Here is a 72,089-nt window from a genome sequence, read left to right as displayed (position 1 = left end):
TACTCTGACATGCACTAACACACCTCTGCGTATGTGGACTGCTGCCAGCGCCACCGAGCGACAACCGCAGGTCAAATGCACCGCATGGTCAGACCCTGAGGTGATTTAAACCCGCAAACCGCTCACCAGAGCGTTGTTTCACCATGTATCAGCATTATCCTTAATTTATGAGCATGAGTGTATTTTAAAATCAAAATGCGTATAAATTTATGAACAACGCAACTTAATGCTAAATTCATATGGAAAGCTTTTTGTGATTATGCTCTCTGTTTAGCAATATCTAATATATTTATTTAATTTAGTAATAAAGTAATTGCTTTGGGAAAAAAATAAAAAGTCGAAAATAAACAGTACAGATAAAATCCTCCTTGAAGGAATATGCCGCAGTATTGACGTCTTAGAAGTTGTCAGACTGTGTTTCAAAAATGTCTTTCTAAGTTTCCTGCATGTGCAGCCCGATGCAAACAGCCGTCTCACGCACACATCTGTTCAGAATAACGCAGTGGTGGGAGAAGTCGAAGCGCTGAGCAGACTCGGCTGCAAATAATGCCAAGTCCCGCTTTAACGGAATTTTGAAATCAAGCTTTACTTGGTACCAAACTGACAAATATTCCTAAAATTTCGGAAGAAGTATGGTGGAAACTGTCACGAACTCTCTGTAAATGTGGATAATTGCAGATTAGGCCGGCCGCGGTGGTCTAGCGGTTCTAGGCGCTCAGTCCGGAACCGCGCGACTGCTACGGTCGTAGGTTCGAATCCTGCCTCGGGCATAGATGTTTGTGATGTCCTTAGGTTAGTTAGGTTTAAGTAGTTCTAAGTTCTAGGGGACTGATGACCACAGATGTTAAGTCCCATAGTTTTCAGAGCCATTTGACCCATTTTTTTGCAGATTAGTGTAAATAACAAAGAGCTAGTACCCAATATTATTTGATTGCAAGTTTGTTATGAGTTGCTAGAGCTCACGAAATCGTTAGGAAGGAATATGAAGTGGGGCGAAGACAAAAATTTTGTGGTGGGTTAAGTAGCTGGAAGATTTAGATTTGTTTAAGCGACATGGGAAGGGGCAGAGCATCTACAATCGCATCTGCAAAGGAAATTGCGCGCGAGACGCTGCTGTGGACGCCTATAAAGTGCTGCTCCTACGTTCGGAGTTCCTGGCTGCGTACAGATGGTTAGGAAGTCATCATTCTCACATCTACTACTTTCCATCGCTTTCGTGAGTGCCCTTCAGCCAAATAATGCCCTACGAAGGCTGTCTCTTCTTTCAAAAACCTCTATGAAGTCTTCTTTACTCTATTGAAGAAGTTAACCTCAGCGTTAGCGTAACTTCATCTTGTACTATTCTGAAAATATCTATAATTTCCTAATGCTTGCTTTACAGTCGATATAAACAACAATAGTGGTTAGGTGCAGCTCTTTCTAACATCCTTCTTAATACTAGTCTGTGGTCTTTCTGGGGTATTCCACTTTCATTATTTGCTTTGTACGTACATTGTGGAGCACTCATTTGTTCCAGAACATTATCATCGTTTACTTCATTATGTTATTGCGACTATAATTTTCGAAACCTTTTTCGCAAGTCCACAAACACAATGAAGTTGAACATATAAGTGGACAGCCGGATATTTGAAAAAGATCTGACATACAGAGTTTGAAATGTTATCTCTGCAGAAGGACATTGACAATTAAGCGGACAAATGAAAATCGAAGTAGATTCTTGTTACACAAAACAAGTGAGGGCAGAAGCTCTGCGTATGCCTCGAAGTCGCATTTCATAAGTGACAACACTGAAAGAAGTCATCCAGAGCTGTTCGGTTGTATAATCGAAAGAGTATCGGAGTGAAAATAACTAATGGATACAAGAATACTTGTCGCCGGTTTTTCCAAGTCATGTCGACGACGGTTCTCCAAGTCTTGCCTACTCTGTATCATTGTTTGCATCATTGCCTACCCACTGCATCCGAGAGGCTGAAAGAGGAGTAAAAGAAAAAAAGGGAGAAAGAGAAGAGGTTAAATCTTCATCACAGACAGACGAGTTTAAATCTTCATCCAACTCGTTAGTCGCTATCTGTATCAGCGTGACGCTCAGTGCTTCTGCGAATCCTCGCACATCTGCTCGCATGTTTGCCTGTAACGTTCCGCATACTTGTCGTCCTTATCGTATTGACATACGACGGCTGATAGCCGCTAACCGCTTGAACCTTCAATATTAACTGAGGTCTTTTTACGCAAACAAGTCTTTTCCTTAGTAAATTCGTATTTATCGTCATATTTTCATTTTTCGTCGTTCCTTAGTTGCTTCAAAATACATGGAGCTATTGCAATTAAATTAAAGGCAGCTTGTTTTTTGCCATAAGCATTTCGCTTCTTTTTCTTTATGAAGTGTCTTCACTCTTCACTGTGTATTGAATTCAATGAAGAGTGAAAATGCAACTGTAGTATTGAAATAAATGTGAGCGAGAAAACGCCGTAAATCGCCCATCTGGAGTATGGAAATTGAGGAAAGACGTTTACAGGACGACACACCTGAGTTAACAGTGCTGGAAATCGCCACTGAAGATTCTTCGTAAATAATAAACGAAACGTGTACGGCAAAAAACACTGCCTTTCATTTAGCTGCAAAGACGGAACATACTTCCGTGAATTTTAATTTACCTTATCTGTACGTACAGCAATATTAAAAAGTTACATGTTAAGTCACAATTTTAAGTATTCAATTGAAGGGACGAAATAGAGGGACAGCGGAATAGCAATGACGTCCCATTAAATTATTATGGACGTTAATAACTTAGTCCTGGTAATGTTGCCGGTACGTGACGCGGCAAGGAAAGTGTAGATACGTCTACCTCTCCACTTGGCAAGCTCAGGGGCTTCTAATACATTTTCAGGAGGTGGCGCCCAGAGCTCTTATATATTTGAAAAAGTCGTATTAGCGTCTAGAGCTACTGGTAAAATACTTTATTTACACAACCAGTTTCAGTCGTCCGACCATCAGCAGGTTCATAAAAGTATTCACAACGTAATGTTAGGCGAAATATAAAATCGTTACCTTCAGGTGATAAAAGAATGTTGTCATATCGTAATACAAATTACGTCGTCAATCTATAAAAACTGTGTTCCGTAGTGTACTCATTCTATTAAAACTACAAATGGCGTTAACGCTGTGGACGGATTCATACCACGACTTCCAGTGCCTACTTTATTCCCTGTCTCCGGTTTCATTCACAAATGGCGAACGAATAGGATGTTTATTTGTAAAGTTCCGTATGACATTCGATATTTCCGGTTTTCCCGCCTTGATCATTTTGCTCATCCTACGAGGGTTGGAGCTTTAATAGTGGCAACTATTTATTTACAGCTCGTACAAAATAGATACGTGTTTCAAACTTTTACTGGCCTTCGAAGTAGTCACCAGCATTGTGTATAGCCCATTGCCAGCGGTGTGGAAGTCGTAGGATACCCTTAGCAGTGCCAGTTGTGCCTTCCACATCGCTGGCAAGGGGTTATACACAACTGGTGACTACTTTGAAGGTCAGTAAAACTTTGAAACAGGTATCTGTTTTGTACGAGCTGTAAATAAATAGTTGCCACTATTTAAGTTCCAACCCTCGTATGTGGGAGGAGAAGAGGGGAGGGGAAATAACACGTTGCCAAATTATTTGCGGAATGTACTCGGTCGGAATTTCAATGGCAAACCTCTCAGTCATGCACAACGCCTCCCTTGTAGCGTGTGCCAATGGAATTTGTTGAGCATCTCAGAAACACTCCCACGATCACATGACAAAACGTGCTAATACCGTAGTAGCGCCGCTGACTTTAGACTGGTTAACTACCACGGCTGCTTCCATATAGGGTAACACAGTTATAAGAAAATCTGTGGAGCTCATAAATACTTGATGCGCTTTGCGGTAACTCTGACTGAAATTGTCACGTATGAACAAAATCAGTATCCTTTCCAAGCTGCATATGTAAACTCTCACAGCAGGAATATACTGCACTATTGTAGATACTTAGTAACTCCGTGTACAATGTGACAACGACAAAACCCTGCTTCCTAGATGTAACATGAGATGCCACGTCACTTTTGCAAACTCAACTTAATGCGAAAACTATCCAAACTGAGGGAATGTTCTTAGAAAGTAAAATTCTATGTACCGACTTGACAGAAAATCCTAGGAAGTTCTGGTCTTACGTTAAATCAGTAAGTGGATCGAAACAGCATATCCAGACACTCTGGCCGGCCGCGGTGGCCGAGCGGTTCTAGGCGCTTCAGTCCCGAACCGCACGACTGCTACGGTCGCAGGTTCGAATCCTGGCTCGGGCATGGATGTGTGTGATGTCCTTAGGTTAGTTAGGTTTAAGTAGTTCTAAGTTCTAGGAGACTGATGACCTCAGCTGTTAAGTCCCATAGTGTTCAGAGCCATTTGAAACCAAACCAGACACTCTGGGCTGTTAATGGCATTGAAACAGAGGATGACACCCGTAAAGCTGAAATACTTAACACCTTTTTCCAAAGCTGTTTCACAGAGGAAGACCGCACTGCAGTTCCTTCTCTAAATCCTCGCATGAACGAAAAAATGGCTGATATCGAAATAAGTGTCCAAGGAATACAAAAGCAACTGAAATCATTCAACAGAGGAAAGTCCACTGGACCTGGCGGGATACCAATTCGATTCTACACAGAGTACGCGAAAGAACTTGTCCCCCTTCTAACAGCCGTGTACCGCAAGTCTCTAGAGGAACGAAGGTTCCAAATCAGTGGAAAAGAGCACAGGTAGTTCCAGTTTTCAAGAAGGGTCGTCGAGCAGATGCGCAAAACTACAGGCCTATATCTCTGACATCGATCTGTTGTAGAATTTTAGAACATGTTTTTTGCTCCCGAATCTACTCTGTAGGAATCAACAGGGATTCCGGAAACAGCGATCGTGTGAGACCCAACTCGCTTTATTTGTTCATGAGACCCAGAAAATATTGGATACAGGTTCCCAGGTAAATGCCATTTCCTTGACTTCCGGAAGGCGTTCGATACAGTTCTGCACTGTCGCCTGATAAACAAAGTAAGAGCCTACGGAATATCAGACCAGCTGTGTGGCTGGATTGAAGAGTTTTTAGCAAACAGAACACAACATGTTGTTCTCAATGGAGAGACGTCTACAGACGTTAAAGTAACATCTGGAGTGCCACAGGGGAGTGTTACGGGACCATTGCTTTTCACAATATATATAAATGACCTAATAGATAGTGTCGGAAGTCTATGCGGCTCTTCGCGGATGATGCTGTAGTATACAGAGAAGTTGCAGCATTAGAAAATTGCAGCGAAATGCAGGAAGATCTGCAGCGGATAGGCACTTGGTGCAGGGAGTGGCAACTGACCGTTAACATAGACAAATGTAATGTATTGCGAATACATGGAAAGAAGGGTCCTTTATTGTATGATAGCGGAACAAACACTGATAGCAGTTACTTCTGTAAAATATCTGGGAGTATGCGTACGGAACGATTTGAAGTGGAATGATCATATAAAATTAATTGTTGGTAAGGTAGGTGCCAGGTTGAGATTCATTGGGAGAGTCCTTAGAAAATGTAATCCATCAACAAAGGAGGTGGCTTACAAAACACTCGTTCGGCCTATACTTGAGTATTGATCATCAGTGTGGGATCAGTACCAGGTCGGGTTGAGAGAGAGGAGATCCAAAGAAGAGCGGCGCGTTTCGCCACAGGGTTATTTGGTAAGCGTGATAGCGTTACGGAGATGTGTAGCAAACTCAAGTGGCAGACTCTGCAAGAGAGGCGCTCTGCATCGCGGTGTAGCTTGCTGTCGAGGCTTCGAGAGGGTGCGTTTCTGGATGAGGTATCGAATATATTGCTTCCCCCTACTTATACCTTCCGAGGTATCGTCGAATTATATCGATACTTTATGGAAGAAATATCGATACGTCGATATTTTGTAAAGAACCCTATTTCAAACCTATGATTGAGAGTTTGGAGCACAACTACGAATTACCATCAAGGTATACACACTACACAATATTACTGGATGCTCATTATGTAAGAGCGCAAAATAAATTAAAAGACGATTTTGAAAGTGAGTCTCACTTTTCCATTACTGAAGATGGTTGGACATCTCGGGCAACGACGTCCAATCAGAAGTCTGCATTATTAGGTTGGTTTAAACGTTATGAGTGGCATACAGCTGGTTATTTTAAAATTTACGAGTGAAATGTCCTGTGCTTCAAACTGCGGATCGTGTTACCATCGCTCTTTTATATCGTCTGAGGGTATAGTTCTGGATGCGAGAGAAATTTAGGTGGTGCGAATGTAGTTAACTAATTGGCACCTGTAGGATACTGCTAGTTATTGTTTTAATGAATATTGATACTGTTCTTTACATGAAGTACACTTTCGTACGATTTTCAGTTAGGAGGTTGTTTTGAACGATACAGCATGCACAATGCACAAATGGCGACGGATTGATGATATCTGAGTCTAAAATATAGCCGAAGGTAGTGGAACCTCCTTGATGTAGCCCGCCTTGTGCCAAAGCAGCGTAGTTCTCTGGTGCTGGTGTTCTGCAGTCCTCGAATATCGCTGCATTGGATTAAGGTGGCGATGGTAACTTCGTTAATTAACAAAATTAATCACTTCAAATAATGTTGACTTGCGGCTCCGGCGTGGTGTTTCGCAGCGGGACACGTTGTAAATAAAACTTTAAACCTTTTCGAAAGGTGCGCGATGATATATGTTGAGGTAATACACACATCAAAAAATAGTTTTACTTCACCCAGGTTCCCAGAACTACTGAAGGTAGACGTTGGCTGTGGATATTGTATCACAGACACAGTCCCTTTGACTGTTCAGAGATGTTACTAAACCCGCCCAAAGATGTAAGCAATCATGCATGAGCAGCGCCTATTAGACGGAGGAGGTGCGACAGCCGATCAGTTCCAGTCATTCCACCAGCAAGGAGGTACACGGGTCGTGCTGTCTGTAGTTCAACCATGCCTAGACGGTCAATACCACGGTTCGATCGCGTCCGCATTGTTACTTTGTGTCAGGAAGGGCTCTCAACAAGGGAAGTGTCCAGGCGTCGCGGAGTGAACCAAAGCGATGTTGTTCGGACATGGACGAGATACAGAGACAGGAACTGTCGATGACATTCCTCGTTCAGGCTGCCCAAGGGCTACTACTGCAGTGGATGACCGCTACCTACGGATTGTGGCTCGGAGGAACCCTGACAGCAACGCCACCACGTTGAATAATGCTTATCGTTAAGCCACAGGACGTCGTGTTATGACTCAAACTGTGCGCAACAAACTGCATGATGCGTAACTTCACTCCCGACGTCAGTGGCGAGGTCCATCTAAGCAGCCACGATACTATGCAGCGCGGTGCAGATGGGACCAACAACATGCCGAATGGACCGCTCGGGGTTGGCATCACGTTCTCTTCACCTATGAGTGTCACATATGCCTTCAACCAGACAATCGTCGGAGACGTGTTTGGAGCCAACCCGGCCAGGCTGAACGCCGGAAGACACACTGTCCAGTGAGTGCAGCAAGGCGGAGATTCCCTGATGTTTTTGGAGTGGCATTGTGTGGGGCCGACTACGCCGCTGGTGGTCATGGAAGGCTGTACGATACGTGAATGCCATCCTCTGACCAACAGTGCAACCATATCGGCAACATATTGGCCCCCACTGTGCACATCTATATGACTTCCTTCAGGACAACGACATCGCTCGACTAGAGTGGCCAGCATGTTCTCCAGACATGAACCCTATCGGACATGCCTGAGATGGATTGAAAAGGACTGTTTCCGAACGACGTGACCCACCAACTAGTCTGAGGGACCTTCGCCGAATCGCCTTTGAGGAGTAGAAGAATCTGGACCAACAGTGGCTTGATGAACTTGTGGATAGTATGCCACGACGAATACAGGCATGCAGCAGTTAAGAGGACAAGTTATTGGGTATTAGAGGTACAACACGCAATGTGGGTTTTCATGAGCAATAAAAGGGCGGAAATAATGTCTATTTTGATCTCTATGCCAATTTTCTGTACAGGTTCCGGAACTGTCAGAATCGAGGTGTATTACGAACACGGAATTTGCACATTCAACAATGCCGGCTGCTTGGCTCTCTATTGAAACTACAAGTTGTCGGGTTATTACTCTCAGTTCAAAATAAACGCTCGGAAGCTTGGTCCTCACAGACTTTTAAATACAGTTTTTGACAACACGATCCGCAGTTTGGAGCACAGGACATTTCACTCGTAAATCCGCATGCTAGCGAAATATATCATCCCATGTTGTCTTAAAATTCACAACATTAGTTTGGTTTGCTTCCTGAATGAGCTTCTATGTAACAGAACTCTCGTAACACGATTGCTACTGATAGTAGAAGGTTCTATGACTAAATGAAGTCGATTCTAAAATAAATTATTTTCTTAAAGATTTAGCAAATTGTAGCCATAATAGTGCAGCAGTGATCTTCTAGAATATTCCAAGTCTCACCTCGCAAATGCCGACCTTCTCCATCTGCTCCTGATTTCTTCGAAGTCTCCTCTCCTTCCACCGCCATCAAAATCATTCTTTTCTTCACTTTTTAATGAAATTCGTTGCTCTTCCTCCGGATTGCACATTCTCTTCTTCCAGACTTTACATACCGACCAATGTTAATCAGAAACACTTATTTTTTTAAAAACTGCCTGCCTTTTCTACCAATAAATGGACCTATCATAACCGCCCGTTCCCGCGCCCGGGTTCCCGGGTTCGATTCCCGGCGGGGTCAGGGATTTTCTCTGTCTCGTGATGACTGAGTGTTGTGTGATGTCCTTAGGTTAGTTAGGTTTAAGTAGTTCTAAGTTCTAGGGGACTGATGGCCATAGATGTTAAGTCCCATGGCGCTCAGAGCCATTTGAACCATTTTAACCGCCCGTCTTAACACTGCTCCGTCCTTCCTTGAACAACTCGCTCGATTGTCTCTCCCTCTCTCTCTCTCTCTTTCCCTCCCCCCCTCCCTCACTGTCTCTCTCTCTCTCTCTCACTTCCCCCCGCCCCCCCTCTCTCTCTCACCCCCCCTCCCCTCACACACACGTTGGTAAAGCTTTTACACAAACATCGTTTTCGTCGAAGGTTACGGAAACAGAAGGGCAACATACACAGGTACAATGAGAATAAAAATACAATCAAAAATAACAATTTTGCCCGCGAAACGTCAGCGCGATACTGTATCTTCTCGGAAATCAACAACACAGCCTCACCTTGAGCGCTTTTGTCTACGGCGGAATTCTTATTGACATTTATAGAGGAGATTTTCGTTGTCCAAAAACATCACAATATGTGGCCATAAGCCATATTCTGTTATACGCTCAGGAAACTGAAGAAAAGAGTTCAACGTTTTCATCGCCACAAAAATACAAACGAACTTCTTCTCCTCTGCGTCAACGCAGGGCCTCGCGCAAGACTGGGCACTGTAGAAGAGCTCACAAAATGTTCATTGGACCGTTCTTCCTCGTTCACTCTACAACCCGATCTCGCAGCTTCCGGCTTCCATCTGTTTGGCCTGATGAAGGATGCACTCCACGGGAAGCAGTTGGTGGATATTGGGGAGTTATCGATGCACCAAGACGTTGGCTGCAACGTCAACCTCTAGTGTGCTATACAGGGACCTCGCAGAAAGGTGGCGTAAGGCTGTCGTGTTCAACGGAGATTATGTTGAAAAACAGAGTTTTGTAGCCAAAAGTGTAGGGTGTATCGGAATCCTGAATAAAACCCACTTGCTTTAAGAAAAAAAGTGTTGCACTACTTAATGAACGCCCTTCGTATTTAACACTAACAATAACCGCTGATGGGAAAAAACGGGATGGCGGTCAGGTGTCGGGAGTATATAGCAATATATAGAAATCTAATCTGTAGGAATCAGCATGGGTTCCGAAAAAGACGGTCGTGTGAAACCCAGCTCGCGCTATTCGTCCACGAGACTCAGAGGGCCATAGACACGGGTTCACAGGTAGATGCCGTGTTTCTTGACTTCCGCAAGGCGTTCGATACAGTTCCCCACAGTCGTTTAATGAACAAAGTAAGAGCATAACGACTATCAGACCAATTGTGTGATTGGATTGAAGAGTTCCTAGATAACAGAACGCAGCATGTCGTTCTCAATGGAGAGAAGTCTTCCGAAGTAAGAGTGATTTCAGGTGTGCCGCAGGGGAGTGTCATAGGACCGTTGCTATTCACAATATACATAAATGACCTTGTGGATGACATCAGAAGTTCACTGAGGCTTTTTGCAGATGATGCTGTGGTGTATCGAGAGGTTGTAACAATGGAAAATTGTACTGAAATGCAGGAGGATCTGCAACGAATTGACGCATGGTGCAGGGAATGGCAATTCCATCTCAATGTAGACAAGTGTAATGTGCTGCGAATACATAGAAAGATAGATCCCTTATCATTTAGCTACAAAATAGCAGGTCAGCTACTGGAAGCAGTTAATTCCATAAATTATCTGGGAGTACGCATTAGGAGTGATTTAAAATGGAATGATCATATAAAGCTGATCGTCGGTAAAGCAGATGCCAGACTGAGATTCATTGGAAGAATACTAAGGAAATTGAATCCGAAAACAAAGGAAGTAGGTTACAGTACGCTTGTTCGCCCACTGCTTGAATACTGTTCAGCAGTGTGGGATCCGTACCAGATAGGGTTGATAGAAGAGATAGAGATCCAACGGAGAGCAGCGCGCTTCGTTACAGGATCATTTAGTAATCGCGAAAGCGTTACGGAGATGATAGATAAACTCCAGTGGAAGACTCTGCAGAAGAGACGCTCAGTAGCTCGGTACGGGCTTTTGTTAAAGTTTCGAGAACATACCTTCACCGAAGAGTCAAGCAGTATATTGCTCCCTCCTGCGTATATCTCACGAAGAGACCATGAGGATAAAATCAGAGAGATTAGAGCCCACACAGAAGCATACCGACAGTCCTTCTTTCCACGAACAATACGAGACTGGAATAGAAGGGAGAACCTATAGAGATACTCAGGATACCCTCCGCTACACACCGTCAGGTGGCTTGCGGAGTATGAATGTAGATGTAGATGTAGATATATGGTTCAAATGGCGCTGAGCACTATGCGACTTAACTTCTGAGGTCATCAGTCGCCTAGAACTTAGAACTAATTAAACCTAACTAACCTAAGGACATCACACACATCCATGCCCGAGGCAGGATTCGAACCTGCGACCGTAGCTTTCGCTCGGTTCCAGACTGTAGCGCCTAGAACCGCACGGCCCTCCGGCCGGCATGTAGATATAGTAATTCAGAATATATTAATATATGATTCTTTATTCTAGAAATTAAGATGATATTAACTTTCATATTTTATATATGAGACCTCATTGACCCGCCAGGGTAGCCGAGAGCGCTAAAACCCTGCTTCCTGGACTCGGGTAGGCGCGCCGGCCCCGGATCTAAGCCGCCCGGCGGATTAATGACGAGGGCCGATGTGCCGGCCAGCCTGGATGTGGTTTTAGGCTGTTTTCCACATCTCGCTAGGTGAATACCGGTCTGGTCTCCATGTTCCGCCTCAGTTACACGGCACGCAGACATCTGAACACTTTCGCACTATTCCATGGATTACACTCGGCACAGACAGATGTTGTTGTTGTTGTTGTTGTGGTCTTCAGTCCTGAGACTGGTTTGATGCAGCTCTCCATGCTACTCTATCCTGTGCAAGCTTTTTCATCTCCCAGTACCTACTGCAACCTACATCCTTCTGAATCTGCTTAGTGTATTCATCTCTTGGTCTCCCTCTACGATTTTTACCCTCCACGCTGCCCTCCAATACTAAATTGGTGATCCCTTGATGCCTCAGAACATGTCCTACCAACCGATCCCTTCTTCTGGTCAAGTTGTGCCACAAACTTCTCTTCTCCCCAATCCTATTCAATACTTCCTCATAAGTTATGTGATCTACCTTTTGTGGCGGTGTTCGTAGCGACAAACACTTGGCTGTAGAAATGGCTTACGAAGTCACCGCCACACTTTTAATAGCGGGCCGACCGGTCCGCTGGAACAGTGAACAGAAAGATGAAAGGCCAAACACTCATATTAAATAAAAGTCGGTACTTATCTTTGTTACTGAAGATACAGTAACACAGTAGTGAACTCGGTGTCTACAGAAATCTGTCTAGTTCGAGTCGGAGCGGCTAGGTCAGCGTCGGCTGACGACAAACAACAACTCTGCTGCGATGAACACACAACTGACCAGCAAGTACACAATTCGGTGGCGAGTATACAACTGAGCGGCGAATACAGAACTGTCCTAGCGCTCGCGACTCCAGCGCTTAAGAAGCCAGAAGCCAGCGGTGGCGCGCGCAGACTTGCGGCGATTTGCTGTCTCGCTGGCGCTGCTTATGCGGACGGCGTCCGGACTTTGATGCTGCCAACCTTTTGGCAGCGGGCTCGGTTGGCATTACTGGCTAGGACATAACACTACCCATCTAATCTTCAGCATTCTTCTGTAGTACCACATTTCGAAAGCTTCTATTCTCTTCTTGTCCAAACTATTTATCGTCCATGTTTCACTTCCATACATGGCTACACTCCATACGAATACTTTCAGAAGTGACTTCCTGACACTTAAATCAATACTGGATGTTAACAAATTTCTCTTCTTCAGAAACGCTTTCCTTCCCATTGCCAGTCTACATTTTATATCCTCTCTACTTCGACCATCATCAGTTATTTTGCTCCCACAGACAGATGGGGTACACTAATTCTGTCCCGAGGGGTACGGGGTGGCGGCAGGAAGGGCATCTGGCCACCTCTTAAACATTAACATGCCCAATCTGATTAACGATGGCTGACCCTGCGGGACAATGCTCAAGCGATAGATAGATATGAGACTTCATTAATAAATGAGGCATCATTGAAATTATGGATAGTGGCTGACGTTCACTTGTGGTCTCTCATCTTCGGAGTATCAAACGCGCTGGTAATAATTCAGCGCTATCTACTGTCAGATCGCTTCGGGTGACAACAGTTCCAAGACGATGACTTTCGACGTCGCCGGCAGGTAGCAACCAGACACTGGGATCAGGTTGTCGCAGCCAGACATTACAGTGCAACCAAGTCGTAAAGAACTTCCTCTATCATGGGTGGGGTTTGAGGGGAATGAGGATGATAACCGCTGCAGGGCGACAGAGAGCAAAGGAAGCACTTCCGCCGTCGCTTGGAGTGCTAACTCATTTTTAGTTGTGCCGATTATCTGCTATTCTCCTACAGACTCTCCAGCGATAATTCTAGGTCAGTTTATCAGAATACAACAGGAGTACCCGGCGTTATCTGGGTATTTATTTATTCCAATCTTCTATTAATCCATCTCCTCCTTTCCCCTCTCTCATTCCATCTCTTCCTCCCCCTCTTGTTCATCTACTTCTTCCTGTCTGTCCGTCTCATCCTCCCCTTTTAAGTCTACCTCCCCTTCCCCCATCTCTCTGTTCATCTTCTCCTCCTTCTCTCTCTGTCCCCTTCTTCCCTCTCTCTTATTTATTCCTTCCTCTACATCACCCCCTCTCCTATCTCATTGTCCCTCCTCTCCCCCTCTTTCATTACTCTCTTCATCTCGTTCTGTGCCCATCGCCTACCCTGCCCAGCTCCTCTTCGTATTTTCTCTGTCCATTTCTTCCTTTCCCTCTCTCTGTGCATCTCCTCTTCCTCCTATCTCTGCCCATCTCCTCCTCCCCCATTTCTCTCCACATTATCATTCCTATCCCAAAAGGAAGCTGCTGGTTATTACCCTCGCAGTACTTCTTTCCAGACTGTAAGTCACATGCGTAGCAAGTTTGGCTGAAATCGACCCCCAGGTTTAAGAGGAGACGGGAACATACACTATGTGATCAAAAGTATCCGGACACCCCCAAAACACACATTTTTCGTATTAGGTGCATTGTGCTCCCACCTACTGCCAGGTACTCCATATCGGAGACCTCAGTAGTCATTAGAAATCGTGAGAGAGCAGAATGGGGCGCTCCGCGGAACTCACGGGCTTCGAAGATGGTTGGATGATTGGGTGTCACTTGTGTCATGCGTCTGTACGCGATATTTCCACAATCCTAAACGTCACTAGATCCACTGTTTCCGATGTAAAACTGAAGTGGAAACGTGAAGAGACACGTACAGCACAAAAGCGTACAGGCCGACCTCGTCTGTTGGCTGACAGAAACCGCCGACAGTTGTAGAGGGTAACAATTTTAATAGGCCGACATCTGTCACGACCATAACACAGGAATTCCAAACTGAATCAGGACCCACTTCAAGTACTATGACATTTAGGCGGGAAGTGAGAAAACTTGTATTTCATGGTGGAGCGGCTGCTCATAAGCCACGCATCACGCCCGTAAATGCCAACGACTCCTCGTTTGGTGTAAGGAGCGTAAACATTGGATGATTGAACTGTGGAAAAACTTTGTGTGGAGTGACGAATCACGGTACACAATGTGGCGATCTGATGGCAGAGTGTGAGTATTGCGAATGCCCAGTGAACGTCATCTGCCAGTGTGTGTAATGCCAACAGTAAAATTCGAAGGCGGTGGTGTTTTGGTATGGTCGTGCTTGCACCCTTTGTTGTTTTGCGTGTCACTAACACGGCACAGGCCTACATTGATGTTTTTAGTACCTTCTTGCTTCCCACTGTTGAAGAGCAATTCTGGGACGGCTATTCTTTCTCCTCAGTGCAACACTCCGTGAACAATGGGCTGTCATTCCCCAAGAAACCTTCCAGCACCTGATTGAACGTATGCCTGCGAGAGTGGAAGCTGTCATCAAGGCTAAGGGTGGTCCAACACCATACTGAATTCCAGCATTCCCGATGGAGGGCGCCACGATCTGTAAGTCATTTTCAGCCAGGTTTCCGGATACTTTTGGTCACATAGTGTATATGAACTTTCATAATATGTGTGGATTTGGACTAAGGTATGTAATTTTTATATAGCCCCAATGTTTATATTAAGTTAATCTTCACTATGACGGTGAATATACAGCTATCAAGTGGTCTGTGTAGTGATACATAAACACTTTGAAGCATTAGATTAAAGCAACAGCTGAGCAGTAGAGGAGGAGGAGCAGTGGCGTTTTTAAAAGTGGCTAGTTTCCTCCATAATGAGCAGTATGAGACGATTGGCACAGTAGATAATTTGTTGTTGGTATGCTTGGGAGAGGTGGTCTGTAGTAGTTGCTTTTGCCCGTTAGTGTATAACTTGACTCGCTCCACATCGATGAAGACTGTCCTTCATGATAGCATTTGGTGAACTAGATATTTGAATGAGTGATTGGACAAATGAATATGTGATGTCTGTTTGTGCCTGCCCTGTGTCTAATACAGTGCTAAGTTGACTCGTTCCACATCGCTGAGAACTGTCCTTCGTGATGACATTTGGTGAACAAGATGTTTGAATGAGTGATTGGACAAATGAATATGTGATGTCTGTTTGTGCCTGCCCTGTGTCTAATACAGTAGTCTCGATTACCTGGCCTGTGAACATGGCTCACCGAGTCTCTGTCGCGCCACTCACCCGCTGCTGACGCCGGCTGCATATGCACCGCTGAGTAAGGCAAGACGACTGCCGCGTCAGCGGCTGACACTGTGCGCTGGTTGCTGTCTGCATGACCACGTGTGTCTGCTGTCGGCTAGGCTAGGCCGAGGCACTTTTTGTGTCTCTCTCAGTAAGTTGTAGGAGGAAAAAAACTTTGATTTGTACAACAGAAAGGCCTAAGATTTACACCGATGAGCCAAAATATTATCACCACCTGTTTAATACCATGTTGTTCCACTTTTCAAATAGGATGTTTGAATGATTGTTTGGACAAATGAATATCTGATGTATCCTTGTACCTGCCTTGGGTCTAATTCAGTAGTCTCGATTACGTGGGCTGTGAACATAGCAGATATTTTGCTGGGCATGGATTGTACAAGTCCTTGACAGGATTCCAACAGTGCATGACACTGAATGTCTACTCACAAATCAACCATTCCTGCAAATTACGTGATGGTGGCTCATGGACAGGTAGCTGGTGCCCAATATCTGTTACAATGGGTACGGATCAGACACATTTTCTGGCCAAGACACCAATGTGAGTTCATTATAGTACCTTTCAAACCACTGTAGCACGTTTATGACATTGCAAAAATGGTTCAAATGGCTCTGAGCACTATGGTACTTAACATTTGAGGTCATCAGTCCCCTAGAACTTAGAACTACTTAAATCTAACTAACCTAAGGACATCACACACATCCATGCCCGAGGCAGGATTCGAACCTGCGACTGTAGCAGTCGCGCGGTTCCAGACTGAAGCGCCTAGGACCGCTCGGCCACCGCGGCCGGCTATGACATTGCAACTCGGACAATTATCCTGCTGGAAGATGTCATCGCCGTAGGGGGGACTTTGGGCATAAAGCGATGAAGGTGGCCCGTGATAACGATCGCGTACTTCGTTGCTATCATGATGTCTTCGATTACCACCACAGTTCCCTTGGGAGCTCAACTCAATGTACCCCATGGCATATTTCTGCCCTCATCGGCCTGCATTTGTGATGAGATGAATGTTTCGAGCAGCCACGCGCCTGGATGACGGCGACCCAACCATCGACCTGGTGTAATGCGATTCATTCGACAGGCGACGCGTTTCTGTTGATCCATGGTGAAAGCCCAGTGATGCTGTGCTCACTGCAGTCATAACTGTCGATGTCGTTGGGTCAACACAAAAAACACGCCATGTTGTGTGATGTGGACCTTCATGTGCAATAACGGCCAATGAACGGTGTGCTCCGAAACACGTGGGCCTGCAGCGGCGTTGTACTCTGCCGTCAGATCTGCCACAGATAGCTCGCTGCCTATCCTGGATTGCACAGTGGCGGTTCCTCCGACCCCTACGTTTCGCGTTGAGACGTGGTCGTCCAATACCATATATATAATATATTTATAATATAATAATATTGTTATTTCACGATTCTTCAACCACTTACCATAGGTGCTCACAACAGTAGTAAGCTAATAGGCGACCAGCTTCTTCGTTTCAGAGATTATCGTTTCCAGCCGCAGGGCCATAACAATGCGCCCTTTGTCAAAACCGCTTATATCAACGGATTTCCGCATTTATCTTCGCAATAACGACTGCTCATCTGCCTGTCTCCCGCTTACATTCTTTCCTTTCTGCGCCACGTGCCCGCAACGCTACCGGAAGGCACTCAACCTTGCGGTGGGCAGTGGTCATAGAGTTTTGGCTCATCAGCGTATATACGTGTATTTTGTTTTCGCTGCACTTTTCTCTTAACTTTTTTTTACTAAAAGCACCCTGGATGCTTACAAATGATCCTCAAAACAGGAATGAGCACTTTGGCCAAGACATTAAAAGTGACCAGTGGATTTTCACGCAGGGACGTAGGAGCTTAATTATTTTTATACCGCCAAGGGACTACTGACCTTAGTGTCTGGCATAAATTTCAACTTGATATGCCTACCTGCTTCTCAGAAAAAGAGCTCTTAGCAGTCCGACGGGCGAACAGACAACAAAGTGATCTTATTAGGTTTCCGTTTTTACCGATTCAGGTACGGAAGCCTAAATATCAGAAAAGTGTCATGATAATCAAAAGATGCCGGATGTCGTATACGTTAAAAGAAAGTACTCACACGTCGTGATTAAGACCCGAGAAACAGAATTTCTCTAGAAGGATTTATACTATAGCTTTGGCTGTTCTAACATGAATCGCTGCGCGTGGAATACCACTTCAATATAGATTGTATTTGTGACGACTAGCAATAAGTATCATGCACTGACTTGTGATGCTGTTAGTGACGTTACGTATGAGCTTCATGGGTACTACGTGTAGTAGTTTTATAGAGTAATACTGTGCTGTAGTAAGATCACCGAGTAAAATATTAGTCATGCTTATAGAAGATCATGCTAATCGCTTTTGAGGCGATGTAGACTTTGTAGAGCTGGTATCAAGCGGTCACGTGACCCCCACCGCTGACGTAAGTCGTGACAGTGAAGTGGTGTGTTCGTGACAGTCGGTTGTATGGAATCAGTGCACTAAGATTAGGATGTAGGGACGTGACAGAACCTTCTTTGACCGTATCCATGGCAACATTGCGAATGATGTTACCCGATTTGTTGGTATATCAACACGGACTTTGGAATGTGTCTACAAGGAATGCTGTACTACTCGCAGCCGTGTAAGACGGCCTACAAACAGTGGCCGTTAAAGGACTATAACCGGGAAGTACCGGAGACGAGTGTCAAGCCTTGTCAATCAGAAACACTTTCAAACTCGACTGGCATTATTACTGTCAGTGAATGTAGGTTTGTATCAACGAGTTTGCAACTGAACATCATGCAGATAACTGCAAGCGACAGAGATTTGGTTTCGGGTACCTAGTAAAAGACCATTGCTCACAGCGGCGAGTAGAACTGCTTGTGTTCAGTGAGTCAGACCACACAGAAACTGGACAGTAGCTGATTGTAGGCGTGTTTTGTGGCCCGATGGGTAGCTTTGGTGGTGTTATTCTTACTGTGGATTGGGACCAGTCATTTAAGTTCAAAATGGTTCGAATGGCTCTGAGCACAATGGGACTTAACAGCGGAGATCATCAGCCCCCTAGAACTTAGAGCAACTTAAACGTAACTAACGTAAGGACATCACACACATCCATGCCCGAGGCAGCATTCGAACCTGCGATCGTAACGGTAGCGCGGTTCCAGACTGAAACGCCTAGAACCGCTCGGCCATTCCGTCCGGCAGTCATTTAAGTTTCCATGAACTTGAGCCAGGATGTTCGTTTCAGCATTTTCGTTGACTAATTATTGCCCTTTCTTCTATGTCTTTATGGCGAGAGTCAACGGCCGAACCCACTTGAGCTCACCGCTTCCTGTCAGAAAACCGAAATTAAGCTCTGTCAGACGTGCCCAATACTTGTATGGGTGACCGTCCGGGTACGCTTCGGGCTGTGAGAATTTTCCCTGTAATACAGGAAATGTATTGGTAGTTGCGAATGTGGACCACGTTCGACTGTGTATTGGAACGTCGTTCCCACTTTACACGAGCGGTCGCCTTAATCTCTTTGGCCATCAGAGCACGGATCACGGCTAAATGCAAACTTCCATACGTCGTCGTCCTTGTGTCATAAACTGCACTCGTACGTTACGTGTATTCCCGTCCAGGAAGGACATATTGATTGAGACTCAAGGGCCTCGTGTTGTCGAATAAATACACTACTGGCCATTAAAATTGCTACACCAAGAAGAAATACAGATGATAAACGGGTATTCATTGGACAAATATATTATACTAGAACTGACACGTGATTACATTTTTACGCAAATTGGGTACATAGATCCTGAGAAATCAGTACCCAGAAGAACCAACTCCGGCCGTACTAACGGCCTTGATACGCCTGGGCATTGAGTCAAACACAGCTTCGATGGCGTGTACAGGTACAGCTGCCCATGCAGCTTCAACACGATACCACAGTTCATCAAGAGTAGTAACTGGCGTATTGTGACGAGCCAGTTGCTCGGCCACCATTGACCAGACGTTCTCAATTCGTGAGAGATCAGGAGAATGTGCTGGCCAGGGCAGCAGTCGAACATTGTCTGTATCCAGAAAGGCCCGTACAGGTCCTGCAACATGCGGTCGTGCATTATACTGCTGAAATGTAGGGTATCGCAGGGATCGAATGAAGGGTAGAGCCACGGGTCGTAACACATCTGAAATGCAACGTCCACTGTTCAAGGTGTCGTCAATGCGAACAAGAGGTGACCGAGACGTGTAACCATTGGCACCCCATACCATCATGCCGGGTGATACGCCAGTATGGCGATGACGAATACACGCTTCCAATGTGCGTTCACCGCGATGTCACGAAACACGGATGCGACCATTATGATGCTGTAAACAGAACCGGGATTAATCCGAAAAAATGACGTTTTGCCATTCGTGCACCTAGGTTCGTCGTTGAGTACACCATCGCAAGCGCTCCTGTCTGTGATGCAGCTTCAAGGGTAACCGCAGCCGTGGTCTCCGAGTTGATAGTCCATGCTGCTGCAAACGTCGTCGAACTGTTCGTGCAGATGGTTGTTGTCTTGCAAAGGTCCCCATCTGTTGACTCAGGGATCGAGACGTCGCTGTACGATCCGTTACAGCCATGCGGATAAGAAGCCTGTCACCTCGACTGCTAGTGATACAAGGCCGTTGGGATCCAACACGACGTTCCGTATTTCCCTCCTGAACCCACCGATTCCAGATTCTGCTAACAGTCATTGGATCTCGACCAACGCGAGCAGCAATGTCGCGATACGATAAACTGCAATCAAAATAGGCTACAATCCGACCTTTATCAAAGTCGGAAACGTGATGGTACGCATGTCTCCTCCTTACACGAGGCACCGCAACAACGTTTCAGCAGGCAACACCGGTGAACTACTGTTTGTGTATGAGAAATGGGTTGGAAACTTTCCTCATGTCAGCATGTTGTAGGTGTCGCCACCGGCGCCAACCTTGTGTGAATGTTCTGAAAAGCCAATCATTTGCACATCACAGCATCTTCTTCTTGTCGTTTAAATTTCGCGTCTGTAGCACGTCATCTTCGTGGTGTAGCAATTTTAATGGCCAGTAGTGTACAAAATAGCAGTATCTGTGGTATTAAAAAGTGCAATGAATGTTCCTTGAGACATATTTCCGAGTCTGAAGTAACGCTGCATCGTACTTCTTAATAGCACAAGCACTGCTATTTCGCATTCGCAATCTCCCCTTTGTCTTTACGGCAGAGGGGACAGAACGGGTTGTGGCATAAAGTCCCCGATCGTCAGTCTTTGCGCCAATGCGCTGCATTAAATTACACAATGTTTCACGAAGTGAGGGTTTGCGAGGCTATTTATGGTGATTCATCCATTGGATGAGGACGTCAAGGTCAGTGGCCCCCTTGGAGCTATTCAAAAGGAGTAGCCTGTGTGCTGGCAGCGAGTTTCTCCGTCTCCCTTCTCTCATCATCTCCAACGCGAGCATGACATTACACTCCAAACACACACATCTCACATATACTCACCCACACTCAGACTTCGCGATGGAGTGGTGCCTGCGGGCGTGTAGGATAGGGAAAACCTTTCTTCTTAAAGCGCTGAACCTGCCCTTCGGGTCCCGCAACCATTCATGCTGTACGACTTTTATTTTTTCAATAGTGAGTATGCTATGGACACTACCGTCTTGGACGATGTCGACAGTCGTATCCACAAGGCAGCACGTTTATGTTCCTGGCTTTCATATCTCTACTCGTCGCTAAATCACCCGATCTGAATCTCATAGTCTTGAAAGTCTCTTCGGGTTTGCTGCCGGATTCTAAAATCAACTTGACTCGATATTTCGGCGATCCAAGTGGTCGCCATCTTCAGGAATATGCTGCTTTTGCTGATGAGTCCCGCTGAGAACTGACGCCAGGCTAAAAATCGACGTCCTATATAGGCCACCGTTCAGTACACGGCGCATGCGCCGTCCATCATGGCCATCATGGTTGCTGCCCTCCAAGACAGGGAGGTGGCGCCGCCCTTAGTGGAACACTGCTGGCAACGATATATCGCACTCAGGCCGGCGCCGAAGAACGTTCAGTTTTGATGCGAGATAATACAGGATTCCATGTCTTGCTAAGAGGAAACCCATTGTCTCTGTTGATTAAATTATCCGCCAACCTAATTTCAGTCGCCTCTTTATAGACACTGTTCCAAAAAAGCGGAAAACCACAGTTTCATCAAATTTAATACCATATCCCATAGTCGTTATCAAGGCTCGTGATGATGTTACACAATATTAGCATGATGTTTCTCACGAGCGGCCAAGTTGTTTGTCCAGTGTGTTTATCTTGGTGGTTAAGTCAGTTAGCGTCAAAATCCACATCTTGATCTTTGTTTTTGATTCGGGCCAATGCACGATCATTACGAACGCAGACTTGTTACTGGAGGATAAGAGCGGTTTCTTTACATTATGGGCTGTGGGCGCCTGCCCTGGCGGCAGTGCAGGTGCTGCTCCGCGGGCCTTCGGGACTCTGAACAGCCCGCCGCCCTGGCAGAAGCGAGGTCTTCGGCCGGCAAAGGCGGTTCGGGCGGCGGAATCGAAGAGTGTCCTTGGCGGCCCGCCAGGATGGCGCGAGCCGCAGCAACGTTGCGTCACTTGCTCCTTTCACGAAATGCCACAATGTAGCGGACCGCACTGAATCCATTACTCGCACCTCATTACCATAAAATTGCCTCTCTCGTACGGGCCTGTAATATGACTTGATGAGATCGCGCAATTTGTTCTGCACGCAGTGTTCCTCTCTCATCCGAATGCAAATCGACGTGCTCAGCGTACTGCGGAGATTACAATGGTTAAGAACGGGCGCACGGCGATTTCCATAAATTAGGGAAAAAATCATAGAACAGCGACAACTGCGAGACACATAAAGCAATATAGATGACAGCCTTTTATTCTTTCTCAAGTCAGTGCTACACTGACTTACACCAGGTGTTCCTTCTACAGCCGCAATATCTCTGATGCTTCGGTAGATGTCTGCAACTTCGTTTTTGCAGTATGTAACTGGCTACAGCGCAGACAAATGCCTCTCTTCACGTCTTTCATGTGACGCCCAATGTCAACGAAAAATGTCGCTTTGTTTCCCATTGCAAGCAAAATCATATTTAAAGTGGAATTTTATGAGTGCATATGACGGAGGAATTCAAAATTAGTCTAGAGTGATATTTTGTTTTGTCGGCACATCTTTCTGCTGAAGTAAGATGACGTATAACTTGCAAATACGATCTTAGACGGATAGTATTCAAAGGTTTTCATCGACGTTAGCCGCATTTGGGCATCGAAATCAATCAGTGACAGTAGGTGAAAATATGTACTGGAGCGGGACTCCAACCCGGACTTTCTGCTTAAAGGGAGCGGCTATCTTAACCGCCTCGGCTATCCGAGCACGCTTCCCATCCGACCCAAATTCCCAGCCTGTTGCACGCTTCAAGCGTAGGGTCACCTACCCATGAACTCCTCACTCTCCATTTCCGATTCCCTCAAAAGATAGGGCTTGGTGTGCGTCCGCACAGAAACGATGGATCTTTGGTCGTCTTCCGAGATCACCACAACCCCATCATCTGCATTATTCTCTCTGGAGCATCTCAAAATGAAACGTACGGTGCACAGCGCCACCGCTAACAAGGTCGAATAGTTGTATCAGCGAACTGCCAGTCTTGTCAAGCTGGCCCTGGGGCATTTGAAATAACTCGTAAGCCACAGCAGAAACGGGTGAAGTATTGCACGCAAACGCATGGATGAGACATGGAACATCTCATTTAACAGGTACGAGGTTACAGTAAGCAAAATGGTACAAATGGCTCTAAGCACTATGGGACTTAACATCTGAGGTCATCAGTCCCCTAGACTTAGAACTACTTAAACGTAATTAACTTAAGGACATCACACATATCCAAGCCCGAGGCAGGATTCGAACCTGCGACCGTAGCAGCAGCGCGGTTCCGAACCGAAGCGCCTAGAACCGCTCGGCCACAACGGGAGGCTTTTCAGTAAGCTGTAACGTGTGATGTAATGACGCAGTATTGTATTTTTCATCAAGCTAGACCATGGGCGAAATATGAATCCAATTAGATGGAGTCTTCAGAGAAAATTTTGCGTTTTAAATGCATTTGTACTAATGGGACACTATTTGATACTTAGGTCAGTGGCGATATGTAGCCACAGATTGGAAATTATCTCGTAAACGTTTCGTTTGCGGATATATGTTTAGTGGAATATCTTTGCTTCTACTCGATCCAGTCAGATTAATGTGACCACCGCATGCTCAACGTCAACGTGCGATAACCACTCACAGATGGCAGGTGTCTGCACTGGCTGGAGGGCATATAGCATGAAGCGTGTCGGAGGGACGCGGGAAAACAGTTGAGTGGTTGTAGTAATGCGGAAACGGGGCGATTTATCTGGCGTCCAGAATGACATGATCGTTGGCTTTGTGGCCAATGGTGGAGCAATTTCCGAAGCGGTTACATCTGTAAACTGTTCGCGCGCCGCTGTGGTTGAAGTATACTTTGCATGGCGCTATACAAAATGGGCGGCAAGGCAACTGCGATGCACGATGGCCATTAGATGACAGGTGTGACTGACGGTCGCCGAGATACGTACTGTCGATTAGATGTGCAACTGTTGAGCAACTGACCGCCCAGGTGAACCAAGGGGCTATCAACTGTGTCTCCTCAACGACAGTTCAGCGAACGTTACTGCGTATGGGCGTTCGCAGCAGGTGCCTAGTTCACGTATCCATGCTGACTGCCGTTCATCGGCGACAAAGGTGGAATTTTGACACCAATACCGCAACTGTACGGCTATGGAATGGCAACAGGTGACCTTTTCATATGCATCACTTTTGATGTTTCATCAGCGTGAAACGTCTTGAAAGCAAAACACCCTGCGACAATCGCTGGAAGGGTCCAGGCAGGAAAAGGGAGCGTTATGGTGTGGGAAACGTTTTCGTGGTTTTCCATGGGTTATTTCGTAATGCTGGAAGACGCAATGGATCAACACAAATACGCATCTATGCTTGTAAACCATGCCCACCTTTACGCCGGCCGCGGTGGCCAAGCGGTTCTAGGTGCTTCAATCCGGAACCACGCGACTGCTACGATCGCAGGTTCGAATCCTGCCTCGGGCATGGATGTGTGTGATGTCCTTAGGTTATTTATGTTTAAGTGGTTCTAAGTTCTAGGGGACTGATGACCTCAGATGTTAAGTCCCATAGTGCTCAGAGCCATTTTGAACCCACCTTTACATGCAGTTTGTTTTTCCTTTGTGACGATGGCACCTACCAGCAGGACAATGCAACGTATCACATAGCTCGTAGTGTACGTGCTTGGTTCAGAGAGTACCAGAATGAGTTTACCATGTTCCCCTGGCCACCAGACTCCCAGGACTTAAAGCCAATCGAGAAGATGTGGTACCACCTTGATCGGACCTTTCGTACCATGGATCCTCAACCAAGAAACGTAGCGCAGCTGGCCACGCTAGAGTGGGCATGGCTCCGAATTCCTGTCGGCTCCTTCCAGAACCTCATTGCCTCTCTTACTGCATGTCTGGCAGCCGTTTGCGTTGCAAAATGTAGTTATTCAAGTTTTGGCAGGTGATCTCGTGAATGTGACTTGACAGTGTATTGTAGAGTGTTTTCAGCCGTGGCAATTTTCAGCAGTAATTCTGATACAGCCTGAATATGTAACAAATAGTATCAGTGAAGATCATCTTTACTGTATAGTGCTCAGTCTAACTTTTAGCTTGATGAACAATGAAGGTTCTAAATGTGTTTTTCCGTTTGTAAAATTTTTCTGTCAAAGACCTATTTCAGCCCAGTTAAATTACATAGTTGCACACTATATCTGGATAACAACCACCACAAGTAATTTAGCATTGTATCTGGTAAGATGGGTCTCCTTCCGTAGCTGAGAGTAGGATTGCCATGGAGAGGACCCGCGTTCATGTGGCGGGTTCAGTTCCCGGGACTGCTTGAGATCTTTTCTTGGCGGGACTGCTGGAGCCACTCAGTCTTGCGATGCCAATCAAGAAGCTGCGTGAGAGAAAAGTAGCGGCTCGAAGTGCAACACCTTCACCTCGTCAGAGTGACATGCCCCAGTATTTGGTTGTCACAGATTTCCACACACGGAACGGTTATCGCTGGAGACGTGCTATGTCGGGTACATCCCGGAGTTTTTCTATAGTTCTCCTACCTGATGTCTACTATAGATTTCCCCTTTTCGCTACTGAAGATGAGCTCGTTCGTATTTTCGTTGATGACCTGTTGCTGCAGGTGAGAGAATCATAGGAAAATCTAGTATCACCTTTCAGCAAAGAGCTCTTAAGCTTTGTTTCAAGGTATGGCATTTATTCCGTGCTTTACTCCAGCACACAGTGCTGTTAACTTTACGCAAGAGGCATTACACAACATGCATTAGGTGACACTCGTGAACAGTGATAATAATAGTTATTCCTATTTCACACTCTTGTTAATCATACGCTACTGCACTCAGCTCCGATCCGTGACTGTCTAACAATGAAATATTTCTCAATAACTGGATAGAACCGTGGTCTGTGCGACATTACAGTGTGGCCGCCGCCAATCCACTCTTATAATGCACTTTCGTGAAGCAATTAACACTTAGAGTGAAAGAATTAACTCATTTAGATAATTTATTTACAATGGCCTTATTTGCACGACTGCTCATTGTGGCCGGCCCCCACTCGATTCTTCTCAGCAATAAAACCGGAATTGCCTGAGACTTTTCGGCCAGTCAGGGTCCAGGTTGTTACTTGCTGCCAAATAAGAGTCCACTTCTCTCAGGCCATAGAGAGCGACTGTGCTCTATCCAGGGGCGTTGCGACGCCGTAACTCGCCACAACAACGCCCCCAACTCGTAAAAGACTTCCTCAACAGTACGGCTTGCTACATACGGCACTAGGTTACACCTGGATTGACTGTAACTTGTCATAAATGTCATAGAAGGAATGGAAAGTTGTGCGAGCTGTCTGCTGAACTTATACCACACTCAAATGGCACTGTGGCCGGTCGGGGTCGCACGGTCCTCAGGGCGGAACGTGCAATCTGTATTTGGCAAATGGATTTTGGCCGAAAGTAAGAGACTCTTCTAATCATCCAACCAATGTCTGTCACTACTACACCTACAGTCAAGGTGACTACTGTGCGGAGAGGGCTGGGTAAAGAGGCGATGAATGCGTTCACCACGAATTGCGGAGCCCTGGAGGACCGTGTAGAGTCTAGTAGCTCGACTCTGGCCTCCTTAGCAGCGCCGAGCCACCGAGGACCACCCCTGTTGCCCTGTACACGTTTCCGCTCTTCGTGACACACGTGGTGCTGCTATATGCCGTAAGTGGGCCACTGTAGTCAAGAGTTGATCCATAGCCATCGATAGTTCCAGACAAAACTGAAAATGTGTATTGTGTAAGTTTGTTGCATATGTGCGTGTGATTCACTGTAGGCCTAGGTGTTAATTGACTGATGACAGTCTAATTTTATTTTCACCTTTCATTCTCCACTCCCCAAGAGCAAAAAGGGCTTTTTGAAATCAGGTCCATTAGAGGGCCATGCTGCTTCTTAGCCACATGTCTAAGCAGCGTGGGAGTGGGGTGGAGAGAATCTCTATTGGAGATATTTGGAAAGGGACTGCTAGAACTAGGATTAGGCTCATAACCGAGGGAAACTTCCTAAAAACCTTATTTGGAACCTGGGGCTTCGGAGTGTGTTGTTCCAGACAAAAGTTAAAAATACAGTATATCTCCTTGTTGTAGATAACATATTAGCGCAAAAGGTTTTGATAGGGTTTCCAGCCTCGCTTTAATGTTTTTTTCTTTTCTTTTTGTATTCAAAGTTTCAACAACGCGACGGGTTCGATTTCTGGCTGGGTCGGAGATTTTATGCGTTCGGGGACTAGGGTATTGTTGTCATCATTATTTCGTCATCATCGACACGAAAGACGCCGAAGTGGTGTCAAATAAAAAGACTTGCTGTAGTAGCTGTAGTAGCCGTTGTAGTTAAATGTGCTTGACACTCGGCATGATGTCTCAAACATGTCACACTTGACGGAATATTATTAATGACACTACAGTTGAATCATTCATAGCAAAACTGGATAACTAATTTACCTGTCTGGAACACTTTTACCAGAAAATCGTGGCATTAGTTACGATACCAGTTTAAAAGCAATAAAAGGTCAAACAGAGGGTCCTTATTTCTTCGTGTTCCCTAGTTTCTTGGCGTATTGCGTATTGGGGCATTAATCACGAAAAGAACAATGAACAGGGGTATGTGCTCAAATAACTGAAATATTTGAGGCGTTTTGTTCCAGTATATTATTGCTGCTCTTCGCGCAGGAATCTGTACGTCAACTTCTAAGTTCCCCACTGTTTGTTTCTGTATGTAATTCAGCCCAGATTTACCCCCCACCCTATAAAAAGTCTAAGTATTACCCAAACTATGTACCCACAAACTTTTTCCCAACTTATACTCATATGCTAACTTCTGGCTACAAGAAACCTTATTTGAAAATAACTGTAACTGGTCTGAATTCAACTTGTCTTTATATTAAATGCACAATTGAAGTAAAACGGCTACCTGACCCTAATCAAAATTTCCATTTACCTCACGTCTAGACAATATTGTTGTAGCTTTCTCGAAAGCACAACAGCAAACAGCAAGCAGGCAGCGGCTGAGCTAGAGTTCATTTTTAAATACAATTTCCGAACAATATTCAAACTGTTAGATACCATACTGTACAATGTGATAATGCGTAATGATAAATCTTCTTTAAATATTCGGATGGGGAGAGTAACTATTCCTTTGAAGGGATACTCCAGGGCAACGATTTTAGAATGAAGTATGTGTTCAAAAGAACAGAGAAAAACTTCGCGTGATCTTCACGCATAACATTGGTCTGAATAGTACAATGCTTAACAAGGTGAACAATGATTTGCAAAAGCGTATAATGTTAACAGAGAATTTCTATAAAAAGCAAACAGCTTAATGAGTTGATATATTAATGCATGACTCAGTGAAGTGGGTCGGTCTTCCTCTCAGCTCTGAGCAAATGAACAAAGTTAACTAGCTGACAATAATCAGTCCGACAACCTAGCTGTCTTACGTCATACTTCTTCTCTTAAAAAAAAATTATATTATTTACACCTTTCAATGTACATGTCATTCATCCTCGCTGTCCTTTACAATAAACCTTTCTTCACCTAACTGATACAATCACAAGTCTAGACAGCTCTACTGAATAAGTCCATCACCTACCATACTTAAAATACGAATGCATCAGACTTAGCAGAGGAAAAGACTGTGCCACAGCAAGACCAAAGATTGTGTAACAGTAACATAACTTGTTCTCTCTGTGTGACGTACACATCGATAACTTACAAAAATCAGAATGACGTGTCCACCTTTAAAAGTGCAGACCCTCTCACCTCGCCTCTTGTCTTGGAGCACTGCTACCGCTCTGCTGTCTTTGTCGGCTTCACCCACCAGCTGATCTGATGGGTTTTCGGGTACTTCGAAAAATTTTAGGCCATCCTACACTTATCCTCAGGCGAGATCCGCTGGCACTGCCTGTGACTGAGGTCGCCGTACTTCAGTTACTGAGATCTCCATTGTGGTAAGACCGAGCCGCTTAGAAGATTTCAAGCCAATTTATAATTTTACAATTTCAGGGTCTCGCTTTGAAGATTTGCCTTGTAAAGTCATGAATAGTTTGCTTCCAAAATCCACAACAGTAATGACACATTATTTTGACCTTCAATATTTCTAAGTATTACCTTCTGTAGTTCTATTTTATGCCAACTAAATTCACTACAATAACTCAGCACTTGCACCATTTATCTTCAGTTCCCTCCTTCCTCCCCCCCTCCCCCCGCCGCGCCCCTCGTGTTAGATTCATCAGATCTGCTTTTGCACAGGTCGCTATTATTAAATATTTATTAAGAAGTTGCCAAAGGTTACCATTATTGTGTTTGAAGGGGAAGGATAAATTATGAGTGAGAGTACCTAAATATCATTCCGCCTTAATTGTTAGTTACCAAACTTTTAATATTCAAATAAACCCAAGTAATCAGAACACTTGTATCACTTAACATTTTTTCGACCCCTGCTCCACAGTGACCCAACACATTATTGAGGCTTCCCCTGATGCCACCAACAGTGGTGAGCCCGACGACATCACTGACACAGAATTTCGAGAAATGTTCTGCTTCTGCGTGCAGCATCACAATGGACATACCCTTGTGTGAAAGCTTATATTCGTCTTCCTAATATCGGTCCAGCATTTGCCATGGTGTTATGAGGTGCCATTGGATACACAGGAGGATCACCTCTGATTCGTATAGCCAGAAATTTGAACCGCAGGTGCTACTTTTCGTATGCGATGAGGCCTATGGTTGCACCCTATCTTCGTGATCCCAATGACGTTATCTTTTAACAAGACCACGTGTTGTCTGTGATGTGCTGACTTACATAGGTACAAAGGGTTTTAGATTCTTGCCATGGCCAGCAAATTATCCACATCTCCCATCCATTGAAAACATCTGGCTACGGGTTGTCGAGATACTGACATGTCACCACTCGCTAGACACTATAGTTGATGAATTCTTGACACACAGTTGAGCGGAGTGGAATGACGTTCCAATTGTTATATGAATGCTTCGCGTTTCTTCTTTCAGACATGTCCGAAAGAATAGGCACTACGGATTCATTTAACTGAGTCGTCTAGATGGGCAACGAATCCACAATGTTCAGTCCCGATGCACGTTTCATTCGACCTCCGGAGGGAAACTAAAATTAGCGAGTACGGAGGAAATGGACGGGGACTATGGATAAGTGACGCTAGGTGGGAATGTGAGTCCGCGCAGTTGTTATAAACACTGTGTCCAGGTGGTGGAGTTGTTAACGCAACTGTCTCGTAAGCAGGAGATCCCAGGCTCGAGTCCCGCTCCGGCACACATTTTCACTCGTCCACGCTACAGCTGATATCAAAAGTCCTTTCCTTTCTCCCTGCTCCACCTTCAAATTACATAATAAGTATCAATATCTGTCATCCTAACTCAGTGAGACTCGTTGCTCAGCAGGTTTGAGCTGTTAAAAAAAGAAAGGAAGGATACACTAATGGACCGTCGACAGCGAAGTCCTTGGAGATGGAGCACGAGTTCGGATTGCGAAAGGATGGAAAAGGTAATCGGCCACGCCCTTTTCAAAGAAAACATTCCGGCACTTCCCTGGAGCGATTTATGGAAATCACGGATAACGTAAAGGTAACAGCTCTGACACCTAAGTTGGCGCATTCTTAGTCCACCAAATCCAATCATGTATTCTTCCTACTGTATTGTGCACGCACAATAAGTGAACATTCGTTGGTAGAGATCAGTAAAGTCTCTGGAATTCTGTCATTTCATTTGTAAATTTTCGTTATTTGAAGGACTGCCTGGTGTTGCAAGTTTAACGACCAACTGTAGAGAAGAGAAAGAAAACTCAATATACGAGCATTGTACAATAAAAAAATGGTTCCTGCTAGGCACGCTGACGTGATTTCTGGAGTAAAGACGTCGGTGCAGCGTCACTGTCAACTGTTACCGAAAAGGAAACACATTCCAGAAAAGGAGCAGAGGTCTGAAACACATGGTAGAACGGTATAGGCCCAGTGAAAAACAGCGATACAATAATTTTATGGTTTGAAATATGCCAATGTGAGGTCTTTCTGTAAGAGAAGTGGTACCGAAAATGATAATCTACTGAATGATCTCTTAACTTCATTTCATGAGTGTTGAGAAGGCCAGTTAGCAGCCATGAAAACAATGGGACATTTACATAACCAAAATTTGGATTTCAGGAAGATCTTTCTGTCGACACAGTTATTTATACATCCGTTAATCACGAAAATTTATTAAAGTACAAAATATTACTTCAGGTATATCCTTCGCAACATTGTGATGGATAGGAAATGTTTTTATGAAAATAATACTCCAGCATATTATTAGTTTACATCGTATCCAAGGGAAAAGAGTATACAAAAGTATTCTAAGCATTCCAAGTAAATCATCGACGGACAGTAATTCATTTGCTTTGGCAGAAATCTCAAAGCGCGTTCCATGAGGCTCGGTCAAAGGACCTTGGTTGTTCCTGCTCTGTCTAGAGGAACACCGATTTTATTTGAAAATGTGAACAGAACATGTTATTTCATTTATGATACAGTTGTTGCTAAATCAAGTGAAAACCATGAACGATTCAACTGTAAATTCATTTTATGTGATGAATTAAAAACTGACTACACGGATCGTCCCCGTCGTGGGAAACCAGCTGCAGTACAAAGTTTGCTCTTGCCATAGACATTCAATGTAGCACAGAGTAAGATAATTTATTCACAAAACTGCAAGTGTTCTTCTAGAAGCTGTTTGTCATTTGCACAAATGAGATAGTGCTAAACATCGAACAGTCGCAACTCCTCTAGTTCTGTAACATATAACATGACTGGTTACTGCTTTCTCTTAAGGAAATACCTTTAACAAAGTAGTTTTGCTTCTTAGGCTACTAGAGACGAATTATTTACAGTTTAAACGAATAAAATTGTGTATTGTATCCTATATGTCTACTATGTTCTGCTAAGAATAATTTCAAATGTTTGAGACAGAATTCAATAAATCAACGTTTTTTGCAGAAATTCAGCCATTTACATCACACTTGTTGTTAACTTGGGATATATTTTCACTTAGCCAACAAACGTTCATTGCAGAACAGAAACGAATTATGTACTGAACTCAGACAGGTATTCATTACAGACGCGTGTTGAAGCAATTGAGAATACTCGTATACGCTCACAGTACATTTATTCTCCAAAGAAATTAGCTGTCAACACATTATTTCGTTTTGCGATCAATATCGAAGTAAAAGTGTTTGACGATTCATCAGTGATATGTATGTCTGAATATCTGAAATACTGTGAATCCTTCTGAACAATAATTACAGTAAGCAGTCAGTCACGTACATTTATATGCTAATCTTTTATGCACGCTGCACATCGCGAAGTTTATCATAAATCAACGGAAGACGTATCAAACTGACGGCTACGCTTCGACTGAATGAATGGTTCCGTTGCGGAGGCACGCCAGCGCGATCTGTTGGCGGGCGTCGAACCTAGGACAGCAAACTGGTCCGCGTCCTTGCAAGGTCTGTCCAGGCACTGAACCGGGGACCCCTGGCTGCAAGTCTCGCGACGCTCACGTTAGGTGACGCTATCTGCTCCGTTCATCGCTTCAGTGAATCACGACTGAAGTGCTGCTGTAATTCGATGCGCGCTCAATTTTTGTCCATTTGATAAGAGCATTGGCTGATTGAGTCAGGATTATGTCCTCTGCAGTGTGGGAGAAATGGCTGAAAGGAGCTGTATCTAACGGGCAGCGAGTTCATGAAGAAATCTGAAGGAAGGGACATAAAAGTGTAACGCCTCGTCATAGTTGTGATCAGCGGGACGTGGAAGCGGAGGAACGCGGCCTGGTACTCTTCAAGCACTCGCCGAAGTTATTTTGTGAAATCGCGTGAAACCCATATCAGAACGCTGGGACAGGTACCAGACAGCACTGTTTTAGTAGCTGAATACCGTAACCGCTACGTCATCTCGGTCGGTCTGAGGAGAAGAAAACAATGACCTGGCCTCAAGCTGTCCCTTGAGATAAGACTGACTCAGTGTTAGACTGATTCGATTTAAGCCTCTTCTTTTATGGCGAAGAATTTTATTTCACCGCCAGTGATATATTCCAGAGACAATGGTGATTCACGGGTAACAATATAATGCGTAATTTTAAGTAATATGACAGTTTGAGTAATTTTTACTATTCCAGTGTTTCAGGATCCTTTTCATCTCTCTTAAGAAGCAATCGAGTGAGGCGGGTCAGCAATAAGACATTGGGCTCGCGTCGTGGGGAACGGTAGTTCAAACCAGGTCTCACCATCGAGACTGAATTTTTTCAGTGGTTTCCTTAAATAGCTAAGGGCCCATGCAAGAACGCTGCCTTGGCAGAGGACACGGTCCATTTCTTTCCCCATTCTCTCCCAACCCGATCTTGTGCTCCGTGTCTCCGCACCGTCGACGGGACGTTAAAATGTTGTTCCTTCCTTCTTAAGAATCGGGTAGAGCCCAGCGCTAGATTTGACTTTTTTCACTTCTACAGAACTCGTGATAGCTGTCAGGAATTACAATTTGTTATGTCTGTAAAACAAATATATCATTTGAGCCGCGCGGAGTGACCGCGCGGTTTGAGGCGCTATGCCACGGATTGCGCGGCCCCTCCCGCCGGAGATTCGAGTCTTCTCTCGGGATGAGTGTGTGTGTTGTTCTTAGCATAAGTTAGCTTAAGTCAGTTTAAGTAGTGTGTAAGTCTAGGGACCGATGATCTCAGCAGTTTGGTCCCTTCGGAATTCACACACATTTGAACGTATCATTTGACGCCTCTACCGGAATATGACATGACAGAGAAACAGGTGCTTACCCAATACATTTTGCGAAGAAGCGTACAACCATATCTAAGATGCAGAGCTCGCAAACATTTTAGTCATTGAAGGAGTTACTGGGATGAATGGTAATGTAACCATGGATAGCTGCTGATCGCGCTGAATGCGAAATGGTTCAAATGGCTCTAAGCACTATGGGACTTAACATCTGAGGTCATCAGTCCCCTAGACTTAGAACTGCTTAAACCTAACTAACCTAAGGACATCACACACATCCATGCCCGAGGCAGGATTCGAACCTGCGACCGTAGCAGCAGCGCGGTTCCGGACTGAAGCGCCTAGAACCGCTCGGCCACACTGGCCGGCGCCCTGAATGCGGATGCATTTCAAATGTCCCCGGTAATCCAAATCAATAATTATCTATACCTTGCTGCACCTCGGCTGCTGTGGTGTACGTCTTTTCGATTTTCCCTATAGTTTAATATAGTGTTTAATACTAGATAAACGACAAAGGACTCCCGATGTGACGGACCGAATCCACGGAAAACTAAAATCAGAATTACCCTGAGCTAATAGTATTTCCCTATTAAATATCTTTGTCTGTAATCTAGTCATTGCAAAACTTGCTATCTGCTCTTTTAGGCAAAATAACGGGAAGTTCGACGCTGTTAAAAGAGATGTAAAGGTTCAACTTCATGAGCTCTGGTAAAGATTCATCCCTCTTTGCAAAGAAAGACAATTTCTCTAAATTTTTCCAGTATCAATCAAATGTTTCCGAAATAGCATGATCTTTCCAACGAAATCTTGTCAATTTTTGAAAGAAACCTCATAGTTTAAAACCTGTGAAGGGAAATCGGGAAGAACACAAACTTATCGTCATCAACTTTTGCCCACAGTATCTCCGAAAGCAAAGAGCGTACACCATGTGGGCCCTCGCTTTCGAATCTGTGGAAGAAAATGTGATCGTTTCCCAGTTCTAACTGCGTTGAAGAGAGAAAAGTGACAGAGTTACATAGCGTCTGAGTGACCCCAAAGCCCACTTAACACTGCTGAGTTATAGTACAGACCGCATCAGGGCAGTGTATATGAGGAGCAAACTGGGCACATAGCGTGCACTTCCTTCTCAGACTCCGCTTGTCCGTTCGTCAATTTGTAGGAGTTTAACACACTTGTTCAAGGTCGCGTGTAACTACCCTATAATGTCGACAGATAAGATTCATACGTTTACTGGTTAATTTAATATACACACATCAAAAAAGTTTTGCATCACCCCGGTTTCCAGAACTCCTGAAGATAAACGTTGACTGTGGATTTTGTATCACTCCTTTGCCTGTTCAGAGATGTCACTAAACCCACCCAAAGATGTAAACAACCATACATGAGCAGCGCCTATTAGACGGAAGATGTGTGACAGCCGATAAGTTCCAGTCATTCAACCAGGAAAGAGGTACACGGGTCGTGTTGTCTGTAGTTCAACCATTCCTAGACGATCAGTACCGTGGTTCGATCGCGTCCGCGTTGTTACTTTGTGCCAGAAACGGCTCTTAACAAGGGAAGTGTCCAGGCGTCTCGGAGTGAACCAAAGCGACGTTATTCGGAAACAGGAACTGTCGATGACATGCCTCGCTCAGGCCGCCCAAGAGCTACCACTTAAGTGGATGACCGCTACCTATGGATTGTGGCTTGGAGGAACCCTGATAGCAACGCCACGATGTTGAATAATGCTTTTCGTGCAGCCACAGGACGTCGTTTTACGACTCAAGCTGTGCGCAATAGGCTGCATGATGCGCAACTTCACACCCGACGTCCAGGGCGAGGTCCATCTTTGCAACCACGACACCATGCAGCGCGGTACAGGTGGGTCCAACAACATGCCGAATGGACCACTCAGGACTGACATCACGTTCTCTTCACCGATGAGTGTCGCATATGTCTTCAACCAGACAATCGTCGGAGACGTGTTTGGAAGCAGCCCGGCTAGGCGCTGTCCAGCGAGTATAGCAAGGTGGAGGTGCCCTGATGTTTTGGGTTGGCATTATGTAGGGCCGACGTACGCGGCTGGCGGTCATGGAAGTCGCCGTAACGGCTGTACAATACGTGAATATCATCCTCCGACTGATAGTGCAACGATATCAGCAGCATATTGGCGAGGCATTCGTCCTCATGGAAGACAATTCGCATCCCCATCGTGCACATCTCGTAAATGACTTCCTTCGGGATAACGACATCACTCAACTAGAGTGGCCAGCATGTTCTGCAGACATGAACCCTATCGAACAAGCCTGGGATAGATTGAAAAGGGCTGTTTATGGACGACGTGACGCACCAACCACTCTGAGGGATCTATGCCGAATCGCCGTTCAGGAGTGGGACAATCTGGACCAACAGTGCCTTGATGAACTTGTGGATAGTATGCCACGGCGAATACAGGCATGCATCAATGCAAGAGGACGTGCTACTGGGTATTAGAGGTACCGGTGTGTACAGCAATCTGGACCACCACCTCTGAAGGTCTCGCAATATGGTGGTACAACATGCAATGTGTGGCTTTCATGAGCAGTAAAGAGGGCGGAAAATATGATTATGTTGATCTCTATTCCAATTTTCTGTACAGGTACCGGAACTCTCGGAACCGAGGTGGTGCAAATCTTTTTTTGATATGTGTATAAATGCTGTTTAGTCATCATATTATCAGCAAAGTGTGAAATGAAAAAAATTAAAAAAAGAGGTTATGGGACATCTGCTACGGGATTCATGAACGGTTGACGCTCGAAGGAACAGCAGAAACCACAAAAAATAGTGGTAGATAAACAGTACCATATACAAACAAGATTACAGAGGAGGTTGATTGCAGTAGTTACGTAGAGACGAAAATATTAGCAGATGAAAGGGAATTGTGGCGGGCAGGATCTAAAAAGAATAGTACCGTAGCATTGTTAAAACAGAATTGTGCAGAATCTTCTCTGAAGTAAGACAAATAATTTTATCTCGCAGAATCTTTTGTCGAATGTTACTTTCTTTAGTGTGAGACCGCTGTACGACATAATGTGGTAGCTCGCTTCACTCTACCGCTCGTGCAGTTATCGACAGAATGTCTCCCACTAACGTTACCGCAGAAGCCCCTTAACTATATCGCCTACAGGACCTTTAACGCACACAATGTGCTGTAAAGTTCTACAGCCGTCATTTCCATGATCTGAGCTTCAGAAACCAGGAACCACATCAATCATATGGGTTATTCTCTGCCACTGTTACGTTACGAAGTTCATTCGCCGTCGCAGGCACTGCTAGTAGCAAATTTTCAGAGTTTTCCTCTCCAGTGTTCACTACCTGATGTAGATGCATTTTCCAGCCCGATCAGTCCACAATGTGTGCTCAGCAACGCACATCAGATGCTGTACATCCCACGTGTTTGTACGTCAAGACATCTGAAGAATTGTGGCATTACCGTGCCGATGTTATAGGCTGTGTTGCAGGTGCATCTATGCCAAAGTTGTCAGGGGTAGCCTTCTGCTGGAGGAATGAGGGGAAACATTCCTGCAAACACACACAGACCAATGGCACTGTGGAGGTACAAGAGCAGCCAAAATACGAGGAACCTCGTAGGCTTCCAGAGAGGGGAAAACGTAGCATTATTAAGCAGAGCAATGTAGTGTGGCTGCAGGGATTCTTCGTCAGAACGAATCACTCCACTAAACCTTCTGTCGTATCGGGGAATCACCAGGAAGAATTCAGAGTTATTGAGAATTTTACTACAAACGTTAGAGCACCCAGATAGAACTAAAAGAAGTTGTGCAGCTGAGTTTCGAGTATTATCCTTCGAGTACTGCCACCACCGACCAACGACCATGTTTCCGTCTCATCAAATGATGACTAAGAGCAACAGTTGAGACCCTAGCTTCGTCAGCGATGGAACTCGCATTAGAACACGGATCTACTGTTTTCGAATCACTCGAAACTCCGTGACCCAGGACTGCATCTTGTGTCGTAAGAGTAAACCCACGATTCTTTTAAGACTCGAACCCATGCGTAGAACAGCTTCAAAAGTCTGACTACTTAACAAAAGAGTTAATGAGTTAAACATTTGACGTAAAGCATATGAACGAGTAAACCTTTAGAATAAATTTGAAATTACGCTCAATGCTAGTTGGAAGTAGCTAAGTACTCTCATTATGGAACATGTGACGTGTACAGTGTGGATAATTGGCGCTTCATTTCAAGCAAAAGTGAGCTTTCCACGTAACTCAATGTTTAAGACGTCATATCTCCAGAACTATTATTTGTCATACAATAATATCATTTTGCAGGTGATATATGTTGTCTGAAAAGCTTATTTAATACATTAAAAAGTCATACCTATTGTTGAACATATACTACGCACCCTTTTAAGCAGATGTTAGCTTTTCACGAGTCTATGCTGTCATATATTCTGAACTATGTGTCGTACAATGATTTAATTTGCAGGTACGTTCAGTGGTGTATTTGGATGCTATTAGCAAACTGTTGAGGATTGAGTCGGTAGTAAAGAAGTAATAAATTAATACATTATGTCTGATGGTAGCGTTTTACTGAACGAACAGCGGAAATGTAGTAAGCGACGAACGTTTTTTCTGTCCTAGTTTTACAGTTACTAAGTGCTCTCATCCTCAGATACTGGATGAGTGAAGTCCGGGTGTTTGCTCGTCGTAATTTACGTTGCCTCAAGACAAACACACAGTCTCTAAGTGTAATACTTGTATTATTACGTTAAACTTTTAACATAAAACTACACCTCTTAATGAGTAGATTACGACAGCACTTAAATGTTTTAATTCTGTCAATAACTACGAAAAATACTGATAATCAAATTTTTGTTGTCCCCTGAAGACGTCAGATAGGCAACCTGCAACTGGAACCCGGTTCCTTGATTGTCGCTTAGTAATATACACTGAAGAGCCAAAGAAACTGGTTCACCTGCCTAATATCGTGTAGGGCCCTTGCGAGTTCACGGAAGTGCCGCAGCATGACGTGGAATGGACTCTACTAATATCTGAAATAGTGCTGGAGGGAATTGACACGATGAATCCTGCAAAGCTGTCCATAATTCGATAAGAATACGAGGGGAAAGAGGTCTCTCCTGAACAGCACGTTTCAAGGATCCTAGATATGCTCAGTAATGTTCATGTCTGGGGAGTTTGGTGCCCAGCGGAAGTGTTTAAATTCAGAAGAGTGTTCCTGGAGCCACTCTAGCAATTCTGGACGGGTGGGGTATCGCATCGTCCTGCTGGAATTGCCCAAGTCCGTCTGAATGCACGATGAACATGAATGGATGCAGGTGATCAAACAGGATGCTTACGTGCGTGTCACCTGTCAGAGTCGTACCTAGACGTATCAGGGGTCCCATATCACTCCAACGGCACACGCCCGCCGGCCGGAATGGCCGAGCGGTTCAGGCACTTCAGTCTGGAACCGCGCGACCTCTACGGTCGCAGGTCCGAAACCTGCCTCGGGCATGGGTGAGTGTGATGTCTTTATGTTAGTTAGGTTTAATTAGTTCTAAGTTCTAGGGGACTGATGACCTCAGAAGTTAAGTCCCTTAGTGCTCAGAGCCATTTGAACCATTTTGCACACGCCCCACACCATTACAAAGCCTCTACCATTTGCCAATGGCCAGTTCGTTTTTGTATCCACTCGTTGTTCCCAAGCAGTAGTGCCTAGTAAGATTCCCACACAAGTGTACGGATGTAAATTATTTTTTCTTCAGAGGAAAACCGTAGTTTTCGAGTTGTCTGTCAATGAATCCCAGCCTACGATTTGCGTATTCTGCGTCTAGCTGTCTGTGATCGTATCTACGAGCCTCCCGTGCACACCGTTCCTACGGCCAACTGACTCTGGTTGTGAGACAACAGTCGGACCATGGAAGACTACTACAGTACATTAACAGCAGTTAAGACAACTTACGGGGATGCAGCCGGGTAACGTCCAAACGAGAGGTCGCTGAGCAAGGCAACTTAAACCTAGAATGGGAGGGACTACGTCAGTTAGAAACCAAAAGACGGCCTGCGGAGGAAAACAACACACAGTGTAAACAAGTATCTCCACCACTCTACGAAAGACAACAAACATAATGCGTTATCGATAGTGGAAGACCGTTGTATAGAGCATGAGAGTTATATACTATGTGATAAAAATGGCATTTGTCCAGCCATCGCGTTTATGACGGCTTGAATTCTGTTGGGGACACTTTCAGCGAGGTGTCTGAATGTCTGCTGAGGAATGGCCGTCCATTCTTCCTTAAAAGCCGACACCAGAGAGGGTAGTGGTCTGCAGCGAAATCGGCGTTCCACCTGATCCCTAATGTGCCCCGTTGGATTCAGGTCGGGTCTCTGGGCAGACCAGCAGCGGAAATGTTGCAGCTGTGTCGTCGCAATCCAGATTGATTCTTCAGGCATCTGGATTAGCCCGACACAGCTGCAACATTTCCGCCACTGCCGGAAAGGAAATACCGAACCGTTCTCCACTGTATCACGGTGCTCCTCTAGCCGTCTGCTACGGCACTGCGGCGAAGGCTGCCGGCGTGTGCCAGAAAGGCAGACAGTTGCCTGCCTAAACAAACAAGAAAGTTAATTACGAAAGTTTATTTTATCGAGATCGTGATTAAAGCTTTGTGAGTGCTCATCCCGTGCGGTGGAGCAGAAGGCTGATGTAGTTGGCACCACTGCGTGGTCCGCGGTGGCCCCTGACGCAGCAGCGGCGAGGTGTGCGCTGAGCGGTCAGCAGCAGGCGGGCCGGGCGGCACGTGTCGGCGGCCCAGTGCGAGCTGCTGAATGGCGGCCGGGGCACTGAACCCGCCGGGCCGGGAACCCGCCGCTCTGGTTCACGGCGGGCCGGATACCACAGCCCAGCCAGCTCTCTGTCCCGTCTCCAACCTGCTCCTGCCTCACTCGGTGAATTTTTTTGTGGTAATCGACAACAGAAGACGTAGTTTTCTCCTTCGCAGAACGTGTACGCAATGATATGTCAACTTAATACAAAGATACACTATTGGCCATTAAAATTGCTACACCACGAAGATGACGTGCTACAGACGTGCAATTTAACCGACAGGAAGAAGACGATGTGATATGCAAATGATTAGCTTTTCAGAGCATTTACAAAAGGTTGGCGCCGGTGGCGACACCTACAACGTGCTGATATGAGGAAAGTTTCTGTTGTGGATTGGCAGGAGAGCCAACCCAGGAATACTAAGAGGAAGCCGAAAGGCACGCTTTTTAGCTCACGCAGGCTGGCGTGAGGTATGAATTACAAGATCAATAGCAACTGATAATGGCGCGTTGCTAGGTCGTAGCAAATGACGTAGCCGAAGGCTATGCTAACTATCGTCTCGGCAAATGAGAGCGTATTTTGTCAGTGAACCATCGCTAGCAAAGTCGGTTGTACAACTGGGGCGAGTGCTAGGAAGTGTCTCTAGACCGGCCGTGTGGCGGCGCTCGGTCTGCAATCACTGATAGTGGCGACACGCGGGTCCGACGTATACTAACGGACCGCGGCCGATTTAAAGACTACCACCTAGCAAGTGTGGTGTCTGGCGGTGACACCACAGTTTCCAACCGATTTCTCATACGCAAACAGCAGTTGATCAGCGTTGCCTGGTGAAACGTTGCTGTGATGCCTCGTGTAAGGAGGAGAAATGCCTACCATCACGTTTCCGGCTTTGATAAAGGCCGGATGGTAGCCTCTCGCGATTGCGGTTTATCGTATACCGACATTGCTGCTCGCGTTGGTCGAGATCCAATGACTGTTAGCAGAATATGGAATCGGTGGGTTCAGGAGGGTAATAGGGAAGGCCGTGCTGTATCCCAACGGCCTCGTATCACTAGCAGCCAAGATGACAGGCATCTTATCCGCATGGCTGTAACTGATCGAGAAGCCACGTCTCGATTCCTGAGTCAACAGATGGGGACGTTTGCATGACAACAACCATCTGCCCGAACAGTTCGACGACGTTTGCAGCAGCATGGACTACCAGCTCGGAGACCCTTGACGCTGCATCACAGACAGGAGCGCCTGCGATGGTGTACTAAACGACGAACCTGGGTGCACGAACGGCAAAACGTCATTTTTTCGGATGAACTCAGGTTCTGTTTACAGCATCGTGATGGTCGCATCCGTGTTTGGCGACATCGCGGTGAACGCACATTGGAAGCGTGTATTCGTCATCGCCATAGTGGCGTATATCACCCTGCGTGATGGTACGGGTTGCCATTGGTTACACGTCTCGGTCACCTCATGTTCGCATTTACCGCACTTTGAACAGCGGACATTACATTTCAGATGTGTTACGACCCGTGTCTGTACACTTGGCTCTGAGCGCTGTGGGACTTAACATCTGAGGTCATCAGTCCCCTAGAACTTAGAACTAATTAAGCCTAACTAACCTAAGGACATCACAAACATCCATGCCCAAGGCAGGATTCGAACCTGCGGCTGTAGCAGTCGCGCGGTTCCGGACTGAAGCGCCTAGTACCGCTCTGCCACCGCGGCCCGTGGCTCTACCCTTCATTAGATCCCTGCGAAACCCTACATCTCAGCTGGGTAATGCACGTGCCGCATGTCGCAGGTGCTGTACGGGCCTTTCTGCACACAGAAAGTGTTTGACTCCGGCTCTGGCCAGCACATTCTCCAGTTCTCTCACCAATTGAAAACGTCTGGTCAATGGTGGCCGAGCAACTGGCTCGTCACAATACGCCAGTCACTACTCTTGATGAACTGTGGTGTCGTGTAGAAGCTGCATGGGCAGCTGTACCTGTACACGCCATCCAAGCTCTGCTTGACTCAATGCTCGGGGGTATCAAGGCCGGTATTACGGCCAGAGGTGTTTGTTCTGGGTACTGATTTCTCAGGATCTATGCAACTAAATTGCGTGAAAATGTAATCACATGTCAGTTCTAGTATAATATATTTGTCCAATGAATACTCGTTTATCATCTGCATTTCTTCTTGGTGCAGCAATTTTAATTGCTAGTAGTATAGTTTACTCCTTCTTATAACGTGTACGCAACGATATTGGAAATGTCAACTTAATACAAAGATGTAAGCAATTACGAGGGCTATTCGGGAAGTAAGGAAAGATAGGTCGCGAAAGGGAAACAACAGTGAAAATTAAAACCGTTTTATTTGCAACACTTAGCTACAACCTACAGCTACCTCCATAGTAGCCGATCCGACGTAGACGTTTGTCGTAGCGTTGTACCAACTTTCCAATATCCTCGTTATAGAAGGCAGCCGTCAGAGCTTTCCGCCAATTCTTTACGCTGGCCTACAGCTCGTTGTGCCAAAATGTTGTCTTCGTAGCCAGCGGTTCATAAGAGCAGAGATGAAACTCAGATTGAGACAATTACGGGCTGTATTGTTTTCAATCAAACATTTCAAATTGAAAAAGATGCAGGAGCATCTTCATTGCCTCTGCAGAATGCGGATGAGAATTGTCTTGAAGAAGAAAGCGCTCCATAGTTTCAGGCGAAATTTCTCACCAGGCCCTCGTACTTGGCGGGAGACACTATTGTTCTAGGTACCTTTATGTGCTCCGTGTGTGCTCAGAACTAAAAAGAACGACCTAACGCGATCGACGGGCCTGAAGAATTAATCGACGGGCATACTAGAGACACTTCCCAACACACCTGTGCAAAACTTCATCGGATTTTCACTGTTGTGTCCATTTCGCGACCGATCGTTCTTTACTTTCCGAATAACCCTCGTAGAAAGGTAATTAATTCATATACATAGGCATTTGATAACGTTATCTGGCAAGAGATGTTCAAAGTTCTGAGGAAAAGTGGAATAAAGTACAAAGACATCCGTGTGATACTCAGTTTCTATAAGAATGAGATGGCAGTGATTAGGAACTGTCACCATGAACAAGAAGCAAATATTAGAAAAGGGGAACCCAAGGATTTGCTCTCTCTCCTCTCATATTCAATGCTTACATCCAGGAAGCTATAGACCAAGTTCGAGAAACTACTGAGGTGGGGATCAAAATTAATGGGCAGAGGATAGACATGCTACGTTGTGGAACGAGAATAATCAAGAAAAAGACTAAAGTGATGGTATGCAGTACAGGAGTGGAATATGAACCTCTGAGAATGAGAATTGGAAGAGAGGAGCAGGAAGTGATAGAGGAATTTACTTACCTGGGAAGCAAAATTACAAGAGATGGTAGAAGCCGGAAAGAAATTACGACCAGAATACAAAAGGCCAAAATTGCATTTAATCGGAGAAGGAACTAACTCACCAGCAACAACATGAGTCTGAAAATAACGAAACGTATCATGAAAGGTTTCGTTTGGGGTGTGGCCCTATGCAGATGTGAAACTTGGACAACTGTAAGAGAAGAGAGAAGCGGCTAGAGGTCCTGGTTCAAAATGGTTCAAATGGCTCTGAGCACTATGGGACTTAACTGCTGAGTTCATCAGTCCCCTAGAACTTAGAACTACTTAAACCTAACTAACCTAAGGACATCACACACATCCACGCCCGAGGCAGGATTCGAACCTGCGACCGGAGCGGTCGCGAGGTTTCAGACTGTAGCGCCTAGAACCCCTCGGCCACACCCTAGAGGTCCTGGAGACGTGGTGCTAGAGATGGACGATAAAGATCAGCTGGAGAGACAAAGTAACAAATGAAGAGGTGCTTAGAAGAGTACAGGAAACCAGATCTCTGTGGAGGCACATCCAAACAGGAAGAGATAAACTTGTAGGGCACATCCTACGAAATAACAACATCATTGGAACAATAGCAGAAGGAGCTTTTGGGGGAAGGAATCGGAGGGGGCGACCAGGGATATCATACATGAAACAGATCATGAATGACGTTAGATGTAACACATACGTGGAAATGAAGAGGAAGGCAGACAGAAGAGAGGAATGCCGCACTGTTGCAAACCAATCTCAGGGCTGAACACTAAAAGAAAGAACATAGTCATATTATCATACTCATTGTGAAAGGAGTATACTGGGGCGCACTTGCATGTGGCACCAGAATACGATAATAATATTAATAAATTCAAATGAAACTAATGTACCATAAACGATGAATGTCTCTGATAGGCTCGATAATGTGGATCGCGACCACAGAGCCAAAGATACTGCTTAGTTGGGGTAAGAGAGCGCTGGGCGCTCAGTTGTTGGTAGCTGTCTATGAGGGAAAGACGATGGAGTAGGCAGTTTGTGTGGTGTGCTGTGTGAAGCCGCCAAGTGTTAGATCAATTTACGTATGTCAATATTGTTGAACGTGAAAGCAGAAGTCTTCAGGCAACCAAGGTAAATATGTTAAATAATTATGATTTCTGTTTTTGCCAGCGTCTTAGTATAGATGAGTTGGCTTATAATCTGCAATTGTTGACTAACCCCAGAATGTACGAAAATTGTTTTCAGAAAAAGACTAGTTAGATTGTGGTGTCACCGCCAGACACCACACTTGCTAGGTGGTAGCTTAAATCGGCCGCGGTCCATTTAGTACATGTCGGACCCGCGTGTCGCCACTGTGTAATCGCAGACCTAGCGCCACCACCAAGGCAGGTCTCGTGATACGAGAGTGGACTCGCCCCAGTTGTACGAGAATCTAGCTACCGCCCAGTTGTACGAGAACCTAGCTACCGACCAGTTGTACGAAGCCTTTCTCTCTCATTAGCCGAGAGACAGAATAGCCATCAGCTAAATTAATGGCTACGAACTAGCAAGGCGCCATTTGTATCAGTGCCTATAGCTTACGAGTATTCAAGAGAGATGTATTCCAAGGACTAATAAAAAGATAAGTAATAAGCATCTACATACTTTTCTTCTTATTCATTTATAAGTTCTCATGTTCCAGACTTCACGCCCGTCTGCTTTAGCCTTGCGTGCCCTATCGGCTACAGCGTTAGTCTAGCATTCCTTTTCAGCCATCTAAACTTCACGGTGTCGGCCCAGCTACCGACACAACATTTATTGGCGACGAGGATGGGATGCATCGGATTTCGGGATCGGTGCTGTGCTTGCGCACAAAGTTGGCTCCCATGATCGCCCTATTGCCTTTGCGTCCAAATTGCTCTCGTCTGCGCAAAGAAATTATTCACAGATAGAGAAAGAAGCTTTGGCTCTCGTGTTTGGTGTTACTAAGTTCCATGATTTCTTGTATGGTCGTCACTTTACCATCATCACAGACCACAAACCTTTGACATCGCTTTTTCATCCGACCAAGACTGTACCTCCACGTACAGCGCAGAAATTCATTCGCTGGTCTATTTTCCTCTCGCAGTACCGCTACGATATCTTGTATCGGTCCACTGCTAAGCACGGAAACGCCGACGCGTTGTCCCGTTTGCCTGTTGCTGAGGATAAAGCATTCGATTCTTCCGAACTTGCTTGCATGTTCATTGATTCGGAAACCGATGAAGTGGTCGAATCGTTTCCGATTGATTTTCGTCGTGTCGCTACAGCCACAGCTGCTGACCCTGTCCTTGCTACTGTTTTACGTTTTGTTGCTACGCAATGGCCTTTGTCACAGTCTCGGATCGAGGATCCGTTGGTTCGCCGATTTTTTGCTCACAAGGAGAGACTTTTTGTTCGACGTGGTGTTTTGTTGTTGCGTTCTGATAATGATCAGTCCAGAGTCGTGGTCCCACGTTCGTTACAGTCCTCTGTTTTACGGCTTCTTCACCAAGGACATTGGGGTATAGTGCGAACGAAACAACTTGCTCGTCAGCACTGTACTTGGTTCGGAATCGATGCTGCGATTACGAATATGTGTTCTTCGTGCCCGGCGTGTGCCGAACAACAGTCCGCACCGCCGCGGAAAGTCTTTGCGTGGCCAAAAGCCACTTCCCCTTGGCAACGCTGGCACATTGATTTTGCTGGTCCATTCTGGAATGCTCGATGGTTGGTTCTGGTCGACGCCTTCAGTAATTTTCCTTTTGTTGTCCGGATGTCTTCCACGACGTCCTCCGCCACCATCCAAGCGTTGTCTGCTATCTTTTGCATAGAAGGTCTTCCGCAGACTATTGTTTCCGACAATGGCCCACAATTCATGTCCGCAGAATTTCAGTCATTCTGCCAGGCCAATGGTATTCAACATCTGACATCCGCGCCGTTTTCGCCTCAGTCCAACGGTGCCGCTGAACGATTGGTCCGGACTTTCAAGTCACAGATGTTGAAATTGAAAGAGTCGCATTCTCGGGAGGACGCATTGTTGCTCTTTTTATCTTCGTATCGCTCTCAGCCCCGAGATGGTCGCTCGCCGGCTGAGTTGCTCCACGGTCGTCCTCATCGCACCTTGATGTCTTTGCTGCATCCGCCGCATCAGGTTTCTGTGCAGCGGCAGACTCCTGCTTTTGCTCCAGGCGACGTTGTATTTTATCGCAACTATCGAGGTTCACGGCGTTGGCTCGCAGGGCGCATTCTTAGCTGCCTCGGCCGCGCGATGTATTTGGTTTTGGGGGCCTCTGGTGAGGTGCGTCGGCATCTCAATCAGCTGCGCCTCTGTCGTCGCTCGGGTTCTGCCGCTCCCCGTCTGCTTTCAGCGACGGTGCCGTCCGGTCAGCGCCCTGGGGACCCATCTACTGGCTCGCCTCATCCCCAGGTGTTACCGACGATGCCTTCCATTTTGCCCCATGGCGACGCGCCGCCGCCGCCGCAGCAGCAGCAGCCGCCGCCGCCGCTTGTTCTCCCGCCGGCGCCGCCCGCATTCGACGCTTCGTTGCAGCCGCCAAGCGCCTCCCAGGGTCACGCGCCGCCGATCGCTTCCCGTGCCCAGCTGTCCTCCGCCATGGAACTCCCGCCCTCGCGCGTCGGCTACCCCGACGCAATGGAGATTGATCCTTCGGTCACTCCTGTCTCTTTACGGGCGCGTACACCGCATGTTGACGTGCACCCTGGACTAGTTTTTCAGGCGTTTCCTAGCTCCCCTCGGACCGAATGGCCGGGTGCGGGTGGCACAGCCTCGCCTGTTGTTAGGCTCCCCACCTCATCGCATACGTCAACATGTGGTCCTCCCCACGGCGGGCGGAAGCCTTATCACACGACCGTTCGCCGATTTGCGGGGGAGGAATGTGGTGTCACCGCCAGACACCACACTTGCTAGGTGGTAGCTTAAATCGGCCGCGGTCCATTTAGTACATGTCGGACCCGCGTGTCGCCACTGTGTAATCGCAGACCTAGCGCCACCACCAAGGCAGGTCTCGTGATACGAGAGTGGACTCGCCCCAGTTGTACGAGAATCTAGCTACCGCCCAGTTGTATGAGAACCTAGCTACCGACCAGTTGTACGAAGCCTTTCTCTCTCATTAGCCGAGAGACAGAATAGCCATCAGCTAAATTAATGGCTACGAACTAGCAAGGCGCCATTTGTATCAGTGCCTATAGCTTACGAGTATTCAAGAGAGATGTATTCCAAGGACTAATAAAAAGATAAGTAATAAGCATCTACATACTTTTCTTCTTATTCATTTATAAGTTCTCATGTTCCAGACTTCACGCCCGTCTGCTTTAGCCTTGCGTGCCCTATCGGCTACAGCGTTAGTCTAGCATTCCTTTTCAGCCATCTAAACTTCACGGTGTCGGCCCAGCTACCGACACAACATAGATATTTCATTTTTGTAATGTTTTTAAGATTTGTTAACAGAGCTGTATGTAATTTGATGATTTGCATTTATGTTGGATTAATGAAGTTAGTTCATACGTGCTGTTTAAATCTCATTGTTTGTGAATTAGTTGTGAGTAACGTAACTTCAGTTGTCAGATGTTTTCGAAAGCCAAACTTAACTTGCAATATAATTTTGCTAAAAAAAACTGAGTGTTAGTAATTCACCATAATCAGTACCGTCATATAAATTTTAAAGAAGATGAATTTTCTTATGTTCTCGTTTATCAGCCAAATGAATTTCATGTACATTTCAAGTATTATGGCGAGCATTGCACACTGCTAAGCCCGTAGCTAGCATTCATATTTTTTTGAGAGAGACCAGAATATATCGCGTTCCACCGTTGCTGCTGTAGAAGTAAGATAATTTAATTTATTTGTTATGTGCAAGAGGACCAAAGTAGTTAAGTTTTGAACAGGGCCAGGTGATTCAGTGCCTAAGGGGCTGAATGTATTTTGCAGTGATGTATTTCGTTATTGCTAATGGGACTTGCAGTGCCCAATCGATTCGTGTAAAGTTATGCTAACAATAAGACAGAGTAAGCACACTACTTACAGTTACAATACGCAACAAACAATTCGAGTTCAGTATCCATTCCACAGTTCAGACTTCTTTTAACGTAATCGTAAAATAATATATCTTTTTTTTAAAGTATGTTACAACTGTTATTTGATAAAGAGTTTATCTGATGTACACAATGCTTACTTGCTTACTACTTGAGGGGCAGAGGGCCTGATTGTACAAGTAGCACAACTGTTTGCCGAAGCAAACTGAGTAAATGACTGCCGAAGTTAAATGGCTGCTTATAAATTATTTGAGTCACTATCGAAACATCAGAAAGTTTTTTCCTAATAGCAAGTTAGCCTACGTATAACTGTGGGTCTGGTTATAGATTTTAGTGCCCTGGCATTATTTTTTAAAATATATTAAAAGTACTCCTTAGGTTAAAACGGGTTCAAGTGGAAAAACATGTTATTTATTGTGCTATATTTTGAAAATTTTTTGGTACAACGCACATGATGTAATGGTAAAATACAAAGTAATTATAAGACAATGATACGTGAGTAATCAATGTGAAATTAATATAGCGAGGTCAAAAACAGTAAGTAAATAGCAAGTAAAATTAAAATATCGAAACGGAAACACACTGTAGGACAAATAAAAAAAGGAAGACGCCCCACAAGGGATTATGCGGACGGGACGGTAGATGTGATGTACATATACGGACAAGCAAATGATTAAAATTGAAAAAAAATTTGATGATTTATTGAAGAGAAAGAACTTCACAAAATAGGCAGATCTATAAGACGCTGGTTCGTCTCTCGCCATTATGAAAGCAGTTACGCGACTTGGCACTGATTGATAAAGTTGTTGGATGTCCTTCTCTAGGGATATCGTGCCAAATTCGGTCCAACTGGTGCGTTAGATCGTCAAAATACCGAACGGGTTGAAGCTCCCCACCCCAATGCTTCAAATGTTCACAATTCAGGAGAGATCCGGCAACCTTTCTGGCCAAGGTAAGGTTTCGCAAGCACAAAGCAATGTAACCACTCGCTGTGTGCCGGCGGCCATTGTCTTGATGAAATGTAAGCTCAGGATGGCTCGCCACGGAGGGCAACAAAATGGGGCGTAGAATATAGTCGACGTAGCGCTGTGCTGTAATGATGCCGCGAATGACAACTCCAGTGCTCCTACTATTAAAAGAAGTGGCACCCCAGACCATCAGTCCTGTTTATCGGGCGGTTTGGCGGGCAACAGTAAGTTTGATACCTCACCGCAGTCCGGGCTGGGGGGTCTCCAGGCACATCTTCGCGGGTCGTCGGGGCTCATCATCACTGAAGACAGTTCTACTCCAGTCATTGAGATTCCAGGCCGAAGACGTGTCTGGAGAGGATCTAATGATTTCCGTCCAATTTAGCAATTCAGGTAACTCCTTCGTGGTGCATCGTTTTCTTTTCTTTTCTCAGAACGTGTAATAATATGGTTCCAACACACACAACAGAATATTCATAGTCACTTTCTATAATCCCCTCACAGTCATTGTCTATAGAAGCAAAATCATTTCCTTTTGTAATACCTCTTGGAGAATGTCCTTCCTGAGCAATACTAGTGATGCTGTATCATTGTGTTGTGCATTTTTCAGTCGTCTTCGTTCCCTCCTTATGACAACATCTTTTTCCTTCTCCATTCGCTCTTCTTACACCTACGGTAACTGCTATCTGTATTGTTACAGAACTCATGGTAAAATGGAGGGATGTAGTGTTTCATCTCCTGACGATTTTTCCATTTCTCAAATTTTACTTCAAACTCATCTTGATGCAAAGACTGCAGAAGAGGTGCTGATGGTGTAATGGGACAGTTCTGGGCTTTCTAAAATTCGTTTCTATGAACTCACGATCATGGTTTAGTGAACACTGGAACTGCATTATTAGAGAATTTTCTTTGCTAATTCAGAGCCACGTTGAACTCCGTTGTATTTGGTTGGATTCCGTGTCTTTAGCAACTTTATTCTTTGCTATGGTATCCATGGCTTTAATTGAAAAAACGTTTTCTGTTTCCGTTTCCACTATGAAAAACTCCCTGCTGATCTGCTTCTCTAAAATGGTTCAAATGGCTCTGAGTACTATGGGACTTAACATCTGAGGTCATCAGTCCCCTGGGCTTAGAACGACTTAAACCTAACTTAACCTAAGGACATCACACACATCCATGCCCGAGGCAGGATTCAAACCTGCGACCGTAGCAACAACGCGGTTCCGGACTGAAGCGCCTAGAGCTGCTCGGCCACAGCTGTCGGATGATCTGCTTCTCTGCTTCCATTCTGTCTTGATGAACAAATATATGTCTGAAATGTCTAAAATTCGTTTCTATGAACTCACGATCATGGTTTAGTGAACACTGGAACTGCATTATTAGAGAATTTTCTTTGCTAATTCAGAGCCACGTTGAACCTTTATCACATATTTATCGCTAGGTTCAAGTACCTTATGATCTATTGTGGCAATACGTTGATTTTGAATCGAGACATACAAGCGGAATTTCAAAATATGACCTATTTAAAAATGCATTAAATATCGGTATATATACTCTTGAAAATATAAGCATACGGCTATTGCCGTCCTTTAAAAAAATAAATTCGTGAACCTTCATTAAAGATATCAGCAACCGTCTTTCTGTGCACCATTTCACTTATATTAGCTGCGTTCTACACTCAGTTCAGGCTTTCGCTTAGAGCTTGAACTTCATCACCGCAGAATGTGGTACTATGTAGTAAATCGCTTGTACTTTTTGTACTCGGAAGAGATCCATACTTTAGCTCTTCAAATGCGCATTTGGATTATTTTCTTGTGAAAAATAACTTACGACACTTGTACTCTCAGGCTTCATTTGTATAGACAGGTTTTTCTTTAGGTAAGATCTTTTTTCTCTGTAACTCATAGAACAATAACAGAAAGAAGTATTTATTTAGATAGGCAAACCTAACTCTTTCTTTAGACTTATGAACGTAGTTTAATTATGTGTTGTTCAAACAGCTGCAGAAATGGTTTAAAAATCTGTAAATACAACATTATTTGTTCATTCTTGTAGCTGATGGGCGTCTCTTTCCAACCTCCTACATTTCAGATACCCAGAAAAAAATAGTACTACAGTACATATGATAATGACATTGCACTGCCGGCCGGGGTGGCCGAGCGGTTCTAGGCACTACAGTCTGGAACCACGTGATCGCTACGGTCGCAGGTTCGAATCTTGCCTCGGGCATAGATGTGTGTGATGTCCTTAGGTTAGTTAGGTTTAATTAGTTCTACGTTATAGGGGACTGATGACCTTACAAATTAAGTTCCATAGTGCTCAGAGCCACTTGAACCATTTTGAATGACATTGCACCATATGCTAAAGCATCTGAAAGAATTTATTTGATAATCATCACTACAACTACAACTACAACTATTATGTGATCCATCTGAAGCACGAATGAAATGAAGTCTGTATTCAGTTTCTTGCCATGCTCTTCGTAACATTTCCTCTGTCACTATCACCATCGCACCAGTAATACGACGGCGTAACATAGGAATATCATCCGCTTTGCTCACATACACGCTGGCCTTCACGAATCCCCAGAAGAAGGAATCCAGTGGTGTAATATGGGGTTGCGAGGTAATGGGTCCTCTGCGTCCGATGCAGCGACTGGGAAATTTCGTATCCAAGAACTTGCGAACAGCCGCTGACCAAAGCGGCTGGCTCCATCTTGTTGAACGATGCGGTCGCGTTCCAAATCTTGTTTCTGAGGGTATGCAGACTGCTCCAACATATCCAGATACGCTAATACATTCACTCTGTTTTCTGTAAAGAAGGACAGTCCAATAATCCTGTCGTGCTCTAGCTGACACCAGACATTTAGTTTAGGTATATCACGAACATGTTCAATGATAGCGTGCAGATATTTCGAGCCCCAAATCCGAACATTATGCCAACTAACCGTTCCTGCTACATGAAAGGTTGCCTCGTCTGAGAATAAACATGTTTCCAGTAAGCTGGCATTCGCGTCAGTACGCTGCAACATATCCGTAGTAAGTTGTTATCGTTGTCGCCCGGCATCAGATGTAAAATAACTTGCACTTTGTGAGCGTACAAACGAATACGTTGGTGTACTACACGATGGAACTTTGCTCGGGATACAGTAAGTCGCCTAGCCGTCTGCCGAATTGACGTACGTGACCTTCTAAGAAACTCTTGTCTGATATTCATTGTCTCTTCCGAAAACCTACGACGTGCGCCGCCAGAATGATTCAAAACATTTCCAGTTGTCAGGAACATACGATACCATTCCTTAAATAGTTGGTGAATGACGCAACCAGCCGCGAACACTTTTTAAACATTTTATTTTAGTGCCATAACCAGTTTCCGGATACCACGCTCACCTTCAGATGCCTAATATTTTTCATGTGAAGTGTGGAGCAGACGACATGCTGTTGATCAAAATATTTGCGTAACGAAAAATATTAGCCATCTCAAGACAGGCGTGGTAGCCCGAAACCGGTTAAGGCACTAAAATAAAACATTTGAAAAATATTTTTGCTGGTTGCGTCATTCATCAACTATAATTAATGGCCACGGAGTTCACAAGATCTAACATGGATAAAATAACATTTCTTGTTTTCACATCAGGCGAATTAAATCCATGCAACATACGATAATTTCTTTGCCCAGTAGTAGATGATTTTGTTTCTGCAAACCAAACTATTGCTTGCTCGTACTACTTTGGAGTCGCCATTTTACTTCATGCTATCATGTTGCCCTCTGGCGAGAATAATTCGCACATCTCAATCCTAAACATAAAGTCTTTGAGATGCTATGGCATATTATGCAATTTCATTATCATATCTACTGCGGTTGTTTTCCCCTGTGCCTTGAAAGGGACGGCCTTTATTCAAACAGTTGTGTACAAATCAACTTAAATTTCTATCAGTATTATGGACCTAAAACTGTGTATCATTTTAGGGGTGGATGCAATCTGCTGTTTGGAATTGACTGTGTTCGGATGGATGTTCTGGTGGCGAAACGTTCATTTAAGTAATGTGGTCAAATGAGTACCTATTTTGCTGTCTGCACAACTCATTACAGATACTACACAAGCAACGGACGACCTGTAACGTCACGGAGTAACAAGGCCCCTCGATGCATTGTTTGAAGTCATGTTCTATTGGACTGTAGAATGCATCCTTGTGCTGCCATATAAAAAGCGAGACTCGGTATGCCACGGATGCTTACGTGGAATGAACATAGCACACACATCCACCGAATACGATGTCACGTTGCTGATGTCCTGCTAATGACGACACAATATCAGTGAACCAGCCATGGGTTACGCCTGAGTTATCATGGTCGAAGAGCTTGTAACACTCCGGTTTGATCTTACTGACTTATCCCGCTCGATCGAGATCTGATAGCAGCCCAAATAGATAATAACTAATGTGACCGTGTACCTAATGGGGCTGGCAATCGGACTGGACTGCTACGGAGTTGTTACATTCCATTTTGTCCTTCTCGAATGTTGTAATAATAAAATGTCTGGTGGCAAGAAGAACAACAACACATCTTCATTAATCAACGACCTATATTCATCACAAAAACACAAAAGTAAGGAGACAGCCACTGCCTTCGTCGTACAGAATTAATAACGGCTAATCTCAGCACAGGCCCTTTCGTTATTCATTATCATCACACGCAATTTCAATCGCTGTAATCCAACACTGCAATCCAAATGATGCCGGCGCGGTAGACGCGTAATTACAAAAGCGGCACAAAAATGTCACTGAATCACACTAGTAACTATACTTTTTCACTTTCCCGTATATTTATAACACAAAGGGGTTAAACCACGGCGATGGCCACTCCCTTTGTCGGTAGGGTCTTGCATTCCAGCAACAGACCTCCACCCGGCTCGGCCCGCAGCGCGTACCACACTACTGTCTCAACACTCGCTCTCGCTCTCGCAACCCGACACACACTATCGATTGTTTGTCCTGTCGACCTGTGCTGTCGCAAAACTTATAGTAAGGGCCTACGGACCCCTTACAAGCTCCATTAGCGGCTACGCTCTTACGTGTGAGCAGCGTAAACAAGTAGTTTTACATGAAGCGGCGGTAACAGATGAAGGCCAGCAAGAAGTGAGGATATGGAGCGTTTGTTTCAGATGCAGTGCAGCGCGATTCTCACATCAGTTAAGAAAAAGACTGCTGCAATCATCGATATCAGTCTTACATGTGTGTGGCGAATAGTACACGGTCACAAGTTTCATTGTTCCACGTCACTGACGAACTACAAGCGAACGATTTTAATTGGAAAGTTACTTTCTGCGAATGGGTCGTGAATAATTTCATTGTGCTCGCCTTACAAAGCGTCCGTTATGCTCTCTGTTAAAACCACGTTCACAAATTATACTGCAGTGAATCGTCATAATATGTATATATGCGCAACAAAGTATCCTGGTTAGACATGTCGTGTAGATCATTAATGAAGGCTGTCCGTTATTATGTCGTGTGCAATCCTTGGACATGAAGTAATCGTCCCAGACCACTTCGCAGTTACTCTGACAGGTCAGATGTATCGAGCTTATATTGTGATCTCGTTCAGAATGTCAACCTAGATATCACGAGCCTAATGAGGATGCAGCACTATGGTCACCCAGGCCATCCTGCGCCTGATATTGTGCAGGAACTGAACGAAATATTTCCTGCAAGATGGTTGGGACACTTCACTGAGGCGTAGTGGCTGCGGTCTCGTGAACTGAGATACGACCTGGAGAGCGGTGTGCTGGCCATATGGCCCTCTGTATCCGCATCAAGTGACGCCTGTGGGCTGAGGATGACACGGCGCCGATTGGTACCGTTGGGCCTTCATGGCCTCTTCAGGTGGAGTTTAGCTTAGTTTTTGTGGGTCCATGGTCAAACTGTTAGCAATCTATGCCGGCGCATACACTACTGCTTTCGAGCGGCACCAAAGAGACCGTCGAACTTGACGTCTCCGTACGACGGACAAATGACCATCGACTCTGTCAAGTTCTCTCACTCCTGGCCGGCCGGTGTGGCCGTGCGGTTCTAAGCGCGTCAGTTTGGAACCGCGTGACCGCTACGGTCGCAGGTTCGAATCCTGCCTCGGGCATGGATGTGTGTGATGTCCTTAGGTTAGTTAGGTTTAAGTAGTTCTAAGTTCTAGGGGACTGATGACCTCAGTAGTTAAGTCCCATAGTGCTCAGAGCTATTTGAACCAACCTCTCACTCCATCAGACACTGCAGAGAGGTTTGGAATTTAATCCAGGAAACTAGTTCACCATATCTGCTTCCCTTGCTGACCAAATGCTTATGATGAAAATACTATAATATATTCCGTTACATGGATGTAAATAGGCTACCTCCCAGTCCAGCGCCACAGCAAAAGCATGAGTTAGTGACCTCATGTATAGCGGCGTGTTACACTAAAGTACGAGGACGTGCTGAAAACTGAGCCATGTTACAGCTCGCGTTGGTGCCGCTGGTAGATCGGCATTGTGTAATAGGGATAGTGGCGTCTCGTTTTCCTCATGTGTTTACTGGCACCACTACATTTGCTAGCATTGTCTGTCTGCGAGTGGCAGCAGCAGCGGTTATCGATACCTAGTACCGTGGTACTATCTTTGGAAGGACGTGAAGTGTTTTCCGGGTCGGAGTGTGTTGGGGAGTTCAGTTGGGATGGAGCAGCAGTGAGGTCCGGCAGGCGAGGTCATGCCGGGACAGTTGGAGGCACGCAGGCACTGCGGGATCGAGGGGCTGTAGTAGCGAGGGCCACAACCTCGTGGTCCACCGGACCCAGGACGTTTGAGTTGAGTGAACATTAACCCAGCAGTGAAACCTCCACTATTTTGAGATCACGCCATTTCTTTGGGCGTTGCTTCTCGCAGGGTCGATGAGATGAAGAGCAACGAGTGGAGTATTTGGAGTTGGCGAAATTAGTTAGCCATCCTCTGCTTCTTATTATTAATCATTGAATTCCTTGTGTTTATTGGTGAAGTTCAACCAGCGGAATTTTTCTGCCTAGTGGCCGCTAACGCCCTAGTTACCTGCCCTGGAGGTTAGCGTACTTTCGTGTCATTGTACCTTTCCTCGCATTGGCGCTGCTGTCTGGTAAAGCGTGTAGTTAGACAGCCTCCTTGATTATAGTTAGGATACCTTGTTTATGTTCGGCTGCTTTGGTCGTAGTGATTCCTTCTGCTTCTGGATGTTCTAAACGCCGGATTCTGAAGACGCAGTACTGTCTGCGGGTTCCGCCTTGCTTGGGTTATTCCATTGTTGCACTGGTTATCAGACGTTAGAGAGAATTTGCAAGAGTGTTGGTCTGCGTTTAAACTGTCACTAGTTTGAGTTGCCATCCAGTTAAGTGAATATAACTCTTGGCTGCCTGTCTCATCGGTCACGAAGTTGAGTGAGTTTCCCAGGCTGATCCTTGGAGCACTGTCTGATGCCCACTACTCTCTTGGTTTGATCATATTGTGATCATTATTTTTTTAACAACATTTTAAATTTGAGTTATTACTATTGGGGCCTTCAGCCGACAAGTAATTTGAATTTCTTGTCAATAAGGCCTTCAGCTGTGAATGCAATTTTTACAGTGAAATTTTGAGGATTGTCCTTTTCTTTAAAAAATATTTTAGTATCTATTGAAGAAGAGAAGTTTAACTGTTCTTAAGAATTGCTATCCAGGCCTTCAGGCGTCAAATTGTTGGAGTTATTACTATTGGGACCTTCAGCCGACAAATAATTTGAATTTCTGGTCAAAAAGCCCTTCAGCTGTGAATCCAACTTGCTTGAGATTTTTTTTATTAGACATTCTGTCTTAACAGTCAAATCTGATAATTGTTCCTTATTGTCAACCTTGTTTGCAATTGGTTCCAAATAAAATGCAAGCGATTTAAAAAAAAAAAAAAAAAAAACTGAGCAACGAACGGTAACTGAGTAAGGCCCCATCCACAACGAATCCTGCCTTAAGTCCCATGTTTGAAAAACTAATGCCTTCGAATGTGCTATCTGCAAACTCATAAAGATTTTTAAATAAAACAGACGTCATTAACATTCTACATCGTTTTTCGTCATGTCTACAAGATTATTTCTCAACGTGGTCACTCTGGTGAGGAACATAATTGTCCCAACGAGAGAACAGTTTGTCGATACCGTCACTGTACGATGTTTGACTTTATTGACGAGGCCACAACCTCACCTCTCCCTGCGCCGCTTCATCACTATCAAAGTGAAGATCTCGACGGCGTTCTTTGAGTTTTGGAAACAGATGAAAATAGGATGGGGCCAAGTCGGTGAGACTGCACGAAGGATGATCGATCACGGTGAACCCAAGGCGTCGGATTGTCGCAGGTGTTGCAGCACTCGTGTGTGGTCTGGCGTTGTCCTGCTGAATCAGAGGGTGCTACATGTGTGGACGAACTCATCCAATTCGAAACTCGATTTCAGAACGCTGTTTCGCACGCACCGACATAGTTACGTTACAGACCATCATGTTACACTCTGCAGTTGAAAGTGTTCTTGCAGCAGAGGTCTGAAGATATGTAGAGGAATAAAGATGTACAGTGTTAGTAACATCTGTTCTAAAGAAAAAAAGCTTTAGGAGTCACATAAAAAATATTCGAAGCATTACTTTTCAGGATGCCCACATGTGCACTGAAGTGACAAAATGTCATGGTATAGCGATATGCAGATATACAGATGGCGGAAATATGGCGTACGCAAGGTACAAAAAAGCAGTGCATTGACCAAGCTGTCGTTTATACTCAGGCGATTAATGTGAAGAGATATCTGAGGTGATTATGGTTACACGACGGGAATTTACATACTTCGAACACTGAGTAATAGTTGGAGCTGGACGCTTGGGACATTCCACTCCGGAAATTGTCAGAGACTCCAGTATTCCGGGATACACAGTGTCAACGCTATGTCCAGAATACCCAATATCAGGCATTACCTCTCACCACGGAAACAGCCGGCCGCTGTGGCCGAGCGGTTCTAGGCACTTCTAGGCGCTGCTGCTACGGTCGCAGGTTCGAATCCTGCCTCGGGCATGGATGTGTATGATGTCCTTAGGTTAGTTAGGTTAAGTAGTTCTAAGTCTAGGGGACTGATGACCTAAGATGTTAAGTCCCATAGTGCTTAGAGCCATTTGAACCACTTTTGAACCACGGAAACGCAGTCACGTAACGACGGAGAGCAGTAGCGTTCGCATAGAGTCGTCAGTGCTAACAGACAAGCAACACTGCGTGAAATAACATCAGAATCAGTGTGGGACGTACGACGAACGTGTACGTTAGGTCAGTGCGGCGAAATTTGGCGTTAATGGGCTCTGGTAGCAGACGACAGACGCGAGTGTCTTTGTTAACAGTATGACATAACGTGTACCGCCTCTCCTGGGCTCGTGACTAAACCGGTTGCACCGTACACGACTGGTAAACCGTGGCCTGTTCAGACGAGTCTCAATTTCAGTTGGCAAGAGCTGACGGTAGGGTTAGAGTGTCAACAAGGCACTATTCAAGCTTTTGGTGGCTCCGTAATTGTGTGGGCCGTGTTTACATAGATTGGACTGAGTCCTCTGGTCCAAATGAACCAATAATTAACTGTAAATAGTTATGTTCGGCCACTTGGTGGCCATTTGCAGCAATTCGTGGACTCCATGTCCCCAAAAAACAATGCGCCATGTCACCAGGCCACAATTGTTCGCAATTGGTTTGAAGAACATTCTGGACAATTCGAACGAATTATTTGGTTACCTTGATTGAAACCCATCGAAAATTTACGGGACGTAATGGAGAGATCAATTAATGCACAAATTTCTGCAGCTGCAACACTTTCGAGATTATGAACGGCATCATGGAGGCATCACGGCTCAATATTTCTACAGGAGACTTCCATGACTTGTTGATTCCATGCCACGCCGGGTTGCTGCACGACCCCGGGTAAAAGTAAGCCCGACATGATATTAGGAGGTATCGTATCACTTGTCACTTCAGTGTATTAATATAAAGTTTCCACGGACTGTGGAACTTGCTGAAGTGGGGTGGCCCAGCGGTTCTAGGCGCTTCAGTCTGGAACCGCACGACCGCTACGGTCGCAGGTTCGAATCCTGCTTCGGGCATGGATGTGTGTGATGTCCTTAGGTTAGTTAGGTTTAAGTAGTTTTAAGTTCTAGGGGACTGATGACCTTACAAATTAAGTCCCGTAGTGCTCAGAGCCATTTGAACCATTTTGAATGACGTTGCACCATATGCGGCTATCAACTTTAAGCGATTGCTCCAAGCCGACCGATGTGGCCGAGCGGTGCTAGGCGCTTCAGTCTGGAACCGCGCGACCGCTACGGTCGCGGGTTCGAATCCTGCCTGGGGCATTGGTGTGTGTGATGTCCTTAGGTTAGATAGGTTTAACTAGTTCTAAGTTATAAGGGACTGATGACCTCAGATGTTAAGTCCCATAGTGCTCAGAGCCATTTGAACCATTTTTGTCTCGCTAGGCGATGATCCTACCGCTATCAGATTTCGACCAATTCTAGTAAACGTTCGTTCTTACATGCTGCACAACACAATTTTCCCAAAGAAAAAAAAATATTCAAAGGTGAACTCTGAATGAGAACCGTGTTGAGTATATTTTCATTATACAGGGTGGTCCATTGGTAGTGACCGGGCCAAACATCTCACGAAATAAGCATCAAAAGAAAAAACTACAAAGAACGCCTGCGCGCCTCTATAATACAGTTCGCTGTACCGTAGGAGATTGTCTGTGGAGAGTCCAGACAAACCTGTAATTCCTGAAGTGTGGCAAGAGCCTTTTTAAGTGTTGTAGGGACAACAGTCGGGATAACCGACTGGTCTGACCTCGTATCATTTAGTCAACACAGCTTTCGTATAATGCTACGGCCAATGGCTGAAAACAAGGGGAAACTACAGCTTGTGTGTGTGACATCTTATGGGACTTAACTGCTAAGGTCATCAGTCCCTAAGCTTACATGCTACTTAACCTAAATTATCCTAAGGACAAACACACACACCCATGCCCGAGGGAGGACTCGAACCTCCACCAGGATCAGCCGCACAGTCCATGACTACAGCTGTTTTGTTTGCTCGGGACATGCATTTCTCCTGTAAGGTTTGATGATAATGGTTTCCCTTTGGCTAAAATATGCTGGAGGTGATACAATATCCCATCCGGGTCACCAAGTGGATTTCTCCTATAAGGTTTGATGATAGTGGTTTCCCTTTGGCTAAAATATGCTGGAGGTGAAACAATACCCCATCTTGATCACTAGGTGGGACATTCGGGTGAAAGTTGTCCTCAAGAGGATTGGTGTTCCACAGGTCGGAATGTGGGCTACGGAATTTTTTTTTTTTTTTAAAAAAAAGAGTTACCAACGCAGAATCAAGTAGAGGTTAAGCAAGAAAAGTTGTAATTCTGAACAAGAAAATAGGAATGCGGGTACGCTACTATTAACAGCAGTTGATGCTTCACAGCAGCCAAGTCAGACACGAAACCGGTACCAACCACAGTCATACTCCTTTATATGCTATCTATCCCCGCAGACGATGAAGAAACTGAAAAAAAGTGCGAAAAGATAAAAGGCTTTATTCAGATGACTAAGGCATATGTAAATTTAATTGTGATGGAGAACTGGAATTCAATAGTAGGAAAAGCAGGAAAAATTGTAGGAGAACATCGACGGGAGATGAAAAATTTGCAGAGAGAAAATGGAGGTGCAGCAATTATGCAAAGGTAAATAGTCCTTACCAGGATACAATAGCTAGATGTCCAACATGGAAAGAGCATTAGGACTGAAGACCACCACAATAACAACAACAACGACAATACCAACTACCACTACTATAACTACAATGACGAGCACTACCATCAAAACAACAACAACTGCTACTACTGCTACACCTACAAAGTTCCCATCTGGGTGAATTCGACTAAATAGCGCTGTGTTCTGATCAGTGTAATTCCCATCACCTTCTGGCGAAGTCACCCTACTTCGTCTGACTGAACTCCCGAGATGCTTTCATTAGTTCATCTCGCCTGGACAGACAGACATCATATCGTATTACACGCACATATTTGTCACTCATAGGTGTGTTGTCCTCCAGTAATCGCTCATGGTAAAGTTTCAGTTCGTTTAGTTTCTTCCGTACAAATGATTGATATTTTCATTTTCATTAGTTAATCTCGCCGGGAAAGAGGAAGACATCATATCAGTATTATAGAATATATTTGTCTTGACCAACTCGCCGGTGTGTTGTCCTGTATTAATCGCCCACGGTAAAATTTTGTTTCGTTTGGTTTCTTCCGTACGACTGATCGACACTTCCGAGACTGAAGCCATGAAACGTTATAAATATGGTGCATTTTGTAACCGAACATGTGTATCCACCATCAATATATCCAATAAAGGACAATATTTTTACACCGGAAGGAAATTCAATGAGATGTCTTATTTGCGAAAGCAAATCGAATGCTCTTAGAAGATTCACTTTCACAAAAACTGTTTTTAAAACTAGTAATTAACAAAGGTTACGAACAATCGTTTGTTCTTGAATGTGGTGAGAATACTTGCATCTCACACTTTCATGTTTCAGGTGGGTCCCTTGCCAGGTTTATGCAGGAAGATTGAAGGCTTACTTTTCACAATTCGCGAAATCATGTTGTTACGCTGGCCGGGGTGGCCGAGCGGTTCTAGGCGCTACGGTCTGGAACCGCGCGATCGCTACGGTCGCAGGTTCGAATCCTGCCTCGAGCATGGATGTGTGTGCTGTGCTTAGATAGGTTTAAGTAGCTCTAAGTTCTAGGGGACTGATGACCTCAGAAGTTAAGTCCCATAGTGCTCAGAGCCATTTGAACCATGTTGTTACCCAAATGTATTAGACCAGCTGGATTTCTGTAGCTTCACAGAATATATCTTCAGTGATATTCAAAACTTAGGCAGGCAAGGTGTAATGAAATGAATTTGAGAGAGAGAATAATGTTATTAAACTCCGAGAAATACATAAAGAAAGTTGTTATAACTATCAGCCTATTGAAGCTGAACAAACTCTTTCGATATCACTTCTTCAGGTCGGATGATAAATGTCGTGTTTTTAATACCAGAGCCTTCTAGTATCTATCAAATTATTCCGCGAGTTTGAGTAGTAATGTTATTTACGGTTGTTGGTAATCCGAATTCAGGTGATTCAACGCTCAGTCAAACTCTGATATCATTATTAAGTCACCTGTCTTATCCAAATAACCTCTCCCTCTTGTAGCGTCGTACGAGACAGATCTTGTCTGTCTAGCATTGCTTCATGTGCTATTATTTATATGCCCTTTCACCTGAAATTAACAGAGATTCCACTTGTGGCCTTCCTGGCTTAACCCACCCATTTATTAGTTCAGATTTAACTTTCAGATGAATTTATGACAGTTCTCGAGCAGTACTGATCATTTATCTTTTTCATTATCTATATTTTAATACAGCTTTAAACAGCAGTAAATTAGTAGAAGACTCTCTGTTGGGTGCATAAAACAACGACTGACAAATAAAAGTTGTCACTAGTGCCAATACGAATTTCTGAATACCGTGGTAGAAACTGGTCATAATTGCAAATGCAGTTGCGATGTAGGTTCTCAAACAGTAGCGATAATAAATCAGACTCACTTTGAAGGTTTGTAACTAGTAATCTGCCTGGTTTGACTAAATACCTTTACTTTTCTTTTCTTCCAAATTGCGTTCAGTCTTCCTGTACACAGTGTCGAGGTTTCGTAGGACCAACCTCTTCGGTTCTCTTTAACCTCCGCTTAAAATACTATAGCTTCATTTGCTGGAGAAAACATGCAGAAGTAACCTGGATGTACGTCGCCGAAGGCCCTTATAAACAGAAATATCCTGATGAAGCTTTTATCCAATAGTAGATGTTAAATGACTGCTGAGACAAAGCTGAGATTTTGGAACTTTGCTGAGAAGTGAATCAGATAAGCTTTTAAGAAGGGAGAAATTGTGGCTTCAGGTGTGTGAAAATGTTCCTCACTAGAGAACATATAGATCTACAACGTAGCGTGCCACAAACATATAATCCGGCCCAGGGGTGAAAAAACATCAGAAGCCAGCGGTGTATTACATCACTGACACCTTGGTATATAGACTAGACTTACACTAAAGATGTATTATTTGTTCTGAATGGTCGGTTGACGATGACCTGAAGTTCGAAACGGTATGCAACAATTAAACTTCGCAATAAAACAGCGTACATTGCTGCATGTTTTGTGACTGTTTGGGCGCTGTATACCTGTATATTAATTTTTTATTGAAATGCTTGTTGATCTCAATTCGAATAGATTGATATTGATGGTTTCGTATCACAATGATGTAACACCACTCCTTCCGTAATTATTTCATAAACAGTTCATCAAGTCGAAACGTTTTTTGTTTCTTTTTTTTTGCGAGATTTTGTCTGCCGGATTACTACTCGCATCTACAATTTTCATTTTACTGCTTCAATGACAATTTGAGATGCGAAGGTCATTCTGAAAGTAAACAACGTTTGTTTCTTTAGACATTTTGATTCAATTCAATGTAAGAGAACTTATTTTACAACGTATTTTGATGTTTTAGCTATTTTTTGGGTTCCGTGGATCACTTCGTTATCCACATGTCTGTCTGTCCGACTGTTCAAAATCCGTTTTCTCGAGGACGGGTACATGTATAAAGTTGACATTTATGTCATATACCAAGATCTATAATCCCTTGGCGAAGTAAAAAAGTGCGTCTACGTCTATGCAGTCAAAAGATACATATCCTGATTCTCGCAAACTCACATATCAAAACCTTCAGTGTGCTTCCCCTTGACACAAAGTTATGAAATTTGTCAAGAAGAATGGTTTCACACCACAACCAAAGGAAAAAACCCTAAAATTGTTAATTTGTAATTATATCACACGAAAAAGAAATTTGACATTATCAGACTACCTGTTCGATCGTCTATTAAGACCCCTTTTTTCTCAGGAATGGGCAGGCGACTCAAATTGAAATTTGTGTCACACACGAAGGTCTATGATCCCTTGGCGGTATAGTAACTGTAGGCTTCTAAGGCAGTGTAATCAAAAGATACTGCCATTTACGCCACATATTTTCATATTCACAAACTCACTCATCAAAATCTAGAGTGTGCTTCCCGTTGATAGGGAGTTATAAAATTTGCCAGGAAGCAAGATTTCTCACTGCAACCGAAGAAAAACATCCGAAAACCGTCAATTTGTAATCATATCACATAAAAATTTTTTTGTCATTTGTTATCCGATTGTTTGTCTGTCTCTTCGTCATTAAGAACTCTTTTTCTCAGGAACAGACAGATGTATTAAATCGAATTTATGTCGCAAATTGATGTTTATAGCTCTTTGATGGCGCAAAAGTATTAAGTTTCTATGTCAGTGCAGTCAAAGAATACGACCATTTACGTCACAATTTTCATACGCGCGAACTCACTTATCAGAACCCATAGGATGCTTCACATTGACATATAATTTTTTGTAAGTAGTTGCCGTTCAAACTTAAACATTAATCGCAGCGTTCCACAAGCTTTAAGATGTCTTATGCGCACGTAGTTGCCGCCAACTTGTTCACCATGTTAAGTAACGTTCTTTGCTGTTGACTATTGACAAGGGATTTCAGATCGATTCCGAATTTCTGGATATCCGGAAGGTTTTGAAACGTCCCCTTTTGACAAATTATACATGACTGTGTTTAAACTTGTGTACTCACAAAGTTTCTGGAATTGTCCTTAGAACCAGCAATGCTGTTATCCAGTCCCTTGCTGAATCATTAACACACGTGCAAACACTATCAGTCCCTACTTCTCACATATTGTCCATATACTATGACCAACAGAAACGTGTGCAGTGAAATGGAACTTACAAGTTACTTAATTTGATGAACTGGTGTCAAATACAATTTTATAACATAAGAACACAAAACAAAGGTACAAAACATATCATTAAAAACGTAATAATACAGATAACATTTGTAGTAATAGGGGCTTTACAAAAGAATAGAAATAAACATATACATCAGTGTTACAGTAATTATGACATGAGTACATACATAAAAGATCAGAATAATTATTGAAACATCGACTTCACACATGAGCATTAAAACAAAACAGAATAAATAATGTCTAAACATCTTTACAAAGAAATAACATATTATCAGAAAAATTCTACAACATAACTCTTATTAGCTAAACACATACAGACACGAAAAAGACAAATACACAAGGATACATAAACACATAGCGGAATAATACAAAAGGAAAGACAGGGTTCGTTTTCAGGGTAACATTTGGTACTGCAGTCCAACCCAAAACTTCATTCCATAGATCTTTCGTCTTATTTCAACATTTTTTTCCGCCAAAAAAATCCAATCCAAGCTTGCTTTCTGTATTTATATGTTCACATATTTCTTACCTCATTATTTATTTACCATTATCTTACCTCATCATTTATTTCCAAGAAAATCCTACATAAACCTGTGCGCCATAAATCCTACTTTTTTGGTTCATATCCTCTTTCAAAATTATTTTTTTTGGCCAAACCATTTTCTTATAGCTTTGCAATGCATTTCTTCCAATTCATCATACACTCCTGGAAATTGAAATAAGAACACCGTGAATTCATTGTCCCAGGAAGGGGAAACTTTATTGACACATTCCTGGGGTCAGATACATCACATGATCACACTGACAGAACCACAGGCACATACACACAGGCAACAGAGCATGCACAATGTCGGCACTAGTACAGTGTATATCCACCTTTCGCAGCAATGCAGGCTGCTATTCTCCCATGGAGACGATCGTAGAGATGCTGGATGTAGTCCTGTGGAACAGCTTGCCATGCCATTTCCACCTGGCGCCTCAGTTGGACCAGCGTTCGTGCTGGACGTGCAGACCGCGTGAGACGACGCTTCATCCAGTCCCAAACATGCTCAATGGGGGACAGATCCGGAGATCTTGCTGGCCAGGGTAGTTGACTTACACCTTCTAGAGCACGTTGGGTGGCACGGGATACATGCGGACGTGCATTGTCCTGTTGGAACAGCAAGTTCCCTTGCCGGTCTAGGAATGGTAGAACGATGGGTTCGATGACGATTTGGATGTACCGTGCACTATTCAGTGTCCCCTCGACGATCACCAGTGGTGTACGGCCAGTGTAGGAGATCGCTCCCCACACCATGATGCCGGGTGTTGGCCCTGTGTGCCTTGGTCGTATGCAGTCCTGATTGTGGCGCTCACCTGCACGGCGCCAAACACGCTTACGACCATCATTGGCACCAAGGCAGAAGCGACTCTCATCGCTGAAGACGACACGTCTCCATTCGTCCCTCCATTCACGCCTGTCGCGACACCACTGGAGGCGGGCTGCACGATGTTGGGGCGTGAGCGGAAGACGGCCTAACGGTGTGCGGGACCGTATCCCAGCTTCATGGAGACGGTTGCGAATGGTCCTCGCCGATACCCCAGGGGCAACAGTGTCCCTAATTTGCTGGGAAGTGGCGGTGCGGTCCCCTACGGCACTGCGTAGGATCCTACGGTCTTGGCGTGCATCCGTGCGTCGCTGCGGTCCGGTCCCAGGTCGACGGGCACGTGCACCTTCCGCCGACCACTGGCGACAACATCGATGTACTGTGGAGACCTCACGCCCCACGTGCTGAGCAATTCGGCGGTACGTCCACCCGGCCTCCCGCATGCCCACTATACGCCCTCGCTCAAAGTCCGTCAACTGCACATACAGTTCACGTCCATGCTGTTGCAGCATGCTACCAGTGTTAAAGACTGCGATGGAGCTCCGTATGCCACGGCAAACTGGCTGACACTGACGGCGGCGGTGCACAAATGCTGCGCAGCTAGCGCCATTCGACGGCCAACACCGCGGTTCCTGGTGTGTCCGCTGTGCCGTGCGTGTGATCATTGCTTGTACAGCCCTCTCGCAGTCTCCGGAGCAAGTATGGTGGGTCTGACACACCGGTGTCAATGTGTTCTTTTTTCCATTTCCAGGAGTGTAGTTAGTTTCTTATATAGTCTACCCCTGTTAAGCTAACTTAAATCTACTGAGCTCAGATGCTAAACTAAGGGACGAGGCAATGAAGCAGCTCAAAACATGTAACACAAACATCAATGACAAAAAATTCAAACTGGCAAAGCAATTGCAATATTACAACTAATATAAGGCACTGTGCAGCAAACAAGAAAAATAAATGCGTAGTAAAACTGGCTTAACAGCGTAATACAAAGTCAAATTCAGTAACATTATGCCTGGCAAACAGCAGCAGAAAATGAAATACCTAAACATGACATAGCTCAAGCAGAAAAAATAGTATACTAAAGACAACAATGCAGACAAGGGAAATGTATATTCACATCTTAATGTCTATGTAATTAAAGTGGTGCACCACAAAAACTAATTCTACAAAAAATTACTAAGTACTTGAAAAGAAAATTATATATGCAGTTATTGTTATCAGTCCCTTCTTATTGTTCTTTCCATTCCAAGAGCTCCTTTTTCGAAGAATGTGGATCATAAAATAATTATTTAATAGATCTGTTGACAGAAAGTGTTCACATTAGCAAATGCATCTAAGTTTATTTTATAAAACTATTGCTGCAACACAGCTGGAAACCAGATATCAAATGAAATAAGCAACTATGTACAAAGTAAAGCATAAGAACATCATTCAGTAGTCATGAGGGATTTCATAAGTTAGTAGAAAAATCTCTCAACTAGAAAGACAGTAATCATAATCAGGTGTATAGACATAAAAATACTTCTCGTCATTTCATTAGGCATTTCAGTAAATATCATAAATTAAGAGCTCCACAGTGTATCATATGTTTTCAAGTTTGAGCGTGTCGTATTTGCGATGCTTTCTACAAAGGAATGTCAATATCGAGGATAATGGCCTCCCTTTTTTTTTCACCTCTACCTCTGAAAGGCACACGCTAATGGCTTTTTTTTTTTCAGGCGACTGTCGCCCAGCTGGGTGCCCACGACGCATTACGTGCAGGTGGTCACTTAACTTTCTTACCAAAATATTTACGACACCAGTTTCCGCTACAGTGACAGTCTCATATAAAAATATTTCACAGGTCAAGAATTTGCGTTACAAATCTGTAGAAACAAAATCCTGTAAATATAACAGAGTCCAAAAAATTTTCAGTGGCATTGTAATACATTCACGCATGTACACACATTTCATAATTCTTAAAGTACGATTCTTGGTTTTCAACATCCTTTTGCACAAGTCAGAGTCCCTAACCACTACTCATTATTCCTTACCTTATTCGTCGACACTTCTTCAATATTTCATCATAACAGATACGTAGCATAATCAAATAAATCATATAGCATCAGCTTACTGATCATAAACATACCTCAACAGCATAATACACATCGTCGTTGTAAAAATATCATAACACCTCAGTCAAATCTCGAAAACGTCGTAGCTTTCTGCAATAAGGTCAAAACCTAAAAAAAATTCTCTGCTCATTTCAATAGTGTCATCTACCTCAAATGTACTTTAAAAATCATGATCGCATACCAAATACATCATTCAAAGCTCTCATAGTATCACAATGGTTCTGAGAAAATATGAACAGTTCACAAAGTACAGACAAAATACAGTTTCATAAGTGTGAAGTTATCCAACTGTGCAATTACATAAACATTTATCACTGATGTAGTAAAAAAAATGTTTGTCTCTCAGTTAAATGATCAGATAGCTGTGTAATTTATGTGTTAGAGAAATATGGTACCGATGTGTAAAGTTGTATAAGCAAATACCATATTAGCTAAGGCTCCTTGTGCTTGCCAAACACATGGTACACAAAGTAAGCGTGTACCCCCCTGAGGATAAATGTAATTGTACCCTCAGGCGTTACAAATTACAGCAATGGAATGAAATGTATCACAGAAAACTTTCTTTGTAATTCAAAAATCTTTAAAAATAAATGTTTTAAGTATAAGATTAATCACTCAAATACGAGTACTGTAACGCTAAACTGTGCGTCTTGTTATAAGATAATCTCTGTGGAAGTGTCGTAGTTATCGTCCTCCGAAAGCTAAGTTCTGCAGAAGTCAATGTACTTACCTCATGATACACAAAAGCTAAATGCTTTGCGTATAGATATTTTAGTTATTACGCTTATTGCTGTGATGAAGAAAGTACTGTGCTGTAATGTATTGTTGTCCTATAGAAAAGGCTGTCTCCTTGTAGCTATACCACAAAAGTTACTACTAAAACATGTTTTACTTTACAGAATAAAACAGAAAACTGTGCAGATATAAAACAGGAACACTGCAAAAGCAACATTGTAAATTGTCACTCATTAGTAGCGTCATGATAAAATCGTGTAGCTGTCACATAAACTAACCACTGTGTCATCTGGTATCTCACTGAAAGTACTTTAAATCCAGAATATATTTTCAAGTAAACCAAAATGTTGCATTAAAATCTCATTAGCAGTACTGGTAAATGTTCTAAGTATGTAAGCCTTATAGTCGTTCCATAATCGTGAAACTAACAAGCAAGAACGTACACACACAATAACACTGTGTCGTCTGTTCTCAATAACAATGCATTCGTAATTTCTGTTTAAATAAGTTCTCTTGGTTCTTGACTGGATATTTAACTTCAAACATTGTTGTATATTAACAGATTCTAAGTGTGACAAAGCATACTAGTAATGTAAAGTGAAAAATTTTATGGCAAAGACTAAGTTAAAAAGCAGATTATCTTTCAATAAACGGTTTTACACGTGAAAAGTGGTGTAAACCTTTACTCTTCCTAGTACGCAGAGTTTCAACTTCAAAGCAATTATCATGTTGTATACATCGGTAAAGAATGCTAAAATTTTTCTCAAGGCTAGCGTCTTATGTTATTTTTCTCGGAGCCAGCGGGCGCACGTGGCTGCCTGTTGTGCGAGTCATTGTCTGTCTCTTTGTTGGCGCGCGCCGTTATTGGGATTAGGAGACCTAACTTCTACAAATTCACTCTGACGAGAAGGCCCTGCCCTGTTTGAATCCCGCCAGTTCTGATGCAATTCAGGTCTGTCATTACGAATATATCGTCTGTCGTCATGTCGGTAGTTCCTGTAGTTTCTTTCTTCTCGGTTACGTGGTGGAGAATTTCTCCCTGAATTATCACTGCACGGTGGACCGTTGTGTCTGAAGTTATTCTGTCTCCCGTAATAATAATTGTTTTGGTTCCCATATTGTCTGTTTCTCTGATTGTCTCTGTGATAGTCATTACCGCGGAGAGGTGATCTTTCCCTGTAATTATTACTACTCTGCCAACGGTTGTCATACGGGTGGTGCCTGTTTTGGTCACGATTTACGTTGAAAGAATAGCCTTGTCGTATATTATTTCTGTCATCGCGGAATTGTGACGGATGTGATCTGTAATTGTTGTGCTCCTGTTTCCGCGTTCCCCAATTGTCAGTGTCAATTTCCAGTTCTTGTAACAGTCCCTGAAATGCCTCAATGTCTTCTTTGCAACGTCCTGCTAAAATAATGTGTCGTAAATGTTCAGGCAATTTGAGTAAGCAAATGCGGATGAGTTCTGAGGGGCTGTATGGGTTTGAAAGATATTGATTCTTATGCAACATGTCTTAAAAATATTTGACAAGACTGGAAAATTCAGATTGTTCAAAGTGCTTCATCATCATGATGCTATGTTTTACTCGGTCTTGTGTAGCTTGAGACCAATATGCTGAGAGGAAGGCATGGTAAAATTCTCCTTCACTGTGA

Source organism: Schistocerca piceifrons, chromosome 1 (assembly GCF_021461385.2).
Source record: "Schistocerca piceifrons isolate TAMUIC-IGC-003096 chromosome 1, iqSchPice1.1, whole genome shotgun sequence".
Classification (NCBI taxonomy): Eukaryota; Metazoa; Arthropoda; class Insecta; order Orthoptera; family Acrididae; genus Schistocerca; species Schistocerca piceifrons.
The sequence above is the reverse complement of the archived record's forward strand: the minus strand, read 5'-3'. Positions refer to the sequence as shown.